The sequence below is a fragment of the Nyctereutes procyonoides genome, unplaced genomic scaffold (assembly GCF_905146905.1).
Source record: "Nyctereutes procyonoides isolate TBG_1078 unplaced genomic scaffold, NYPRO_anot_genome, whole genome shotgun sequence".
Taxonomy (NCBI): Eukaryota; Metazoa; Chordata; class Mammalia; order Carnivora; family Canidae; genus Nyctereutes; species Nyctereutes procyonoides.
In genome coordinates this window covers 36,822,635-36,894,723 of record NW_026575049.1, presented here as the reverse complement: position 1 = coordinate 36,894,723, position 72,089 = coordinate 36,822,635, and the positions used below count along the sequence as shown (strand labels likewise).

At 36.8% G+C, this 72,089-nt stretch overlaps 1 protein-coding gene across 1 annotated transcript; it reads left to right on the top strand.

The window, feature by feature from the left end:
- Positions 1-28,118: 28,118 nt before the first annotated feature.
- SLC5A7 (solute carrier family 5 member 7) lies at positions 28,119-51,667 on the top strand. The gene is made up of 8 exons (XM_055329318.1): positions 28,119-28,296; positions 32,663-32,776; positions 33,518-33,673; positions 38,951-39,099; positions 42,013-42,156; positions 46,175-46,328; positions 49,788-50,005; positions 51,041-51,667. Exons 1-8 carry the CDS (start codon positions 28,119-28,121, stop codon positions 51,665-51,667), a joined length of 1,740 nt encoding a protein of 579 aa, XP_055185293.1.
- Positions 51,668-72,089: the final 20,422 nt, after the last annotated feature.

The window sequence follows — 72,089 nt, the reverse complement described above, 5'->3', positions numbered from 1 at the left end:
TGCAGTCTTGTGGATATACTTTTTGGTAAAAGGTAAAGATTAATAGATTGGATTAGAGTTTATTCCTAGTAGTCTCTAACTTTGAGCCATAAGATTCCATTCTTATCAGTAGAAAAATTGCTTCTATCCATTGTCACAGAGGTCTATTGGGAAGATAATAAGTTGATGCTGTAAAAAAGATCTCTGGTTTCTTCAATTGTTTAATTCCAATGCCATCATGCAACTGACAATTCTTATTCAACAGGCGAAAATATTTTAACATCAGTCATGTTAAGTCTGGCTCATAGTTAATCCACATAACTCAGAGTAGTTATTAGAGGAAGATGTCAACACCTAGAGTCTAATGAAGGGGGTCAGACTGCCTTCAGTTGGTGTTTTTACAATAAAATGAAGGCTTCCTCAGTAATCGAAAGGCAATTTATTATGAATAAGGATTCCATTGGAATACTACTCAGGCACCAAGATATTTAAGTCTTGCAATGACATGGTTCCAATGACATGGAACTAAAGGGTATTATGCTAAACTAAATAAGTCAATCAGAGAAAGACAATCATCATATGATCTCACTCATATGTCACTCTTAATCATAGGAAACAAACTGAGGGTTGCTGGAGAGGAGGAGGGATGGGGTAACTGGGTGATGGACATTAAGGAGGGCACATGATGTAATGAGCATTACTATCATTTAAGACTGATGAGTCACTGAACTCTACCCTTGAAACTAATAATACACTATATATTAATTAATTGAATTTAAGTTTTTAAAATAAATAATTTTTATAAGGGCAATTTATTAAGGAATATTTTTGTTGATGCCCACCATGTTCTTTCTTCTAAAAACTGGCAAGCAAGTTTTAGAACAATGTCATAAATTGTATAGGAATCAAATGGGAGATCGTATAGAGAAGTTGTAATTTTCAGCAACTACATTATGGTGTGTGAGAGGGAAAGATGGACAGAAGCTTTTGGTTTCTCATTTTGTTAGCATAAACCAGTGTTTCCTAAAGAGTGGTTAGGGAACACTAATTTCTTAAACTATCCTTAGGAAAAAAAAAAAAACCAACCTAAAATATAATGTTACAGAGTCAAATATGTTTAGGGAAGGCCTTCTTACAACTACATTAGCATATCAAGAGCTCTGAGATATCTTTCCTTAAAGAAACCTATTCAGAACTCATGAGAGCAATTCCTAAACTTACATGGCCATAGAACTATTTTATTTTTTTCATATTATGAATCAATTTCAGAAAAACCAACGTAAGTCTTCACTTCCCATCTTATTCTCAAGTTTCAACAAATGGACACCTATTGAACTCTGGTGTAATTCTGTTTATTGTACTTATATTTATTATTTATTAAATATTGGCCTATAGAGTCCCCAGTATGGATATATTCTACAAGACATGATTATCCCAGATGAATTTGTATGTGTCATTTCCTGTGAGGTTTATCTAGAAGTTTCCATCCCTGTGGTGGGGGCAAAAGCTTGAATATGATATCTATTGAGTGGCAGATACCTGGAGTGGTACTCAGGTGCCATGTATCTTAGAACTGGTTCTACTGAATAAGGAGGAACCCAAGAAAGGCAAAGGAAAGGCTCCATTCTGTGTATGCAAAGACATTATAGGGACAGAAGGACAGAGCATGGACTTTACAGTCATGGAGAATTGCAATTGATTCTTGGTTCCAACACTCACTTACCAGTTGAGTGATTCAGGCAAATTATTTAATCTCAAGAGAGCCTTGGTGGACTCATCAGCAGAATGGGAATAATGACACTACCTCATACTGCTTTAGAAAGACTAAAAGAATTAATAAATATAAAGTAGCTGGTAAGTAGCCAATTCTTTCTTCTTATTCCTTCTCCACTTTTGTCCTGGGCATGCAGAGAGTTGAACAATAGTCAGAAGGCTCAATACTTGTGCTGGCTTATATTACTGGGGCTATTAGGCCATAATCCAATCCAGTAGTAATGATGATAAAATGGAAAACATAGATATTCAAAAAGATGTTGAGCCTTAAAGGAGTTTTGTAATATTCCCCAGAGAGGAAAGAATAAGTGTATGAAGGAGTCCTGTCTTTGGGTACTCGTTAATCACTCAGCATTTGATATGACATTTTATTCAGGTGGTACTTTTAGCTCATCACCCAGAAATCTAATAATAATTAATGTTGCTATGAAATGCAGATAATTCATACATGAGACTGAGTATAAAGGAAAATTACTTGCAAGATCATTTGCTTGAAGAGAAGTACAAAGAAATCATTTCCCAGTGTGATTAGAAGCAGTTTGGGGAAAAGATTTTACACAATAAATTAGGAAATCTTTACAAGATTTTTAACATTTGCCAATTTCAAACATGAGAAATGACATTTTAGTCATATTATTTAAAAAATTACTAACGTGATCTGTGTTCTAAAGACATAGACTGTCAGTAGTAAAAAGCAATTAAATCACAGCATTCTTTTCTGTCCAGAGGCATTAAGGACATCAGATTACAAGTGTGCTTTCCTCACATGCTCCTCAATTATGACAATTGTTTTTGCTTTAATCATTTCCAAACAGGAAAAGTTTTAAGGGTTAAAAAAAAAAGTAAACAAGGATACAGCTGTGCTGTGGGGCAGAGTCATATTTATGATGGCTTTCCTAAGAATTTATCAAACTTCTACCCATGTTTCCTTGTATCTAGTTTACGAATCAAGCCACAGGATTTTTCTTTAGTTTTGTTCTGTTTCTCCATACTGGAGAGTCTCTAACCTCATCTTTAATAGAGCATCAACCACCTATAGTCACCTCAGGATTATCAAACTGTCAACAGGGCAATCACTTATGGCTTTAAATTATAAAGGCATCAACTAAAGCCACTGCCACTGTGACCTATAAATTGATTTCCGTCCTGTGGGCCTTTTCTGGCAGATGGATTAGGAAACAGACACCATCATGTTGTGAACGCTCAGTGTGTGCAGTGAAATTGTTGAAAGTTAGTGATAATGATACCTTCCTGAAATTATAGATATTTATTTTATTTTTTTTACCTTCTCTCTCAGACAATATTATAGATAGACTTGACTGATGTTCAAGGCATGACAGATGAATTGTTTTAGTTTTCTTTGAAGAATATTTTCCTTTTCTCTAGGTACACTCTATAATTCTTGCCAAGAATTAATTTTTCCTTAATAGAAATAATCTTATCCTCCTTGATAAGTCAGCTATCAAATTTTTTTTCACTGTACACTACCAGTAAGTTTTGGGGAATTTGTTTTCAGAGTTAAATGGAGAATATCTTTGAAATATGTGAGTTTTGATTTTGGCTCCTATCTAAAGACCAGTATATATTTGTACTAATAACAAATGACATGGGAAATTTAACTCTGGCTCAAAGGATTATCATGCAACACACAATAAAAGGAAGTACATTTTAAAAATGTAAAATGAATTGGGAAACAATTATAATGGACTTCCACTGTAGCTGTCTGCACCATGCACTCCTTTACAATAATATCATGTCTCCCTCATTTATGTAAACCCAGCTCCTAACAAAGTGCAAGTATCTCATTAACTCAATGGCCACTGCACAGAATTAAGCTAATGAAAATTCCAACACACATATATACATAAGTGTATATTTGTTCAAAATAATATTCAAGTATACTAGAGGTCACAAACTTAAGTGTGTGGGGGGGCTCCAGGCAGATAATCCATTAAGGAGAGGGAAATGGTGAAATAATTGATCCTCTCTATCCTTAATTTTCCCACTTTTCATAAAGATATTAATTCAATAACTATTTTCTTTATCTCCTAACACTCACTCTGATAAAAGCAAAGTACATATGCAAAAATAAATGCAAAGTGATGCTTGCCCTTGATCCCAGGAAAGCCGGAGCAGTCCCTAAAGTCTATGGCTCTACATGTCAAGGGAGTAGTGATCATTCAGCCAGGCCTGGCACTTTTCTATGGGAACCAACAGCCAGCCAGGTCAGCTTTTCAACTTTCATGGGAAATCTGAAATTTTATGTGAAATCTGATTTTAAGATGTTTAGATGTGCCAAAACTCTGTGGCTCAAACAAAACAGATGTGCAGATTGAATCCAGCTCATGGAACACCACTTTGCTGCCAGATGAGCCATATGGCAACCCAGTAATGCCAGAGAACTGAGTGAGAAAGAGTTAAAGCCACAGTGAAGCTACATCATCCAATGCCATAGCGACAGTAACAATAAACCTTGTGTATTTCCAATTGTAATATATGAGATGTAGACTCCCTTGACTAGTGAAATCATTGGGATGGAAAGAAAAAGAAAGTCATATCTATCCCCAGGTTTTTTATTCCCCAGATACAATGACTTACCCTGGAAAGGCAGAGAGAAGAGACTAGGCAAAGGGATCCCAACTATGCCTTAGTCACAGTCCAACAGTATCTAATAAGGGAAAGAATTGTTATTATTTTTTTAATAAAAGGCAGTTGTTCTTTTTGTAATACTGCCACGTTTATTTTTATTTTAAATACTTCCTTTTTGTTAATGTGCATCAATGATTTCAATAAAGAAAAAATGTGCTTCTGAGATGTAATAACCAAGTGACTGGTCTGTAGTCCTCTGAGCCACGCGATCTGATGTTTCGTTGAGGGTAAGTATTACAACTGTCCGAAGCATTTTGTCTTCAGTACAGTTTAGTGACTGTCCATCTTTAGGCTCAGATCAACCTTGTTCTTACTTCCTGTTAAGAGGAAGATTTCCACTGAGACCAGGGGCCAAACTCCGTTCCCCAGTAGACAGTCTTACCTCAAGCTTCATTTCCTTCTGGTCAGGGTCACATATAACATCATGCCTAGTGAGACTTTGTCCCAGTGCACATTTTGCCACAGCTGGTACATTTACACATTGGTAGGTGCCTTTCCTCATGAAAGGCAGGTATCTGATAAAGTTCAGAAAATAAAATGTCAGTGTTGAATAATTAAAAAAAAAAACCCAAGGGGGGCAGGGTGGGGCTCTCTGGCCTGGTCAACACGAAGGCAGCGATGTTCAAGAATGACAACGACATCGCAGACAGGGCTTGGCCCGGGTGCCTCCCTCCCCACCACCCCGTAATCAGTCAGGCACAGAGCCCTTGGGCACTGCCAGCTCTGCCTGTGTTTTCCTCTTCCAGTAGACCCTCCCCATGACTTGAAATACTTTGTAAAGTAGAAAATAAGAGTGCAGTTACAAGTATTAGGCCAATCAGTTAGGAATGTCTATTTTGTTCTGGTTTAGCAAAGAAAAAAGACAAACCGTAATACGTGTTTTGTTTTGTTTATTCACTATACCAGCACAGTTTGAAGAAATACTTATTCCCAGAGGATCACAATTGCATAATTACATGAGTCTTTAAATAAAGTTTTACTTTTATCATTCAAGTTTTATGGCAAATGCAAAAAATAAAAAATAAAAATAAAAAGCTATTATGCATATAAACCTGGCACATGGTAGGTGATCAATATATATTTGTTGAAAGAATGAATGGATTGTTTTACCATGTTCAGCAAGAGAGCACACGTGTCTCTAAATCATCTATAACTAAAATTAACAGAAACAGATAATTGAATCTGCTTATGTAACCATCTAGAAGCAATTATTTACAGACTTACTGGAGCTAATAAAATTTAATCTGAATAGAAACATAAAAGTATCTAAAATGGAAATTATAAGTCAAATTGCTTTACTATTGTTTGGATCAAATTCTTAGCATGCAGTGTAAATTTCCTTTTAATAACCCAGAATGTCTCTAAAACTATTTTGCATTGGAAATATAATAATATCCATCCTAAAAGAAATCTGAAAATCTTCTATTTGTTTATTTAAAGGAGTCGGTAATGTAAATGATTTTAGCAGTGATTCCTGTTAATTTTTATATCAGATATCTTCTGAATTTCCACACCTATTGAGTTTTGAGCCATTGGTTGACTAGTTGCAAAAATAATGTTCATTTTCATTTTCTTCCTTACTGAGCAGCAATGCTTAATGTCTAAAACATTTACTAACAGAAGGTATTTACATTCGACATGGACAGCAAACAGATTCCAATCATCAATTATAATATGGAGAACATGATGCACAATCCAGATGATTCTGTGTGACTAAGGAATGATCAATGTCTCTTAGGAATTAGAAAAGACTCACCAAATGGCAGTGGATTCACATTCCGAGACTTTCTGTGAAATTGAATTAAGTGAGGTGTTAATGCTTAAGAGTTTTTAATCTTTAAAATATCAAGACTAAATCAATACTAATCATCAGGAAAAAATAAGCAAAGAGACCTGAAGTATACCTATAGTTTCCAGGTTTTAAAATATTTGTTCTCTGAAAATCTACGATTCTGTGATTAAAAATGTGTCCCCAGGGATCCCTGGGTGGCGCAGCGGTTTGGCGCCTGCCTTTGGCCCAGGGCGCGATCCTGGGGACCCGGGATCGAATCCCACATCTGGCTCCCAGTGCATGGAGCCTGCTTCTCCCTCTGCCTGTGTCTCTGCCTCTCTCTCTCTCTCTCTCTCTCTCTCTATCATAAATAAATAAAAATTTTAAAAAAATGTGTCCCCAAAAGATAGCATATATATCCTAGATGAAATCAAGATGCTGGAAAAAAAAAAAAAAGAAATCAAGATGCTGAGAACAAAAGAAATTCTTCCACAGTTAAAGGGGTGGCTTAAAGCTGGGTCTTTTCATTGTATTACATTTCTCTCAACAGTAAGATGGAAGCATTATGTCTTTCTGGCCCCAGAGTGATGGATGAGGAATTGGCTTATGTCTTTTCCTCTAGTTACCTCCACTTTTAAGTAGCAAATACTAGTAATAATTTGCATGAATTAGAGGCAAAAAACCAAGGTTCACTCTTAATTAGTCATCTTAACTGGATTTTAACTTCCTTAAATACATAAAATATTTCTTGTGAGTCCTTAGTACAGACTCCTTTGTCTTACTATAGAAAAATACACAGAGTTCAAGAATGGCCTTGGCTAACATGATTTTTGTTTTGTTATTAAAACGTGATGTTGAAATTCTGAAACTACTATACAAGTATACCAAATTAAACAAGTAAGTAAGTTGATGGAAGATGATGGAAACCAGGTTTATCATTGTTTGAGTGGGAGTTATAGAAAAAAGATAACAATGGCTCAAATGATCCAAGTGGTCTTGGATTTGAGTTGGATACAACAATATGAACTCATGGTTTTGTTTTAAGATTTTATTTATTTATTCATAAGAGACAGAGAGAGGGGCAGAGACATAGGCAGAGTAAGAAGCATGCTCCCTCTGGGGAGCCTGTTGCAGGACTCAATCCCATGACCCCAGGATCATGACCTGAGTGAATGGCAGACGTTCAATCACCGAGCCACCCAGGTGCTCCTGAACTCATGTTTTAACATAGATAGAGATGGATACAGGTAGATGATAGATAAAGATGGAGATATGTAGAATATTTATAGATATATGTGTAAACATGGTTATTATTCATACCTATTTCTAAACTCTTATCTGAGAGAAGTAGAACCAATAATGTTTCAGAAACAAGGAGTACACCCAGAGACCATTTCTTACTTCATAATACCATACTTCATAAAAGGAGCTAGAATCTCCTGGTAAAATGGTTTGTTCTACAGGGGTAGGGAATATATAAAATGAGCTTGAACCATCTTGCAGCTGTAGAAGGTAAAGAAATGCTCAAACACACACCTACGCCCCTCCCCCCCACACACACACCCAACAATGGCAGTATGTCGAAAAGACACAGTAGCCAACTGTAAAAGATCCTAATTCTAAAGCTGGAACAATTTAAGCAACAAAATACATAATTTGGTTATGGATCATTATTAACCCCAGAGCATTAAACAAATATCCATGAGACAACACCAATATAAATAAATGATTAAATAAATAAATGAATTGGGAAGAATAACAATTCTATCCTTCCATGCAGAAGAATTCCAAGAAATTTTTGTAGATAGTCCCTGCTCAAGGAAGGGGAGAATATGTCTCCACACCTTAAATGTGAGTAGCACATAGAAACTTCCTTCTAAAAAGTATAGTATGGAAAGGGGGAAGGGAAGGGACAGTAACATTTCAGTGGAAATACATAAAAACACTGCCTCAGCCAAGTGAGAATCCATGTTCACAGCATGTACACTTGATATAATATGATAAAAATGATATCATACCTCTTTGGCCCTCTGCCCCTAAAGCCATAATCACAGTCTAATTGTGAGAAAAACATCAAACAAACCCAACCAATGTACATTCTATAAAACACCTGACCAATACTCCGTAAAACTGTTGAGGCCATCAAAGATAAGGAAAATCTGAGACACTGCCACAGTCTAGAAGAACCTGAGGAGATATGATGACTTACTGTAATATGACATCCTGGATAGGATCCCGGCACAGAAAGGGACATTAAGTAAGCACTAATGACATCTGAATAAATGATGGGTTTTAATTAATAATAATGTATCAAAATTAGTTAATGGTGACAGATGTACCATACTAATGTAAGACATTAATAATACGGAGAATTGAGTTTGTTATATATTCACAGTTTTTCTGGAATACAAAAATATTCTAAAAAAATTCATTGAGAAAAACATTATTTCTTTCCTTTTGGAATAATGATAATTGTAGAATTTTTATTTAATTGGTTTTCTTTTACATTAGAGCTTGCTCTCTCTCCATATTCCTAGCATTTATAATCCCCTGTTGGCTTCAGTTCTATAAACTAGCTTGCTCGGCTTACTGTTCCCCCAGTCCTTACTGATGGTACCTGAAATATAGACAGTGAATCTGTGTTGTTTTAAATTATATTTGCAATAATAAGAAATGTGTTGGTGATCAAGACCAAAATCTGGTGGTATTACTGCCATCATAAACTGGTCAAGGTCAAATGTGCTCAGTAGCTCACAGATTCATTTTGAAGTTGCTTTAGCAACAGTTTATTAAATCCATTTGACAGCCCATCCATCATATATCATGTTCCTATGTTCTTTGAAAATGGAAGGTTTTTCAATCAATGAAAAGCACACATAAAACAATTCTTTCAAAAGAGTATAATTTAAATTTAATGGAAAAAACTTCTCAAAAGAATGCAAGAAAAATATTACTCTAGTTTTGAAAAATAAAAGCCTTCTACCTTTTAAGTAACATACTGTACAAGAAAACACACATATAGTTTCATGTATATACAGAGAGAAAGAAATTAATATTATTATTAAGTATGAGAGAAGCCTTTACTTTCTGTTTGATAGTTTCAGTGCAAAAGTTTTTACATCAAAGAACCAAGTCACATCAAAGGAAAAGGGTGGAAAAAGGAAATTACATTTCATGTAATTATATCCTCCTAAGGGTAAGTAGCATTGAAATTTATTAAAATTACCTTTTTGGAAAGGAAGACTAGAAAAAGCTTATAAAAGGAAAAGTGTCAGGTATTTAGCCTAAACATTATGTAATACAAGAACACAATTTTGGTTAACTCATGTTTTCTTTGTATTACAGCCAGCTACCTTAATAAATTTTTGATACTAGGCATAATTCCTTTAAAAGATTTTATTTATTCATTTATTTGAAAGACAGAGAGAGTACACAGGGGAAGGGGCAGAGAGCAAGGGAGAGAATTTCAAGCAGACTCTGTGCTAAGCATCTAGCCCAACATGGGGTTTAGTCTCATGACCGTGAGATCATGACCTGAGCTGAAATCAAGAGCCTGACACTTAACAGACTGAGCCACTCAGGGACCACTAAGCTATAATTTTTAAAAGAAAAAAAAATTAAATAATTTTCCCAAAAATGTATATTCTGGATATCACTTCAATTCTGCAAACCAAGCAGGCCCTAAAGCAGAAAACTAGGCTCAGTTAGAGGATTCTGAAATTTTCTCCTGTAGACCTCCAAGCCATTTGCTGCTCTAACAGTCATCTTATTTCCATTGCTAATTTGGAATCTGAAATGGAAACAAAGACATGCACTGGCAATCCTAAATCTTCTCAAAGATTTACGTAATAGCACTGAACAACTTCTTGTGATATCAAGAATTTTGTAGAAATTACAAATGGTTCTCTCTCAATAAAATTGGGAAGATTCTTATACTGACCAAATATATTAAGGAATGTATTGTTCTTAAATATAATTGGCTTATGGCCTCTACCAAATAGTACTAGTGAGAATAATATCTATTGGGTCATTTTTCCACATTATATTATGAAAATGTCCAAATATACAATATTTGTTCACCATATATATAATGAACATGCACAATCTCATCACCCAGATTCTATAATTAACATCTTGCAATATTTGCAAATTCACACGTCTACTCATTCTTTCCTCTATCAATCATTCTTTCTACCTTATTTTTTTCAATTTCAAAGTAAGTTGTAGACATATTTCACTCCTAAACATTTCATTATGAAAATAAATTTCTGTTTATGTTTTTCGAGGTAGAATTTACAAAATGAAATATTTAAGTCTCAAGTGCACATTTAAAGGATTTTAGCAAATCTGGATACACAAAATACTAGCAAACAGCTGTTAAGATATCAAATATTATCACTGCACCAGAAGTTTCTTTCATGTTCCTTTCCAGCCAGTGCTCACCCCACCTCAACAGAGGGAACTGTTTCACCTCAAATCAGTTGAGCTAGTACTAGAACTTCATGTAACAGCATTCATTACAGTCTGTACTTTTTCCTGAAGGCATATCACACTCAGTAAACTTATTTTGGGATTCATCCGTGTTGATTCATGTATCAGTGATTTTATAACAGCTTAATTGAGATATAATTTACATATCATGAGATTAATATATTTTATTCAAGTACAATTGGCATGCAGTGTTATATTAGTTTGAGGTGTAATTGATTCAACAATTCTACGCATTTCTCAGCATTCATCAAGATAAGTGTACTGTTTATCCCCTTTAACTAACCCACGCATCCCCTCTCTCGCCTCTGGAAATCACCAGTTTGTTCTCTATATTTAAGAGAAATACCGGGATTCCTGAGTGGCTCAGCGGTTTGGCGCCTGCCTTTGGCCCAGGGCGCGATCCTGGACACCCGGGATCGAGTCCCGCATCGGGTTCCCTGCTTGGAGCCTGCTTCTCCCTCTTGCCTGCCTCTGCCTCTGTCTCTCTGTGTGTCTATCATAAATAAATAAGTCTTTAAAAAAAAAAGGAGAGAGAAATACCTATTGTAAATGTAAAATTCAGTGAAGTTTTGGTAAATACGTAGAATTGTGCAACAATGTTGCACTTGAGACTTAGAATATTTCCTTTAGCCCAAAAATATCCCTCATGCCAGTATGCAATTTATTCCCACTCAGTCACCTGCCATAAGCAAATAATGATTTCCTTTCTGACACTATTAACTTATTATTGCATGGAATTACGATTATGTAGTCTTTTGAGTCTGGCTTTCTTTCACTTATTATAATGTTCTTGAAGTTCATACATGTGGTAGGATGTATCAGTAACTCATTCCTTTTATTATTAACTAGTATTAAGTAGTATTCCATTGTATGGCCATACCACGTCTTGTTTATTCCTACACCAGTTTATGGATATTTGGAGTATCTACTTTTAGACTAATCTGAATAATGTTACTATGAACATTTACATATAAATCTTTGTGTAGATTCCTGTGTTCAGTTGTCTGAAGTTGCTGGGTTACATGTTATGATTATTATTTAAAGCTTTCAGAAACTGCCAAACTATTTTCCGAAGTGACTGCTTCATTTTACGCTCTTGCCAGTATAATATGAGATACCAGTTTCTACACATCCTTCTCAACACTTGCTATTATCCTTATTATTGCCATTCTAGTAGGTGTGCATCTCATTGAGGTTTAAGCTTGTATTTAATTTGTATTTAATATTACTACTCTAATGACTATTTAAGCATCTTTTCAAATGCTCATTAGATATTCTTTGGTAAAATGTCTCTTTGGATACTTTGTCCATTTAAAAAATTGAGTTACTTGTCTTTTATTATTGAGTTGAGTGATGGTTAATTATATGTGTCAATTTGACTGGCCCACAGAAAGCCCAGATATTTTGGATGTGTCTGTGAGGATGTTTCCAAAGAGATTAACTTTTGAATTGGTGAACTAAGTATAGCAGATGGTCCTCTCCAAACAGGTGGACGTTATCCAACTCATTGAGGGCCTGAATAGAGCTAAAAGGCAGAGGAAGATTGACTTTGCTTTCTACCTCACTGCATGAGCTGTGAGAGCAATATATTTATATATATAAATAAAATATATATAAATTATGTGATCATCCTTTTGGCTCTGTTATATATATATAATTTTATTTATATTACATATGTGATATTATTTATATTATATATGTTGTATATTATAATTATGTATTATATATTATATATAGTTATAGTAATATATTACATGTGTATATGCCACGCATGTGTTCTCTCGGTTCTGTTTTTCTTTGGCAAACTCTGACTAATATGTAATGGTTCTTTATGTTTTGAACACAGTCTTTAAATCAGATATATAAATCTTTTTAGTACCTGGATTATCTTTAGGTTGACATACACACACACAAAAGAGGGTAAATTTTTTCATTGAAATTTTTATTGAGACAACTGTAGATTCAGATGCAGTTACAAGAAATAATGCTGAGAGATCTAACATTTTTCCAGTTTATCCCAAAGATAATGTCTTGCAAAACTTTAGTACATATACTATAGTACTACAATATCACAATCACAAATTGACACTGATACAATTTATCAGTCTTATTTGGATTTCCTCATTTTCTCTTGTACTTATTTCTGTATGCATGCAATGTCATCACATGCATAGGTTCACATACAGGCAGACTTCATCTTATTGTGCTTTGCTTTATTGGACTTTGCAGATATTACATTTTCTGCAAATTGAGGTTTGTGTAACCTGGGGCCCCGCAAATCTATTGGTGCCATTTTCCCAACAGCATTTGCTCACTTAGTATCTTTGTGTCACATTTTTATAATTTTCATAATATTTCAAACTTTCTCATTATTATTACATTTGTTATGATGATCTGTGATCAGTGAGCTTTAAGGTTACTATTATAACTGGTTTTGGGGGCCCATGAACTTTACTATATAAGGCAATGAGCTTGATCAATAAATGGTGTGTGTGTTCTGACTGCTCCACTGACTGGCCATTCCCTCATATCTCTCTCTCTCCTCAGGCCTCCCTATTACCTGACACTAAACAATATTGAAATTAAGCCATTTAATAGTCCTATAACTACTTCTTTTCTTTTTAATTTTATTTATTTATTTATTTATTTATTTATTTATTTATTTATTTATTTATTTATGAGAGTAAGAGTGGAAGGGGAGCAGAGGGAGAAAGTCAAGCAGATTCTGCTCTGAGCTCAGAGCCAGATGTAGGGCTTGATCTCAGGACCCTGTAATTATGATCTGAGTCAAAATCAAGTCAGACATTTATGTGCCTGAGCCACTCAGGCAGCCCCCTATATCTGCTTCTAAGTGTTCAAGTGAAAGAAAAAGGTAAAAATAATTACACTCAGTGAAAAAAGCCTGTGAAAAGCAGAAATAGGCTGAAAGCTAGTCCTCTTGTAGCAAACAGCTGAGGTGTGAGCAAAGGGAAAGTTCTAGGAGGTAATTAAAAGTGTTCCTCCAGCACATGAAGAAGAATATGAAACAGCCTTATGCTGATATAGAGAAAGTGTTATTGGTCTGGATAGGAGATCAAACAGTCACAACATTCCCATAAGACACAGCCTCCTCCAGAGCAAGGTCCTAACTTTTTTCTTTTAAAAGATTTTATTTGTTCATTCATGAGAGACACACACACAGAGAGAGAAAGAAAGGCAGAGACACAGGCAGAGGGAGAAGCAAGCTCCATGCAGGCAGCCCGACATGGGACTTGATCCCCGGTCTCCAGGATCACGCCCTGAGCCAGAGGCGGTGCTAAACCACTGAGCCATCCAGGCTGCCGGGTCCTAACTTTTTTCAATTCCATGAAGGCTGTAAGAGGTGAAGAAGTTGCAGGAGAAAAATTTGTAGCTAGCAGATATTGGTTCATGCGGTTTAAGCAAAGAAGTTGTCTTCATAACAGAAAAGTGCAAGTTAAAGCAACAAGTGCTGATATAGAAACTGCAGTGAATTACCCCAAATATTTAGCTAAGATAGTTAATGAAGGTGGTTACACTAAACAACAGATTTTTAACATAGATGAAACAGCCTTCTACCAGAAGAATATGCCAGCTAGGACTTTCATAGTTAGAGAGTAGAAGTCAATGCCTGGCTTCAAAGCTCCAGAGGACAGGCTGACTTTCTTGTCAGGGGCTAAGGCAGCTGGTGACTTTAAGGTGAAGTCAATGCTCATTACCATTCTGAAAATCATAGGGCCCTTAAGCATTATGATAAATCTGCTCTCCCTGTGCTCTATAGGTGGAACAAGGCTAAGTGACAGCATCAGTTTGCAACAGTTTACCAAATATTTTAAGCTCACTGTTTGAGACCAATTGCTCAGGAAAAAAAAAAATCCTCCTAAAATATTACTGCTCAGAAGCTACTGCTCAGTTGGTTAACTGTCTCCCTTGGGCTCAAGTCATGATCTGATCTCAGAGTCTCAGGATTGAGCCCCAAGTCAGGCTCTGCCCTCTTCCCTATGCCCTCCCCCCACTCCCAACTCATGCTGTCTCTCTTTCACTCTTTCTCAAATAAATATAAAGTCTTTAAAAATAAATAAATAAAATAAAATATGACTGGTCATTAACAATGTACTTGGTCACCCAATAGCTCTGATGGAGATGAACAACAAGATGAATGTTGTTTTCATGCCTGCTAACTATGGGCCAAGGAAACTTTCAAATCTTATTATTTAAGAGGTACATCTTGTAAGGCTATAGCTGCCATACATGGTGAGTCCTCTGAGGGACCTGGGCAAAGTCAATTAAAAACTTTTTAGAAGGATTCACTATTCTAGATGCCATTTAAAACATTTGTAATTAGTGGGAAGAGGTGAAAATATCAATGATAAGAGGAGTTTGGAAAAAAAAATCTTCATGGATGACCTTAAGGGTTCAAGACTTCAGAGGAGGAAGTAACTACGGATGTGGTGGAAATAGGAAATTAACTAGAATTAGAAGTGGAGCCTAAATATGTGATTCAATTATTGCAATCTTATGATAAAACTTGAACTGATGAGGAGATACTTATGGATGAGCAAAGAATGTGGTTTCTTGAGATGGAATCTACTCTTGGTGAAGATGCTGTGAAGATTGTTGAAATAACAACAAAGGATTTAGAATATTACATAAACATAGTTGAGAGGGTTTTGAGAGGATTGACTCCAATTTTGAAATAAGTTCTACTGTGGGTTTATGGGAAACATACCTCAACATAATAAAGGCTATAAAGAACAAACCCATAGCTTATATTACACCCAGTGGTGAACAACTTTCTATGATCAAGAACAAAACAAGAATGTCACCTCTTACTGCCTTTACTCAGCATAGTATTGGAAGTCCTAGCATATCAGTCAACAAGAAAAGAAATAAAAGACATCCAAATTGGTGAGGAAGAAGTAAAACTGTCATTCCCTGCAGATGACATGATACTATATATATAGAAAACCATAAAGACTCCACTAAAAAGCTATTAGAATAAATGAATTCAGCAAAGTTGCAAGATACTAAATTAATATACAGAAATCAGGTGTGTTTCTGTACACTAATAATTAATAAGAAAAAGAAATTAAGAAAACAATTCTACTACTTATAATTGCTTCAAAAAGAATCATATGCTTAAAAATAAATTTAACCAAGGAGGTCAAAGGTCTGTACTCTGAAAATTATAAGATATTGATAAAATAAATTGAAAACAACACAAATGAATGGAAAGAAATAGTGCTCACAGCTTGGAAGAATTAATATAGTTAAAATGTCCATACTACCCAAAGCTATCTACATATTCAGTGTAATCCATATCAAAATACTAATGGCATTTTTCATAGAACTAGAAAAAATAATATGAATAATTGTATGGAACCACAAAAGTTCAAAATATCCAAAGCAACACTGAGAAAGAAGAATGAAGCTGGAGATACCATAGTCTCTGATTCCAAACTATACTGAAAAGCAAATTAAAACAGCACCTTACTGGTCTAAAAATAGACATAGATCAATGGAACAGAATAAAGAGCACAGAAATAAACCCACGCTCATGTAATCAATTAACCTACAGCCAAGGAGGCAAGAATATACAGTGGGAAAAAGACGACCTCTTCAATAAATGGTGATGGGAAAACTGGACAGCAACATGCAAAAGTATGAAACTGGGTCACTTTCTTACACCATACACAAATATAAATACAAAATGAATTAAAGACCTAAATGTAAGACCTGAAACCATAAAACTCCAAACAGAACATATAGACAGTAAACTCTTAAGCATTGGTTTTAGCAATATTTTTCTGGATCTTTCTCTTCAAGCAAGAGAAACAGAAGTAAAAAAATAAACAATCGGGACTACATCAAACTTAAAAGCAATCACATCTTGAAGGAGACCATCAACAAAATGAAAAGACAACCAACAAAATGAGAGAAGACATTTGCAAATGATACACTCAATAAGAGGTTACTATTAAAAATATATAAGGAATTCAGATCACACACACACACACACACACTCAAACTAAGAAAAAAAGAAAAGAAAAGAAAAAAGAAAGAAAAAAAAGGCAAAGAGGACCTGAATAGACATTTTTCCAAAGAAGATATAGAAGACATACAGATGGCCATCAGGTACATGAAAAGGCATTCAACATCATGGAAAATGTAAATTAAAACCACAAAGAGATATCACCTCACTCAGGACACCTAATATTGAAAAAGATAAGATATAAGTATTGGCAAGGACGTGGAGAAAAAGGAACACTCACATACTGTTGGTAGAAATGAATATTAGTGCAGTCACTGTGCAAAGCAATGTAGAGATTCCTCAACATATTAAAAATAGAAATACCATATGATCTAGTCATTCCTCTTCTGGCTGTTTTACCCCAAGAAATCAAAAATGCTAATTTGAGAAGGTATGTATACCCCTATGTTTATTGTAGCATTATCTACAATAGCCAGAATATGGAAGAACTATAAGTGGGCATTGATAGATGAATGGATAAAGAAGATAAGGTATATGTATATGTATATAGAGTAATGGAATATTTTATATACACACACACACACACAATAATGAATATTACTCAGACATAAAAAAGAATGAAAACTTTCCACTCAGGACAACATGGATGAAGCTAGAGGGTATTATGCAAAGTGTGATAAGTCAGACATAAAGGACAAACACCACATGATTTCACTTATATGTGGGATCTAAAATCAAAACAAATAAACATACAATTTTTTTAAAAACAGAAATAAACTCATAAATACAGAGAACAAAGTGGCATTGCCAGAGGGAAGGGGTTGATATGATAGGCCAAATAGGTGAAGAGGATTAAGAGGGAGAAACTTTCATTTATAAAATAACTCACAGATGAAAAAGTACAGCATAGGAAATATAGTCAATAATATTGAAATAACTTTATATGGTGACAGTAACTGCATTTACAGTAAGCATTTTATAATATATATAATTGTCAAATTTTTATGTTGTACATCTGAAAATAATATAATTTATGTCAACCATACTTCAATTAAATTTTTTTAAATTTAAAAACAACAATATATGTTTTAAAAACAGAGACACAGGGGCACCTGGGTAGCTCAGTTGATTAAGCATCTGTCTTCAGGCATCTGCCTTCAGATCCCATTGTCCTGGGATTGAGCCCCTCATTGGGCTCCACACTCAGTGGAGAGTCTGCTTCTCCCTCTCCTTCTGCCTGACTTCCCTATTCATGCTCTCTCTGGTATTCTTTCTCTCTCTCAAATAAATAAATAAAATCTTAAAACAAAACAAAAAAAAAAACCCAAAAATTCCAGAGAGACAAATCCCGTATTTGAATATGAAAATATTATATAAATAAAGTGAAACTTTTTGGAAGAATATACCAAAATCGAAAAATCTATCGTTCCCATTGTCCAGAATACAAACCAAATTACTCAACATAATTAGCAATGGAAAAATGTGTGACCAATTCCCAATAGAAAAGATAGCAATAGGCAAGAAACTGTAGGTGACCCAGATCTGCCATTAGCAGATCAGAATACTAGCAAACCTATTTTTAACTATGTTTGATTACAAAAAGAAAATATGTCATACTGATGGGAAAGATAGGAAATTCAGCAAATATAACAATTTAAAGGAAACTAATAGAAATTTCAGGACTAAAAAATACAATGTGTGAATTTTAAAGAACATCGGATATGGTAAAAGCATAATGGAGATGATACCCCAGAATTTCAAGTCAGCGAGCTTAAATATATCTCAATAAGATTGATCCAATCTGAAAAATAAAGGGAAAAAAACTGAAAATACAACTAGAATTTCAAGAATCTGTGGGACAAATTCAAAGTCTTTTGCACATATACATGGAAACACAGATGTGGAGAAAAGAGAGAATGGAGGCAGAAACAATTTTTTGATGATGTGAAATTTCCTGATGCCATGCACAAAAATTAATTTGAGATAGACTACAGAATTAAATGAAAAATTTAAAATTATAAAGCTTTTTAAAATGAAAATATTAGGGAATATTGTTTGACTCGAGCTAGAAAGTCTTAGAGAAATGAAAGAAACTAAACTTAAGAAACTAGAAACTTAAAGAAGCTATTTATAATTACTTTAATAAAACTAAAAAAAATAATTAGATTTGATTGGAATTAAAACTTCTGAACCTCAATAAGTAAATAGATACAAAAAGAATGTCTAGAACTAAATAATATTTTTTAAAACAAGTAACTCATCATAAATGGGGAAAATTGAATACACACTTCACAAAAGAAGACATACTAATTTTTTTTTTAGATTTTATTTTTTAAAAATAATTTCTGCATTCAATATGGGGTTCAACTCACAACCCCAAGATCAAGAGTCACATGCTCTATACACTGAGCCAGGGAGGTGCCCTAAAAGAACACATACTATTGATCATTAAGCACATCAGGGAAATGCAAATTAAACCCACAATGATATATCTCTACATAACAGCCAGAATGGCTGAAATTAAAGGAAAAAATATATATATATATGAGCAATTATATATAACACATATATAATTATTTTAAAACAGGACTGATAACACCAAATGCTGGCAAAAATATGAAGCCAAAACTTATATGCTGTTGGTGAAAGTGTAAAATGACGCCACTACTTTGGAAAAGATCTGACATTTTAAAAAAATCTAAACTTACATTTTCTGTGACCTAGAAATACAACTTTTAGGAATTTACCCAAGAACAAAAAAAAAAATAGTTGGACACATCCAGTTGCCTATCAATAAGAACATAGATCACCAACTGTGATATTGTGATAATAAGAACTGTGATATTTATATTTACACAATGAAAAATGACAACGAAAAAGGAATAAATTACTTATCCAGTCAGCAATATGGATGAATTTCAAAAAACTATGCAGAGATCAAGTACCTATTGTATGATTCCATTTACATGAAATTCCAGAATATGCAAAATTAATCTATAGTAGGAAAAAAATCAGAACATCACTTGCCTTTTAGGGACAATGGCAAGGATTGACTCAGAAGAGTTGTAAGAGACTTTCTGGGGGATAAGTAATGTTTTATATCTTGATCAGCATTTGGTAATTGCACTTACCAAAACTCAACTAATATACTCTCAAGGTTCATGCATTTCATTGCATGTAAATTTTACCTCAATGAGAAAGAAAAAAAAACTGTAAATGATGATTGAACTCTAATGATATACTTGCATCAAATAAGTAAAATGAACTGATGAATAGATAGAAGACAGGAGAAAAATAATTTTTTGATAGAATCTAAATGGTGGCTATATAAGTATTAACGTTGATTATGTATTTCAACTTTAATGTTTACTTGAATATTTTCATAATAAAATGTTAGTAAGAAACAAGGAAAAATATCTTCTGCTACAACAAGAATGATAGCAATGGTTGCACAGAATGACTTTGACACCACCAAAAGAAGGTGACTCTAAAATACATTGTTCATTACTCTTATACTTTTTAAAAAACTATAATGAGGGTATACAATTACATAATTCCCATATAAGTTCTTGTTTTAAAAGTATGAAGATTTAGTCCTCATATGCCATTTATCATAAGGACAGAAGAAAAAGACTTGGCATTTCCTGGGCAATTGTATTTGAATCTAATTGATCTGTTTCCAAGTGATTAATTTCAGTGTTACTGTCATCACATGGAGGTCTATTCGATGACCTTTATTTATTTTGGATCTCAGTTTTTCCTTCTGTAAAATAATAAGGCAATTTAGCTCAACTAAGTTTTTGACTAGTGTTATTCCAGGAGCAGTGCTAAGCACTGACTATATAAAATGTATGGAATGTGATCTTTCCCTTCCTAGAGTTTACAAGCTAGTGGAGAAATAGGCATATGATCTGTAAACGATCAATAGGTAGTAGTAAGTGCCATGAGACAACAGCTTGGAAGAGGGACACTTCACCCTGAGTGGGTGTAGACAGGGATCATGGAAGTTTCTCTTGGATTCATAAATGAAAAGGTGTTAACCTTATGCAAGGTGACTAAGGTGAAGAATGTTATCACTGAAAAGTTTCTGGGGACTGTTGGTAAGGGCTGCTTCAGACAGAGGAAGAAGTTGGATGTTATCTCCCACCTGTATCTCTATGAAAGTGAATTATTATCCATCCTTCCAGCCCTACCTACAAAAGCATAAATTGAATTTAGCTAAAAATTGATCAAGAAGCAGAATCTAGACCTTATTTTATGATGCGGTTCAAGGAATATATGAACTTCTGAAGCAACCCTGAGGTTATTAGCAAAACAATTATTTGCCATTAGGTAAGGAAATGGGCAAGAACATTTATCCAGCACACTCCTTGGGTGATTCACTGCCACCAGAGGCTGGAGCATCAGCAGGCTTCAACAGCAAATCAAACAAATAAAACAGAAGTTACAGCTAAAGTAGCAATTACCTACTGTATATTGAGTACCAGTGGGAAAATATGTGTTACATGTTTTAGAAAATACTGTCTCAATTAATCTTCACATTCATATGAGATCAACACTAACTTTGCACGGTTTTTATTTCCACTTTGGAGAAAAGAGAATTAAAACTAAAAGAAAGCAAAATAATTTTTTGAAGTTCCTGTAACTAGCTAAAGTTGTGTGTTTTGACTTCAAGACTTTTTCCACTCTGAAATGCAGTAGGATCCCCAAACTTAGCTGGTTATCAGGATCACCACAGAAGGTTTCAAAAAAAGAAAAAAGATTCTGCTTTCCTATTTGCCTATATACACAGAGAGCAAGTGGAATCTGAAATTAGAAGAGCAACAACACATTAGCACCCCCTAAAATAATGCAGATGTAAATATAACAAAACATGTACAAAATCTATGTGAGAAAGACTATGTAACTGATGAAAGAACTAAAGAAGTGGAGAGATATTCCATGTTCATGGATAAGATAGGAAGACCCAATATTATCAAGATGTCAGTTCTTCCCAACTTGATCTATAGAGTCAATAATTCCGATCAAAATCCCAGAAAGTTATTTTGGGGATTTTGAGAAACTGATTATCAGGTTTATATAGAGAGGCAAAAGACCAGAATGCCAACACAATATTGAAATTTGGAGGACTCACATTGCTCAACTTTAAGACTTAGTATTAAAAAAAAAAAAAAGACTTAGTATAAAGCTACAGCAATAAGAAAAAGTAGTATCAGTGAAAGAACAAATAAATATACTAATGGAAAAGAATAGAGATGCCAGAAGTAGATCCCATAAATGTAGTCAGCTGATCTTTGATAAAGGAGTAAAGGCAACATAACTGAGCAAAAATAGTCTTTTCAACAAATGGTTCTAGAACAACTGGATATCCTCATGCAAAAAAAAAAAAAAAAAAAGAATGTAGACATAGAGCATTTACCCATCACAAAAATTAACACAAAATGGATCCCAGGCCTAAATGTAAAACATAGAACTATAAAAGTCCTAGAAGATAATGAGAAATAGATGACATTGGCTATGAAGATGACTTTTTATATACAACATCAAAGACACAATCCGTGAAAGAGGTAATTGATAAGCTGGACTTCATTAAATTAAAAAATGCTGCTCTGCAAAAGACACTGTCAAGAGAATAAATAGACAAGCTATAAACTGGAAGAAATGTTTGCAAAACACAAAAGTAAAAAATAACTTTCATCCAAAAATACAGAGAACTCTTAAAATTCAACAACAAGAGAATAACCTGTTTTAAAGCATGCTAAAAGCCAGGATACCTGGGTGGCTCAGTGGTTGATCATCTGCCTTTGGCTCAGGTTGTAATCCCAGGGTGCCAGGATCAGGTACTGCATTGGGCTTTCCACAGGGAGCCTGCTTCTTCCTCTGCCTCTCTCTGTGTGTCTCTCATGATAAATAAATAAAATCTTTTTTAAAAAAATGGGCTAAAAGCCTTAAAAGATACCTCATAAAGGAATATATACAGACACCAAATAAGTATTTGAAAAGGTGCTGTACATTATACAACCTCAGGGAAATGTAAATTAAAATAAAAATATAATACCATTACACATCTATTAGAAAGGCTAATCTTCAGAACACCAACAACACCAAATGTTGCTGAGGGTGTGGAGCAATAGGAACTCTCATTCATTGCTGGGGGAGTAAAAACTGAGGGAAACACTTTGGAAGATAGTTTGACAGTTTCTTGCAAAACTAAGCACCCTCTACCCATGTGATTCTGCAGTCCTGCTCCTTGGTACTTACCCAAAGGAGATGAAAACTTTTGTCTACACAAAAAACTGCACACAGATATTTATAGCAGCTTTCCTCATGATTTCCCAAACTTGAAAGTAAAGAAGATATTTTTTAGTAGGGGAATGGATAAATAAACTGGTACAACCAGACAATGAAATATTATTTAGCACTACAAAGTAATGAGCTATCAAGCCATGAAAAGACCTAGAGGAAACATAAATGCATGTTGCTAAGAGAATAAAGCCAATCTGATAAGCCTACATGCCACTTGACTCAAACTCTATGACATTCTGAAAAAGGCAAAACTATGAAAACAGTAAAAAAAAAGTGTTTTACAGATTAGTGAGGAAGAAGGAATGAATCAATGGGGTATAGATGATTTTTAGAGCAGTAAATCTACTCTGTATGATACTACAATGTTAGATACATGTCATCATACATTTGTCCAAACCCATAGAAAGAACACCAAGAGTGAAATCTAACATAAACTACAGACTCTGGGTGATAATGATGTGTTAGTCTAGGTCCATCCATTGTAACAAATGTACCACTGGGTAGAGATAAGGATGGGTGTGGTACTGATAACAGTAGAGGCTATGCATGTGTTGGGAAGGGAGTTTTTGGGAAATACCTTCTATTCAATTTTTTTGTAAACTTAAGTCACTCTTTTAAAAAAAACAAAACAGTCTTTTTAAAAAGAGATTTCTGAACTCTCGTCCAAGATTTACTGAATCAGAGTTTTTTGCTGTTGGAGTCCTTGTATCTATAATTTTTAAAGTACTCTGTGACTCTGATGATAGCCCTGGTTTGCAAATGACAGGCCAAATTGCAATTGAAGCTGAATATAATCAATTAGAAATTATGAAATGTTCAAGTAAAAGTTGTACGAGAAAACTGGGACATTATGAAGAATAATGACTTAAGGAAAATGGATCCCCCAAAATCTCATTATGCATTGCCATTCATATCTGAGTCATGTTCAATGTGTGTATGCCAAGTGATGTCCTTCTCAAATTACCAATGTTATAAAAACAATAGAGAGAAAAAAAGAGAGATGATGATGTTGATGATGATGATGATGATTGACACTATTGTTCCATGGACCATACTTTGAGTTGTAGGGTCATAGACTATGAGCTCAATGAGGACAGGGCTCCCTTTTTTCTGTCTAGGTACCTGGTATCTCTCATAATTCCTGGCACACAGTAGGTCCTCACAGTGTGTCTGTTGTATGAATAAATCTCCTTGTCCTCCCAGAATACCCCAGTCTGATTAAGGTCTTTTTCTGTATTTTCCCTAAAATCTGTGTGTGTAGATATGACATATCTTTGCCAGCAGGTAGACTCAAGTAGAGCTTTTGCTTGTTTGCTCCTGCTTTCCTTTCACTAATTATAAATTGCCTCAGGGTAGGTACTATATTATTTTCCACATGTTTCTCAGTATTTAGAACAGTGCTTAGAACACCAAAGGCACTTAGGAAGTGTCTGCTAAATAAATAAATGATTTAGAAAGGCAAAATCTGCTTTTTTATCTTCCAAAGCTGCAACTGAGCTTTCCACTGCCATATATTTCCCATATTCTCAGGGAAGTAGATGAAGAGGTACACACTGAAGACAACAGAGAATGGGTGTCTGGGAAGGCACATCCTGGAGCAGAAATTCACAAGTGGCATCATCATGAGATCAGATGCAGGGGCTCTCAGGGCTCAGCAAATGAGGAAATGTTTCCACAGAAGCAGACTCAATACATCAGCAGTTGTCATTTTCAACTGGTGCCCTCCATCAGGAAGGACAGCCGCTCTGCCAGGTCAGAATTGCTTGGGCCACCTCCAAATCATTGTACCTTCCCAGATCTGGCACTGAATCTAGAGGCTGGCAAATCTGGCTTCTTAAAGTGGATTAGGTGAGCCCCATAGAGAGCTTTGTGTCCTGGCTGCATTCCCCATTCCTACAGCCAAAAGCTCAGATGGTATTTCTCTGTGGACAGCCACCTCTTTTGTCTCTGTTGGGATTTGAGTCTAACCCTTAGAACCTTAGCCTTGCGCACTCCTTCATACACTCTCTTGCCTACCGCTGCCCTGCTACAACCACAGGCTTTTTGTCATTGTCACCCTAAGTGTATTCTGGTTGGGAAGACACAAATTAACCTGTGACCAAAGTCCAGAATCAGAAATTGACTCACATATAACTGTCAAAAACAAAATCAAGAATGAAGAGTTTCTGTTGAAAAGCACTTGAATAATGGTATGAAATTCCATCTCTGTTTTCCCTCTATCCATTTCTTAAAATTGCTTAAATTCATAACCCTTCTGTGTAAAAAATGGAGTTACATTGAAAGGCTTTCTAAACCATTTCCAGAAAAGCAGTGAGCATATCATTCAAACCAGATGAAATAACTGTCCATGTCCAGACCCTTCTCCCGGGCCCTAATTTCTGCTTTAATTCCACTGGCCTCTTATCCCAAACAAAGTGTTTGGATGCAGTTATTGTTTATCCAGAGAACAAAGCAAAGGAGTAGTGATTAAAAACTTGAAAGTTCATTTCCAAATGCTGTGTAAGAAGATGGGGATGGTCCAAAATTTCACCGAGAAAGAGGTGACCAGTAGTCAAGAAATATTTATTCTATCAGTTACTAGATTTTCATATTTCATTGTTCAATAGACTGGCATGGTGGAATATGGGAAAAAGGAAGAAAGTGACCAGAGGGGCTTGTGGCTTTGTGACTTGTGGCTCTTCTCTCTCTCTCTTCCCATACACTCATGTCTGTGTATACGTGCACAGACATCTATAGCTATCAATCTATCGACATATCTAGATATATAAGTAGAGCTATAGATGTGTGACTGGATCTGTGGACATATAAATAACCTAGGCATTAATATAGATATCTAGGGATGGATAGATGATAGATGGATGAATGGATAGGTGGATAGGTAGATATTTTCAACTTACGCAGTAAATTTTTTGTAACGCCGCAATAGGATATTTTGATGGGCAAGCAACCTAGTTAGCTCTACGAGGAAAGCTACCTCATCTGGCGCGTGTGATAACTTCACTGTTGTTTTGGACAACTCTTAGGAATATTGCATTATAACCCCATTTTTAAGCGAAAGGGACATGATTTTAAACCGACTTTGGAAACCGTCCTGAAATGTCTTCTGCAGAGCACCCCGGCGTGGGTGGCACCGGCGTCCAGCACGGCCCACGGGAGGCAGCGGGAGGGGCCCGTCTGCTCTAGATGTCAGACACCGCTTGGGGCCAAGTCTAGCAAGACAACTGTCACCCCTTCCCCTCCGCTGGACTCCAGCAGCTCCAGCTGAAAACGTGATGCTCCGAAGCCCTCCCCGTCTCCCCATTCCCTGCTTCCAACCAGAGTCGTGGGAACACCGAATGGGACACGGCCCTGGGGCCACGCCCTGGTTCCCGGAGGAGGGGCGGGAGCGGCGGGGCGCGGGGCCCCGCGGCGGCTCCAGCGCGAGCTCAGCCCGGTGCGTCGCATCCCCACACCCGCCCCGCGCCGCGCCGGGCACGGTCCCCAGCACCCGCCCATCACCCCTTGGCTCTGACGTCCGCCTTCCCGGCTCTGACGATCGCCCCCGCCGGCCGCCCTTATAAAGGGGACTTTGCCAATACCGGGATCGATCGCCACCTCGGCCGCTTCCAGTGCCCTCGCCCCGGCGCACACCTGTCGGCTCCGCGCGCGCCCAGGTTCTGGGGGCCCCGGGGCTGGCAGCCCGCCGCCCGCCCGGCCCCTTCCCCGCGGGCGCCGGCGCCCCGAGCCCCGGCCCCCCGAACCCTCCGCTCCCTCCGCACTCTCGCAGCCCCCAACCGCCGCGGTGCCCGGGCGGCGGTGCCGGGAGGAGCCCCGGACGGCGGAGCGCTTCCCGGCCAGGCTACCACTGCAGGTAGGAGCGGAGCGGGCACCGGGGCGCCTCGGAGCCCGCTCCCTCGGGGGCGCGGTGGCCGCCCCGCGGCGTCCGTAGGTCCGAGGGACGCGGCTTCCCCCTCCCGGTGGGGACGCGCGGCGGGTCCGCTGCCTGCAGCCCCAGGCTCTGCGGGGCTGGGCGCTGCGCTGGGGCCGAGGGCGCGCGGGCGGGCGCGCGGGCGGGAGCCGGGGAGCCTCGCGCTGGCCCCAGAAGGAAGGACCCCCCAGCTCCCGCGTTCGCGCAAGCCGAGCGCACCCAGCCCCGCCGCGCTTCTTTCGCTTCCCCGGAATCCGAGGGGGCCTAGTTCTTTCGCCCGAGGTCTCATTCCCCACCTGCGGACACAAATACCTGTATTCCCCCCAGAAACGTGCTTGTGTGAAGGCGAGTCCATGAAATAGCCGTGGTCCCGAGGGTTGAAAAATAGCAGAAGACAAGAATTCCAGAAAGAACAGGCGTTAGAACTCGACGTCTCGTTTTTAATGCCTTCGACACCCTCCTATATTTTTAGGCAATTCTGTATTCTTAAATTGTTTTCTTGTATATGCAAAAGGGTGGGGGAGACATGAAAAGAGCAAAGAACAATGGAAGAGGAAGAAGAGGGTGCACTCTTTAAACGATGTAACATCTTTAGTTGCTTCAGTAACTTGGACCACAGGCACTTGTTGAAAATTGGAGCTGATGTGTTTTTGAAACTGAGTTTCCTAAAGTTTTTATTTTTTCTTTTTTGTCTCCCAGATTTACATATCACATTCCTTTTCGAACCATTCCCTGATATTGTTTGAAAGGAGAGACAGAGGAATGAATGAATGAATGAATGAATGAATGAATGAATGACTATGTTAGAATTCTCAGAGTAGTATTGTAAGACTACCGCACAATTCTCGATGGAATAATAAGTTCCAAATACACAGTCTTTGGAAATGATCTCTTGACCAAGTTACAAGACAAGGTCAATTTCAAATTGAAAGAATTCATTAAACACTAAAAGTGACTGTGGTTACATTTGTTAAGTGGCACTTTCTATTTTTTTTCCTTTTTCTTGAAAACTCAAAACAACGTTAAACTGTTAAGTAGTCAGAAAAAAATAGTGGACTTGTGTTGGCAACTGCTAGTGTCATATGTGATTTCAATGTGTTTTTTCTGTAAGTGGCACAGGATCTCTCATGAGCCAGCTGGTTTATTCCCAGCTGCCTACGCATGCTTGACTGGTTTATAATGCATTACTGTATTTTCTTCAGAGATCTTAATGAAGTAGCTAGCTGTGGAAGAATCTGGACCCCAAAATAAAAATGACTTTCCATGTGGAAGGCCTGATAGCTATCATCGTATTCTACCTTCTAATATTACTGGTTGGAATATGGGCTGCCTGGAGAACCAAAAACAGCGGCAGCTCAGAAGAGCGCAGCGAGGCCATCATAGTTGGTGGCCGAGACATTGGTCTGCTGGTGGGTGCATTTACCATGACAGGTAGGTTCTGATGCCTCTGCGCCATGCTGCCCACCCCTCCTTGCTTTCCCAGAGTGACGAAGCAAACCGTAGCCTTTGTCCTCTGAGGATTCCTTATGTTCACTGCTTATGTGTTCTAAAAATAACTTTTCATTTATTTAAAACAAAAATAAAATGGTTTCAACTCAGTAGTACTTGAACAAAATGATTTTATAGTAAATCGCTGGACAGAATATCGATGAAATGAATCTGGGCTGTCTGGACAATTCAGTGGGTGGGAATAGAATAAAAACAAAGAGGTAGAGAAGTGTCTTAGTCTTAAAAGTTACACAATAAAGTCAGCATCTCATCCTGTTCACTAATTTAGGCACAAAATTGTGACTTTGGGTGTTCTTAAATGATGAATGTCAATGAACATTAACTCGTGATGGTTTTCAACTGAATAAATCAGTTAGGGGCAGCACAATTCCAAATTGATTGATGTCCTGTTTTGAAACCTAATTCTCCCATTTAATAAACTAATTTCCTCAGAGGAAGACAATCACAAGTTAGGAATCCACAGCACTGGAAAAAAAAAAAAGATTCCCAGGAACCTTGATATAAAAGGGGACAAGCTAGGGCGTGTCCTAACAGGAATGCCTCAGCCAGCATCTGCAGCCTTCTCCTATTCAAACCACCCCTGGGCTCTGAGGAGCTGATGCCCAGAGGTGGTTCTGTTTAAGTGGTGATTTGTTTCTCTTTTTTATTCTTCTTGGTTGTAGAAAATAGTTCTGAAAAACAACAAAGGTATTTGATACATTTTCACCAACAACACACATTTCACTTCCAATTCTTACTAGGCTTTTTAATACTAGCAACATAATCTACACTAACTGGAACTCTGAGGGCCCATTGAAAAGTATCTCATCAGAAATATATCCAAATAATGCCCAATTTCAGCCCTGAGATGATTCCTCTGTATATGGAATAGTTTACCAAAGCAATCTGTGAAGACTGCATCTCTGCTGGCCATCTGAAACCTATAATATTCTAGAATAGTTTATGGACTATACGTTTTATTTTTCAGATATGCATCTTTTATATTCATTTAACTCTTTGCCAACTGCATATGGTTTCATATGATCTTTATGAAGCTCCTTATATTTGAGCAATGTGAAAGGGCTCTGGGGTTGAGTAAGGATGCAGAGTTACATGATTAACAAGGATTGGAGTCAGCACCCAACACAGGTCTCCCAGCAGCCACACCCTGAGGCCCCTCCTCAATGCACTGCCTGCAGCCTTCCAGCTGAATTCACTTCCTTTCTTTACAAAGGCACATCATTTGTAAAAGGGTCCTTTTTTTACCCTCTGTTCCTCAGTTTTTCTACATATACACATATATAGAACAAATTGTATCGTGCAAAATATTTTCTGTAATATCTAATATACACAGGTAAGTACAAAAACAGAGTGAGAATCATCCAGTAGTCTACCACCTGCATATATGTTTACTAAAATGCTGGTATACATTTTAAGATGTTCTCTTATTATCTACCTATGGATGAACACCATACACATTTACATCTTAATGTTCATTGTTCATTATAGCACAAACATTTCTTCTTTATCCTAAAGATCCAGATGCAATACTGATGTCTGAAGTGAATTATATTCCCTTCAGATTTTTCCTGTACAAAGAAAATAAGAAGAAAAGCAAAATAAAACAATGAGAGTTGATCCCACTCAAAAAACTGTTGAAAAGACTAAATGAGATTGTCCATATCAAAATCTTTGCTCATTGTAAATTTTGTTCATTACAATGTGCTATTATTACTCTAGTTTAATGTTATATCTATTGTGTTCATAAAGATCATATTCCAGGATTTGTTTTTTTATCATCTAGAATTATTTTTCAACAGAATAGTCTAATGAAGTATATAGAAAAATTTAAATCATGATATTTCATATGAAGTATCATGGTCTAGCTCGATTTTGAAAGATTTTAGTCTTTCAGAACTGAAAAGAATCTTGGTCAATATTATAATTCATTTAAATCCTGAACCATATTATCTAAACCCTGTTACATTCATTGATTGTATGTATTTGAAAAAGAATAAAGATTAAAAAATAAAAATGCACATAGTTTGAAAGAATTCTTGTTTTCACTGGCGAGTCTGACATGAAATATACAAACATGCAGAGCAAATTCTGGCATAAAAGGGACAAGACTGATAAAAATGGGAGGACTTTCACATGATAAGTAACCAAGTCTTCATTTCTATATTATAATGTTTGTAATCATTCAGTCACCAAGGTTTTTGTTTTGTTTTATTTCGTTTTTGGACAAGGGAGAGGAGACCTACGCAAAGACAAATGATCACTAATAGGCTTTGTTCTCATAAGACCATTCACTTTATGCAATGAGACGATGCTGGGTGGTGTTAGCAGTTCCAGTTGCCTAATAGGCGAATCAGGTCTGATTCAGTACCTGTGAGAATCATTTCTTCAAGTCCTAGTCAGACACCCAGTGAAGGAGGGAAACTGTTTAAATTTTCAGGAGGGCTTACAATGAAAAAAACAAATTATAGCATTTGTTGTTTGTTAAGACCCACGTAAAATCTTCCAGGCAGATGAGAGTGGCTGCCAAGAGCATATTTGTCCACTTGAGGATTTTGTATATACACTTTCCATTTAAATGTGCTGGAAATTCCTTTGCAGGGAGAGATCTTTTCATGTTAACCTTTAAGCAATAGGACTAACCCCACAACACTCTCTTCTTAGCTTTGTATTTGGAGCAAAAGCCAGATATATTTTGGCATGAACACAATAGAGACATCTGTCTCTGATAGTTTCATGTACATATTATTTATTTTACTTATATTCTGTGAGATTTCAGAGAACTTTTCAGAGTTAAATTTTATTCCCAATTGGATGATATAGCCTAGAATTCAGACTCATATCTGGTAAGCCATTATGTTCCTCATAATTTTACACAAATTATACAGAGAATTTTAAAAAATATCTTGGCAATACTCTTCAAAGGATATAAACTGTAAAGATTTAAGTGTTCCATTAACTTTAGCTTTTTAGCAATAATTATATGTGATATTGCCTTGTCACAGAAAATGGTAAAGTTTATAGATCCTTTTTGGTCCAATCTTGTTTAACCATCACGTGTTTTCTTTGGTTCCTTGGCCTCCTCCTTCAGCTATTATTCTACAGATATTCTATTAAATGACAACTGAAGAAGACATTTTCTTATTATTCTCCATGAAATATCAAATATCTTACTAAAAGACCCAGATTAAAACAAAGAATGCAAGTGGGTATTCAGTCAACTTTTCAAATTCTAAATGCCATTTTTTATGTCTAAATGCATGCGGGGCACTTGGGAAAGATAATTTACACTCACTTTAGGACACTTTGGAGTAAAAGTGCGATGTCTCCTTTAACAATTTAGGAAAGTAAACAGTATGTTACAATGGAGAACAAATCTGTCTAAATCCTATATACTCAGGGTGTTTAAGAAATGACCCTAATAACAAATTTTAAAAAGGCACGTACATCCACACCTGTGCATGCGTGAAACCCTCCCCCTAACCCCGCAAGAAGATAAACCTGATCAATGTGAGAAGATCAATGTGAGAATATCAATACAATTAAAACAGAAAGACATTAAGATAAAGAAACTTGACCTCATGCTATGGAGGGTGGGGGGAAAGATTGTAATATTATTGAGAATAGAAATAGTCGGGCAGCCCGGGTGGCTCAGTGGTTTAGTGCTGCCTTCAGCCCAGGGCCTGATCCTGGAGACCCGGGATCCAGTCCCATGTCGGGATCCCTGCATGGAGCCTGCTTCTCCCTCTGCCTGTGTCTCTGCCTCTGTCTCTCTCTGTGCCTCTTATGAATAAATAAATGAAATCTTAAAAAAAGAGATAGAATAGAAATAGTAACATAATATTTTGTATATAATGTCAGACTCTGGGATATAACAATATGGTTTGAAAGTATTGACGACTAAATGGACTCAGAAAATACCCAGGGCAACACTGACCAAGAGAAATATGATGTGAGCCACAAAGCGAATGTTAAATTTTCTACAAACCACTTTAAAAACATGAAAAAATAGGGGGAATAAATATAAATAATTGAATGTATTTAACTCAATTATGTTGAAAATGTTTTCATCTTATCAGGTAATAATACAAAAAAATTATTGAGATAGCTTACATTTACTTTTTCACACTTAGTCTTTTAATTTCAATGTGTATTTTACACTCAGAACATTTCAAACCAGACTAGCCATATTCAGGTGCTCGGTAGTCATAGGAGGCTACTGGCCACTGTGTTAAACTGAGCAGGTCTGGGGTATGGCAGTGTCTTTCCCTCACTGTTCATTCTCTTCCAGCCACCTGGGTCGGAGGAGGTTACATCAATGGGACAGCCGAAGCAGTGTATGTACCAGATTATGGTCTAGCTTGGGCTCAAGCACCAATTGGATATTCTCTTAGTCTGATTTTAGGTAAGTGAAAGTTTAAACCTTAGTGACCCACTCAGTAAAGCATAAAGAAGAGGAGTACAAATAACAAGTGAAATAATGAGTCAAACTGTGAATAACTATTGTGGAAAAAAATGTTACCAGGAATCTCTCAAGTACCTGCTACCAGAAGTCGGTAACAATAATGCTTAGATTATTTGATCTCTTGATTACGGAATATGTTTTTTAAAAATCCCTTGATCTATGGTAAGAGAATAGTGAATTTCTTAACATATGATTTTTTTCTTTTAAAAATAGTAAAGATATCATTAACTTGAATTGTACCTGAATTTCTTTGTGTAAATCAAACTAAGAAAAAGTCAAGAATATTATATAACAGAGTTCTTTTTTTTTCTTTCATTTAAAATACATTTATTGGATCTTGAGCTTAATTAGTATCTGAATGCTATGGTGGGTGATACAAAGGCATTTTAGTGAGTGTCACACCATTTTAGTGAGTGGTCCATGTTTTTCAATCCACATGCCTCAGATATACCATCCAATGGCCCTTTGGATGCATACAATGACAAAGGTGTTAAGAAATTCATGTTTGCTAAATATGTCTTGGTTCTGTACTCACACTATATTTCAGACTGGTTCCTCCACACAAATAAGTGTTCTAAAAATTTATTTCCCTTGAGAAAATATAGATGGTAAAAAGTTGGCAAAGACTATTATATTATGGATTTTTTATTTTCTCACAAACATTTGTTTAATTTATTTTAGGTGGTTTGTTCTTTGCAAAGCCTATGCGTTCCAAGGGATATGTGACCATGTTAGACCCGTTTCAACAGATCTATGGAAAACGCATGGGTGGGCTCCTATTTATTCCCGCTCTAATGGGAGAAATGTTTTGGGCTGCAGCCATTTTCTCTGCCTTAGGTAAGGACCTCTGCCTCTCTCTGGTTAAGGGAACATCACATACACAACTTTACTCCCTTAAAGCCCCAGGCCAGGCCACCTGCAGCTTCCCTCACCTGGGTGAATGCAACCATCTCCCTGTTTATTGTTCAGACTTCCTCCTCTAGTCTATTCTTCTGAAATGCAAATCGCATTTTGTTCCTTTACTGTTCTTTTCCAAACTTTTAAGTGGGGTGCATAGGCTTTTTATGACTTAGACTCTGATTCCTCTCACCATCCCTCCTCCTCCTTCCAGAACTCTAGGCCTCACCTCCTTTCTTGCCTCTAACACTGTGTAAGTGCAGGTGCCCTCTGCTTCTGACTTGTTCCCTTTTGCACATCTGCCAAGCCAACCAGGAGATGTCCTTCAGTCTTCTCTTACATGTCACTTACTTGGACCAGTAGTCCTGACCTTGCTGTGGGGTTCCTTAGGCACCTGGAATTTTGTTTTCACTGGACTTGTCACTTTGTATGATTATGTGCCCGTTAATCTATAGCAAGCCCAAATCCAACCTCTCAAAAGGGATTATAAATTTCTTGAAGGCAGGACTTGTGTCCTGTTAATAGTAGTAATCTTAATCACAAATGAATGAATGAGTGAATCATCTCTACTTTCTTCAAAAGAGAAAAAGAAAAACATCACTTGTTTTCTCAATGTAATCCTAAAGTACTGGGTTGTAAACATGTTTAGGGATCTAGAAAATGAACCTAGAGTCCTTAGGGTTTAACTTACTACCAAGTCCAATTAATGCTAAGGACAAATTATTCTTGGCCCACTGATTCTCAACCCACTTGTAACGTTTAGAAAACAGGAGATTTCAGTGGGATAGCAGGAGATCTTCAGTCAGGCTTCATAACCTTCCTTTTGATCACGGGGAAATACAGATCATTTCACTGAGTGTTGAGTTCCTTCTCGTGGATCAACAGAGTTGGAAGTTTCACAACCTTCCTCACTGAAATATGTCCATATTTAACATCCAGGCATCTACATATGTTTCTCTTTATCTCATCTTACAAATGAAGATAAAGGGCTCCAGTCTACAGCTAGACCCAAAGTAGTCAAAGCAAAAGTGAGATAAGATGAATGTCCTTCAGTTTTTCCTTCCTTCCCGTATGATCTTCTGCACTGTTTCTTATATTCCACACATGAGTGAAACCATATGATAATTGTCTTTCTCTGACTTATTTCACTCAGCATAATACTCTTCAGTTCCAGTCATTAGAGAGGGAGACAAACCATGAGAGACTTTTAACTATAGAAACAAACAGAGTTGCTGGAGGGGAGGTGGAGGCAGGTGGGATAGCTGGGTGATGGGCATTAAGGAGGGTATGTGATGTAATGAGCACTGGGTGTTATACACAACTAATGAATTACTGAACACTACACCTAAAACTAAGGATGTACTACATATTAGCTAATTGAATCTAAAATTTTTTTAAAAGATGAATGTCCTTCTATGGTATATATTCCATACCACAAACTTGTTTTTTGGTTTCAGTATTATTATCAGATCTGTCCTCTGTAATATCAGATATTAGTTTATATTACCTTTCACACCTTTCTTTTTCAAACTCCCATATAATCTTACCTTCTTGGTCTCCAACTGCAAAATGAAGAGATGATTTGATGTAGAAGAGAGTTTGATAGCTATAAAGTAACATATACCTCAGCGGAAAATGTTGCACTTTCTTGGTGCAATATAATAATAGGCCATAATTACCACTGCACTTATATCCTAATGAAATTATGTGTAAAAATGCACCTTTCTTCCCACCTTGCTCTCATTAGCCAAGAAGCAATGGGTAGTTCATTTGTCATTGGTTTCAACACTAGAAAATGTTGGTTTTAAGAACAAACTGCCTGCTGAGATATTAAAAAGGGAGTGGGCTGAATAGCTAACAGAATACAAAATTTTCACTCTCATCAAATAAAGATCAATCTATACAATTGAGCCCTGAAGGGAGAATTGAATTAATAAACTAATATTTCCTTCTTTTGAAAAGATTTATTTATTTTAGAAAGAGAGAGAGCATGAATGGGGAGGAGCAAAGGGAGAATGAAAGAGAGAGAGAGAGAGAGAGAGAGAGAGAAAAGAAGATGCCCTGCTGAGCATGGAGCCCAACATGGAGCTGGATGTCCCAACCCTGAGATCATAACCTAAGCCAAGATCAAGAGTCAGACACTCAACCAACTCAGCCACCCAGGTGTCTTTTGGTTTCAGGTGCCCCAACTAATTTCTAAAGTATTTTGGAAATATAAACTTGAACTAAACTCTGAACTTGCTTCAATTAATTATTTTTGTATATGAGCATGTGTCTCTATGTCTGTGTGTATGTCAACATATATGTATATTAGTATTAGTATATATATATTAGTATATATATATTAGTATTAGTATATATATATCAACATAGATGCACACACATATCAAACAACATGTATAAAAACATTGCTGCTATTGCTTGAAATATATGCTCTGGTAAAGAAAATATTTTTTTTAAAAAGATTTTATTTATTTATTCATGAGAGACACAGAGAGAGAGTCAGAGACATAGACAGAGGGAGAAGCAGGCTCCATGCAGGGAGCCTGACCTGGGACTTGATCCCGGGACTCCAGGATCATACCCTAGGCCGAAGGCAGGTGCTAAACTGCTGAGCCACTCAGGGATCCCAAAAATATGTATTTTTAAATTAATACATATTTTCTTCAAAAATATACTTGGACATAATTCAAAATTAGTGTTTATTAGAAATAACTTGGAATACTTAAGAAAAGACAAATACAATATCTACTACCACTTTCCTGTGAATGTGCTTAGTTCACAACAGAAACTTAGGAGAATTTTAAATTATCTTCTTACCATAAATGGAAAACATCCTTTACAAACATTTTTTTAAGAAATGTATCTGTAAGGGGCACCTGGGTGGTTCAGTCAGTTAAGCATCCAACTCTTGATTTTGGCTCAGTTCATGATCCCAGGGACTTGGGATCAATCTTCACATCACTCAGACTAGGGTCTGCTTGGAATTCTCTCTCTCCCTCTCTGTCTGCCCTTCTCCAAACTCATGCATTCTCTCTCTCTCTCTAAATAAGTAAATAAATAAAATCTTTTAAAGATGTATATTTACACTTCTCACAGCTCAAATTCAGTGAATTTTATGATTTTATTTATAGTATGTTTATTTTTATGGCTGCATGAATAAAGTAATATTTCATTAGCAGGTAATTTATTTTATTCACCACAAATGATGGAATTATCTAGAAAATATTTTAAAGAAAAAATTAATCCCAATCTTAATAGTAATAGAAAAGTGGGAGACTTCTTTAAAACCACTGAGTTACAACCAAATGGTAGTACTTACCAGTATCCAAATCTTTAGAATCCTAGTCCAGTGATCTTTCTTCTATAGCATACAGCCTCCTTCCCTTCCTTTTGGAGGTGTAGAATTAATAAAATTTTCACTAATGGGTAGAAAATTAAACAGCAACCCAAAGAGGCAGGGTAATAATTGTACTTAGAAATGTTATTAAAATAGAAAACCAGACCAAAAGAAGAATGGCAAAGAATTGCAACTAAAGTTTCAACATGAAGTAAATAATTGCAAGGGGGGAAAAAAAAGCCTGTTAAATATCCATACAACAATAACTCAGTCAATTACCCAAAGTCATTTATAAATAATTGACTACCTTCCATTGTCTTCATCTTCCAATTCCTTGTCAGTCTTTTCCTTTTATTCATTTGCTTTACTCAAGAAAATAGTTTTGTTACCATATTCAAAGCACTAAGAAAAAATTATTGAAAAATAGTTTGTATTGTTATCTTAGATCAAAATATTTTTTACTGCTCCTTGAGAAAATGAATGCATTTTCATCTCTAGTGGGTTGCGCACACTGTTAGCATGCAACTGAGAAGTGGTGGCAGAATATAAGATCGCAATTAATGATATTAAAAAATCACAGATTTGTTCCATGTGTGTTAGCATTCCTGTAATTGCTACATTTAACAATATAAAATATGTAGCTTTTGAGAACAATCGGGAAAGGGTTTGTAAAGCAGCAAGTGAATTCTGAGAGAAGTCCAAGAGCCATAGTGGTCTAATTGTACATTCTCTAATATTCTCATCCAAGATATAGACACCAACAAACTCAATAAACAAAGACATAAAGTAAGAAAAACTTAAATTTTATTTCTAAGGCAGGCTTAAAACTCTGATAATGAAAATTACTTAAAAATCTCAGTTGGCTCAGCGGTTTAGTGCCGCCTTCAGCCCAGGGTGTTATCCTGGAGACCTGGGATCAAGTCCTGCATCGTGCTCGCTGCATGGAGCCTGCTTCTCCCTCTGCTGTCTCTGCCTCTATCTCTCTGTGTGTCTCTTGTGAATAAATAAGTAAAATCTTTAAAAAAAAAAATCTCAGTTGAAATCTAGGGCCCTTCAACACATTGGTGTCCTAGCAGTAGGACTGGAATAAAATTTGCTAATTTTATTATTTTCATCTACACACTTGTCTTAAACCTTGTTACCTTATACCATCCATCATCTAAAAAAAGCCAACAAGGGGGCACCTGGGTGGCTCAGTTGCTTAAGTGTCTGACTCTTGGTTTTGGATTAGGTGTTGATTTCATGGATCATGAGATTGTGCCTCATGCTGGGCTTTGTACTCAGTGGGAGTCTGCTTGGATATTTTCTCCCTCTTCCCCTTCCCCTGCTCTCTCTCTCTCTCTCTCTCTCAACAAAAAGTAAATACATTTTTAAAAAATAAAAATAAATGAAAATAAAAATGAATTTAAAAAGCTAGCAGGGGCCAGAATTAATGGAAAATGGGTGATAGGGCTTATCTCAAGGATATGAGTAAATATATTGCATATATTTAATTAAGTCAGTTTAAGACAGGTAGTAAAATTATTTCGGGTTCTTATAGTAGTATTAAATTTAGTATATTTCATGGAATTCTGAAGTCATGTCATGAATTTTGGGGGTCCCACATAAATAAGTAAGCAAAGCATAAATTTCAGAGAGAAAGAATGTGTTTAAATATATGTAGATTTATATACATAAGTATATATATGTATATACATATTTAAGTTATAGAGATTATAAGATTTTCATATGAAAACTTACATTAACTGATCATCCAATACTTTTCACATGACACAGGGAAATACCTACTGTCACGGAACATTCAATATATCCTTGAACAGAAAGTGGAATCCATTTGAGTACCTTGACCACAGTGTTCTCTTGTCTGCTTTCTTCAGGAGCCACCATCAGTGTGATCATTAGCGCCAACGTGCAAGCTTCTGTCATCGTCTCTGCATTGATTGCCACTCTGTATACACTAGTGGGTGGTCTCTATTCTGTGGCTTACACGGATGTAGTTCAGCTTTTCTGCATCTTCATAGGCCTGGTAAGTGGAGCCATTCACAGACTTTCCTTCTTCTTTTCCTTTCCTCTCCTTTTTCTTTCTAAAAGGTACTGTGGTATTATACTAATTCAGCAAAAATTAATAGAAATGTCATTTCTGTCATGAGTAATACATAGTAGATCATATACCATTTGAAATTTTAAATTTCTCAGTGAATTAATTGGACAAAAAACTGTAGTCATTTTGTTAGATTTTAACAGAAAATATGCCCTCAATTTAATTCTTAAAAAGGCCTAGGGCTTCCTTCCCTTCATGCCTACATTTGATGGAAACTTATGTGTGCTATTCCTTGAGTTTGAAGGCAACATACGTTATTCAGAGTTAAAATGTAAACAATGGTGCTCACCTGCATTAGTCTTTCTTTTTAAAAAAGATGTTGTTTATTTATTTGATATAGAAAGAGAGAACACGAGACAGGGGCAGAGGGAGAGGGAGAAACAGGCTTCTCTCTGAGCTGGGAGCCTGAGGCAGGGCTGGATCCCAGGACCCTGAGATCATGACCTGAGCTGTAGGCAGATGCTTAACTGACTGAGCCACCCAGGTGCCTCCTGCACTGGTCTCTTAATCTCCCCCCTGTATTCATTTTAATTGATCTGTAAGACTTCTCATAAGACAGAAATTATCCCATTGGAAAAACTGTGGGTTTCAATATTAATCATCACTATCTGGGGTCTGAAAACAAAGAAAAGGCTTAATTATATAGGCACTAGAAAGGTTCGTTATGTATTGTTTATAAGTTCTAAATTAAATTAGGAAATATATGTGTGTTTTATTCAGTAAAAAGTACTGTATAATTATGAGATGTATTACTTGTATTATGTTAAGAGTGCTTTGGTGTGTTATGAACACATTTTAGTCAACAATGAGCCTTTGTAAGCTCAACATCTTAAAATGTGAAGACTATATTATTTTATATACAATAATATTCAACACCTAAGACATATCAAAGAAAATGGTGTGAGTACTCCATGCTGGGCACTGTAGCGTAGTACTCACTCACATGTATTTTATCTCAGAGACATAGTGTGTAGGGCTGGTGCCCTCACAGATAGGCCACAGAGGAAGTTCAGACTGCACATCGTGATACCCTTCCCATGGATGATTAAAGCACCTTTGAGCCTCCTCTTTTTTCCTCATAATGAAAAACTCTTCCCTCTATTTTAGTGTTTACACTAGACACTTAGAAATGAAAAATGGAGTCGAATCTCATATTCATTTTTTGTTTTGTTTTGTTTTTTTTATTTTCTAGAATCCTTAATAATGGCAGGAAATTTTTAAAAGAAATGACTACAACTAAAATTATAGTTAAGCCATAAATTTACATATGCTAGCAATAATCACAACATTTCCTTTTTTCCCCTAGTGTCTATGTGCATTTCATGGAATTCATTCACTAGTGTCTTAACTGAATTCAAGTCAATTTAATTCTCAATCACTTCTACTTTCTTATTTTTGAATTGCCAAAACCAAATGGACAGTGCTGAAATTCAGAATTCTCCTTAGCATCATCATAAACTTCCAAAAATAAATCTCTGTTTGGAACTTTGGAGGCAAGGTTGGTTTGACAATGACAAACTTCTTAGCTGAGGCACTTGATATACTAAGAAAGCCAACACCAGGGATGAAGCTATTTATTCTCGGTAGACGTAATTTCTCATTGCTTTTCATGAGGTCAGAACTTAAAACACACAGGAGCATAAATCAAGCATGCCAGTATAAAGATGATAGGACAAATATATGTGAGATAGATGTCAGAGTGGTTTTCTGCTACAAAATGTAACTAAACTGACAAGGAATCAAGTTCTTTTGATTACTAGTTAAGAGCCTATTGACTTGACTGAGTAAAAGGCCAACTATGGTTTGTTATCCAAGCTTCAAAAGACTATGCATGCACACTTAATTAATGAAGCAACTCACACCTTAAACTATCTCCTTTTCTCAAATTCTCCAATTCTGTTGATTTTATCACCATCCTTGGAGCTTGACAACTGTAAACTTGAGGTTCATCTGTTCATCTTCTCCCTCTGATCTCTTTCTTCCTACTATAATCTAGGAGCTGCTCGATCTCCCTTCATAATCCTTTTCAGTACCAATGTCTTTCCATTTCCAATATCATGGCTCTACTTTAGGCCTTCATCTGGATCATACCAGTTCACCTACTGCTTATCCTGACTCCTCCTTCTCCTAAGCTCACTGTTCACATCTGTGATATTAAAATGCAGAAGAAATCTACTAAAATCTTTTTATAAGTCAGAAGAAATGCTTCTAGCTTCCAGTTGCCTATAAAACAAAATATAAATCCCTTAGCTTGCAATTAAAATTTCTTGCCATGTATTTATGTTTCTCTCTCCCATGTTCCTAACCCACTCCCACACCAGCAAACCTTGTCACACAAGAAATATGTGCGCACACACTTTATGTTCTTCTCCTCTTTGCCTTGTTCCATTTAGATGATCTCTCCATTCTCTTCCTCCTATTAGCACTGGGCTCACCCTTGAAGTTTTGTTTCACTCACCAAGTTCTCAGTTAGATTTTTCATTGTCACTTTATTAATGGACACCTTTCACTAACTCAAAGAAAACATTAAAAGTTAATATGCCAATATACCTATGTTCTCAAATTTAATATTTTCTTTCAAAGGTTGGCTGACTGCTCCTATAATTGATATGACGTGATAAAATTAAGCACAAGCATAGATAATATGTTACTAACTTTTGTAAATCAGTATTTCATGGCATCCCACAGAGAACATGATTCTAGGTTCTTCTCTGGTGGACAGGAAGAACAACTGAGCTTTTGTGGTCTATTAGAAAACAAAGTGTGTGGCTAAAACTTGCATATATAAGACAGGCAAAAGTCATAGCTTAACTATGTCACATTCCTCTTTGGTTACAGTGGATCAGCGTCCCTTTTGCCCTGTCACATTCTGCAGTTACTGACATTGGGTACACTGCTCTGCATGCCAAGTACCAAAAGCCTTGGCTGGGGACCATTGAATCATTTGAAGTCTACACTTGGCTTGATAGTTTTCTGCTGTTGGTAAGTAATGCCGTTAACTGAGGAATGTAATCTCATTTTTCCTAAAATCAAATGCATTTTTAAGATTTTAAGGTTTATATGTTAATTTCACCTGCTGACTCATGTCTCTTTCTGCACTGACTACTTCTCGTTGGAAGGATGGAGCCACTTACTGACTATGGTAGCTGACTAGTGTCAAAGTGGAGAGAGTGTAAAGTCTTAAAGAGACAATGTCTATGGGTTAATGTATGGCATATCCACATTTCTGTTGTGCTGTAAGTAAGGAACACCATGCCCTAGCCACAGAGACTTCCCCAATCTGAAACCAAGCCATCAAAAAGTTTTAATTTGGATTTTGGATTTAAGGCATTAAAACCAACATCTTCTGAAATAAATAATCCATTTGGTCTTTAATTACTGAATAAGTAAATTATTGCCAAAGAGTTTTTAGTACAGACAGAAGTTTGGAAAGGAGGTGTCACTCAGGAAAGATGCCAAGAAGAAGCACTGGTAAATCAGAGACAGCTTAGGAACTTACAGAACTTTTGGGTGAAGGTGTTGGCAGCGAGATGTGGGGCACAGAAAAAATAAAGGAAGATCACATATTGAGGGAAGAGGGGGAAAGCCAAAAGAACCTGTCAGACTTCGTGATTTTGCTAATTGGGTTACTTACAAGAATAAAACACTATATTTAATTTCAAAATAAGAAATAGATTAACATTTATATCAAAATTAAGGGGAAATTATTTTTGTTAACTTTTTAGAGGATTCACAATATTTTGGTGATTTCACTTTGTATTCATGGCCCTTTGCTAAATTTCAGCAGTAAAAGTGTGTGTCGGGACACCTGGGTGGCTCAGAGGTTAAGTGTCTGCCTTCGGCCCAGGAAGTGATTCTGGAGTCCTGGGATCGAGTCCTACATTGGGTTCCCTGTATGGAGCCTGCTTTTCCCTCTGCTTATGTCTCTGCCTCTATGTGTGTGTGTGTGCGTCTCATGAATAAAGAAATAAAATCTAAAAAAAAAAAAAGTAGATATGTCTGTCCCAGTAAAGAAATTCCAGGTAAGAAGGCAGGAAAACATGCAAACAAATTGTTTCCAGTGGTAGGGAGGAGAAATTCTTTCCCAAATATTGTTAAGAAATGTATTGGCTGACACTTTTCTAGAATGGCTTATAATTATGAATTGAAGGGAGAAAGGGCTTAAATATTATGTGTGTGTGAAATTGTATCAGCATGGCAGGTTTATTTAGGGTTATATGGAGGAGATTATGGCACTCAGAAAAGATCGGCAGTCTGTGGATAATCACACCATTGTCTGAGTGAGGGATTTGAATCGAAATGTCTGAGCATTAAGACCCTAAAATCATTTCTCCTACACCACACTTTAGGCCTCAGATGTATTAATCTTTAAGATAAGGCATTATATCCAATGACTAATAAAGTTTCTTCCATCTCAAAAAAATTATATAACTAAGTCATGTTCATTCTTCAAAATGCAGCATAAGTGGATGTGAAATGATAGATGTTGCATGAAAGAATGAGTGAACTGTAGAAGTTAAGCCTTAAAATGTTTCACCAATGATCTCCCATCTTCCAACTGTCTCTCTGAACTTCTGCTTGTCATAAATGACTTGTGGGGTCTTGCTCTGGATATCTCCAAGGTATCTCCCAGCCCTACTCTGAACCTGTTCTCTGGCAGTATTCCTCAGCTGGCCTGTCGTGGTGGCTCTTCACAGTCTCCACATGGCAGCCCACCTACCTGCATCTCACTCCTCCTAACCCATCTCCCACCTTGTCATTAGGACTTCTGTTTGTCTGCGGAGGGCAGATTTTACTTTAGTTACAAAGCTCTGATGACTTAAATGTCCAGAAAGATTGGCATGTAAATTGTGGTGTATCAATTCATACAGGCATTGAAGTTATTGATGAATATTCATTGGTAAAGAAAATGTTAATGATACTCAGATAATCCTGACTTATAATGGTTCAGCTTAACAGGTTTTCAACTTTGCATTGATGAGAAAACGATAGCATTCAACATAAACCATACTTTGAATTTTGATCTTTTCCCGGGCTAGCACTGTGTAGTACGAGCCTCTCTCAGGGTGGTGGGCAGTGGCAGCTAGCCACAGCTCCCAGTCAACCAGAAGACTGAACAAACGATACATTGACAAGCATTCTGTACCCATACACCGTGCTGTCTCTCACTTTCAGTATAGTATTCAATAGATTATACAAGATATTCAGCACTTTATTATAAAATAGGCTTTGTGTTAGATGATTTACCCAGCTATAAGCTAATGTCAGTATTCTGAGCATGTTTAAGGCAGGCTAGGTTGAGCTATGATGTTCAAGAGGTTAGGTGTATTACATGCATTTTTTATTTTGACTTCAGATATTTTCAACTTATGATGGGCTTATGGGGATGTAACCCCATCATAAGTCAAGGAAAATCTGTATTGATTTATAGGTTGCAAACCAAAGGAAAAGTTTTTGAAGCATATAGACTTGAGGCATGGATTATGAATTTTAGAATTTCTTCTTTTACTTTTTTTTTAAAAACTTTTGAACATGCATAGCTTCTATAAGGAGGAGATTGCATTGGAATCAATATGTAACAAGCACTCTGATTGGCACAGAGGTGACAATGACAAATAAGACATCCCACAATTTAGAGCCCAGTGAGACAGGCAATGTAATATGGAAAATGCATTCACCAGTTCACTCATTCATATGATAAATATTTATGAACATTGACTGCATGTGAGTCAGAGAACCATGACAGTGATCATGAGGAAGGTATTTCCACCTCCTCGTTAGCCACTCCTACAACCCTGACCTTTCATTAGGCCAATTTCTCAGTGATCTCAGAGCTGCTTCATTGCTTTTTTTTTTTTCTTCCTTTTTCACACTGAATTCTCTGCCCGGTGTTCGCTTCTCTCTCCATCTTTACCTAGTGACACCCTCTCAGTGTTTAAGGACTGACTCCATGTCAATTCTGCAGGTTTTCGTGATTACCATGCAGCTGTCCTTCCTCCCATCTAACCCTGTCCCTGTTATCTCTGAATAGTTAATTGTTCCTCAATTTCCTTCCCATACAAACCTCTTTATAACAGGCAACAAATTACGTTATAGTTCACTGTCTCCAAAAGTTTCATGATTGCATATCCTCAATAAGAATTTTAAACACCCCCACAAGATATATGTAAGTATTAATTACTCATACATAGCATACTAACACATTTTGTAATCATTTAATAAAAACAATGTAACACATAAGTATGAGGTAAAAATGAGTCTAAATAAAGATTCTAATATTTTCTTTGATGCCCTTCTATATTATCTGGGACATTCTGCACACCCCACTCTGGAAAACACTGCCTTGCGTTGACTCTCCTGGTGAGCAGGGAGCTCCAGAGCAAGAACCATTCCCTTGACAACCATCTCATTACCTGGTCCAGAAATATTTATTGGGTTTTATTGATTCAAATAAAAGTTCCTCCTTTGAGAATCTTAAATTTTTTAGACAATTTTGTGTTGATTAGAACCTCTAGATGAAAACAAATTGTAGGCTCCTTATGGGTAGTTGTAATGCAGCTTAAAGTAGGTAAATTAAGAATAGATAAGATTGGGTTATGTAACTATGAAGGGAAAAAAAACTTGAGGAAATTCTGCACAGTTGAAAACATGACAATGAGATGATTGCAATTGGGATATTTGACATTTATGGCACCTCAGAGCCATAGGACGATTGTGATTGTGAGTTTCAAAAGAATCTGATTTAAGAATACCTAATAGAGAGACTCCTAACTCTGGGAAATGAACAAGGGGTAGAGGAAGGGGAGGTGGGCGGTGGGATGGGGTGACTGGGTGACAGGCGCTAATGGGGGCACTTGACAGGATGAGTGAGCACTGGGTGTTATGCTATATGTTGGCAAATCGAACTCCAATAAAAAATTATACAAAAAAAGAAAAAAAGAATACCTAATAGATGTTGTTTGCCTCCACCTCATTCTGAGTCCCTGTTGTTCCCATGCAGATGCTGGGTGGAATCCCATGGCAAGCCTACTTCCAGAGGGTCCTCTCTTCATCCTCAGCCACCTATGCTCAAGTGTTGTCTTTCCTGGCAGCTTTTGGGTGCCTGATCATGGCTCTACCAGCCATACTCATTGGGGCCATAGGAGCATCAACAGGTATATCTCTTGCAGCTTCACTAATTGACCCATGAAGCTTCACTGAAGTGATCAATTACCACACAGTGGCTCTCCCTCCCCCACTTGCCCTCTTACCCCCACATAGTTGATTGTTTCTCATCTTATTCAGATACAAACCTTTATTATAGCATTCAAATCATTATTAAACCTCAGTGCCTCCAAACAGTTTTTGATTGCTCTCCCCACCAATAAAATGTATGTGAGCATACCCCTCCCATGTTAATGTACTTATCAATTATGTATATGTAATCCTGTCAGCAGTGGTTCTCAACCAAAGTGCACATTGACATCATCTGGGGGAGGAGGAGAGGTACTTTAAAAAATACCTATTTCTATTCTACCTCACAGGGATTTAATTTTAATAATCTAAGATGGAGCCAGAGATCAGTGTTTCTTAAAGCCCTTCAGTTGGTCAAATTTGACCTGAGTCGAAAGCTACTGGCTTGAAAATTTACCTGACACCTAAGGACCACTTTGAACTTGAGATTCCTATTTTACATTTTTAATATTTTGTTAATAAAACGTTTTTTTTTCCTTGGGGAAATAAATAAGTGTGTAGGTTAAGGTAGACTTAAGGCACTAAGTCTTTACTCAGAATTGGTTAAAAGATCATTATGAAATGCTTATCTCCTAGTTAGCTTCTATCTAGAACATTTTTTAAATCTCACCCTTAGCTTAATTATTCCTAACAATTATGTATCTATGCTATACAGCTTCCAAGAGCATTTCATGAAAATACATCAGAATAATCCAAATTCAATGGAGTCCAGTCGGTAGGGGTCATTAAAACAGACTAAAGAAGTTTACCTTTCATTCCACTGTGTTTTGAAAAGATGATACAGGATGATACTCTCATGGCTATTTTGATTTTCAGTTAGTAGAACTACTTACTGGATCATGTAACTTTTATAAGAGCAGTCATGGTCCATAGTGCATACTCCCTATTCCAGTTGTTCATCCGTGTCATAAACAAACACTTAAAGAGATGACTAACAAAGGTAATTGTGTGCCTTTGAATAAAAGATAACATTTATGTCACAATCAGGAAACAAATCTGGCCATGTATATATACTTGTGCATGTGTGTGGGTGAGCTTGTGTGTGTGTGTGTGTGTGTGTGTGTGTGCTGTAGAACAACAGACTGAAAAAAATCTTTTTTTTTCTTGGATCAGGTTCACATTGTTGGTTGTTATTTCTGGTACCATAACATCTCAATGAATGCTATAAAATTGGCTTCAACAAAGAATGGCTTTGAACAATTGTAGTGGAAAATGGGGGAAGAAAAAAGTGGTAGGATCCAAGGGAAATCACCCCTATTTGGTCCTGGAATTATGCCCTCAAAGTTAAGCAAAAAAAAAAAAAAAAAGCTATACTACTGTGCATTTAAAGATTCTATTGTATTCTTCAGTACATGATAGTATAACTAAACAGTAAAGAACTAAATATTCAAAGGTAAACTTATTGTTCTATTTTTTTCACCATGATTTTTCTCTATCTTGCATGGTGCAGAAGATATTTTTTGTACCCTTTACAATAAAACCTTAGTAACTATTTTCTAAATAATATGCAAAAACATATTAGACAATGCAGAATTTCATTTGTTAAAAAATCAATTCAAAGATGTAATTCCTTCTATGAATTCTAGAGTTAAACAGACCAACTCATTATTAAATCTAAATAATCTTATAGCCTATTTTACTAGTGGCTCATCTCAGATTTTGTTGAAGAAGAATAATATGAATGTTGATGAGTCTCAGACTGACAATGGATAAGTTTGTATAATTCAAAACACTCAGATTTTTGGCTGCATTTAAATAGTTAATGGAAAATTTTGGAAAATACTGCTGACAATGTTTGATTGATCATGCAATTCCTTTGATTATGATAAAAAGACTTAAACTTGCTGAAATAAGAAAAAATACAGATATAATTTCTAAGTTTCAAATTTTAAAACTTGAAAGCACCTTTACCTATTTTATTTTTTCCAAAAACCTTTTTATATGCTTGAAGAAACTGCATGTTACGTACTTCAGCTTTGTGGTTTTAAAGAAAACACCTTCATATATATATATATATATATATATATATATATATATATATATAGTATGGAAATGTGTGGTTGTATAATTTATCATCTAGTTTTTCTAAATCAGCTTCACTGTGTTATTTTTGTGAGATAAAGCAAATTGATAATACTCTGTAATGAATTTTTACTCCAATGATTAATCTATTGACTAGCTATAATTTGATGAATTCCCAGATTTGGCTGAATGTTATCATCATTCAGACCTATGCAATCAGAATCTTTCAGGATAAGAGTCTAGAACTCTGCATTGTAAAGGCATGCCTGAGAGAGCCCTATGTTCATTCGGGTTTGCCAAGAACTGATTTAATCCAATGATGATTCTTCCTTTTACTTCTTGCTTTAACAAGATTAAGCACTTGCCATTCTCTGCCCATTTCTTCCTTATCCTCACGACTGTCAAACTGATTCATTGTTTTTAATAGCCTAACTCACAGACTTAGCCAGAGATGTATTGCAAAAGGTTGCCTGTGCATCTCTGGTACCCATGCCCTCATGCTTCCTTGAAAGGCATTTTATCTTTTATGCTTTGAGTCCTTTTATACAGAGTCCAAAATCCTCCTGAAAATGTCAGCCTCATACCTGTACTTTCTACTCAATAAAACAAAGATTTTCCTTTATCTATCATGCCTCCCTATTTCCAATGCAAGAAAAATTTAGTTGGGAGAAAAATAATGTTGAGGGAGCCCCAAAACCAAGTTCCTATACAAGAAAAGGATGGGTGAGAATAGCCCCACTATTGTCTATCCATTAATGCATGTATGGCTGAGGACTGAAACAGTAAGTGTCCTCTCATATCTCCAGCTGGTTGAAGAAATAAATACTCTATGCTTTTGTTTTATAATGCTTGTTTTCTATGATTCTGTACAGTTTGATGTCACAATTGCAGAAGAGAAATAGATATTAGGTAGGTAGGTAAGTAGATAGATAATAGATGATTGGTAGATAGATGGGAAGATAGGTGATAGATGATAAATAGATTGATATAGATAGATATAGATAGATATTGGTAGATGGGCAGACAGATGATTGATAGATTAGATAGATGATAGATAGATAGATAGATAGATAGATAGATAGATAGATAGATAGATAACAGGTCTTATGAATGAGGCTAAGTGTAACCAAAACCTATTAGAAGCCAGAATTGAATCTAAAACGATGGACTTCCCACCTTCTCAGACCAATATACCCAGTTAGATTTCTAGACCTAATTATAGAATTCTCCTCTGATTAGACTAATTCATGCATTCTGAATTTATTTCAAGAGCTCCTGGTAAATAAGATGACCCCCAGATGGATAAAGAACCTAATGTTTCTTTGGTGGTTGTTTTATTTTTTGTTTCTATTCAACAGACTGGAACCAGACTACATACAGGCCTCCAGATCCCAAGGGCAACAAGGAAGCAGACATGATTTTACCAATTGTTCTGAAGTATCTCTGCCCTGTGTACATTTCTTTCTTTGGTCTTGGTGCAGTTTCTGCTGCTGTTATGTCATCAGCAGATTCTTCAATCTTGTCAGCTAGTTCCATGTTTGCCCGGAACATCTACCAGCTTTCATTCAGACAAAATGTAAGAACAAATTTTTTCAAACATAACATTTTTGTTGTTGTAGTGGTGGTCATCGTTGTATTTATTGTATCTGTGGTATTATGTATTTACTAATATCCTATATTAAAATCTGACCCTACTTTGATTAAGCATACAAGGTTAAATAATGCTGAATTTTATTGAAGCTCTACATGAACGTGTTTAATGCATGTTATCAATCATGTTGGTATGGAAGGGAACAAATCAAAGCGAGAAACTTCAAAAGGTACAGTCATATTGCTGTAATTTACATTTCTTGTCCTTCTAATGAAAGAGTCATGAAACCTAAAATATCTTAGAAAAACTTTGAGTTACATCGAGTATGACAAGAAATGTGAAGTAGAACATGGTGAGTAAATTATTTCATGGGCATTTGTGTAGCATCTGTCCCTCTTTTTGCTTAAACTCCTAAGTCCACTTTGGTGTGAAAGTTGTTTCTCAGTGTAATGGACTTCACTGAATCAAGTAGATGCAGAACAGTGCTGTTATGTCACTGAGAAGCCAATAACCCCTATCCACTTTCTTCCTTCACCAAGGCTTTGCCTTTCTCAAGTTTTCCTAGGTGAAAACAAAATGCTCCCAGTTATTTTTACAGTGGCTGGCTTTAAAGATGCTAGGAGTCCCAGGAGACAGCAAGCCAGGGTGGGTCATGCCTCCTCATAGCCACATAGGAATTACTACTTAACATGTAAAGTATGTGACATCCTTTCTTGCATTATTATTGCCCTATGACAGCACGTAAGTTCATCTTACCTCTCCCCTGCACATTCAGGGAAAGATGTAGCTGCCAGTGCTTCCTGTGCATGACACACAAAAACCCCTCCCAAAGGCCCACAAGAGAGGCCACCTAGATTGCTTGCCTCCTATACCATGGTTTAGGTTGATTTTGCCCAGGTAGAACTATAGAACCAGGGCAATTGTTCAGACCAGCTTTAAGGCACAGAAATGCATCTCATTCTTCACCTAAATAAGCCAGTGCACTGTGTGAAAAGCTGTCCCTGTGGCAATTTCTTGCAGGCATCAGACAAGGAAATCATCTGGGTTATGCGAATCACAGTGTTTGTGTTTGGAGCTTCAGCCACAGCCATGGCCTTACTAACGAAGAGCGTGTATGGGCTCTGGTACCTCAGCTCAGACCTCGTTTACATCATCATCTTCCCACAGCTGCTCTGTGTGCTCTTCGTCAAGGGAACCAACACATATGGGGCCGTGGCAGGTTATGTGTCTGGCCTTTTCTTGAGAATAACCGGAGGGGAGCCGTATCTGTACCTACAGCCCTTGATCTTTTACCCTGGTTATTACTCTGATAAGAATGGCATTTATAATCAGAGATTCCCATTTAAAACCCTTGCCATGGTTACCTCGTTCTTATCCAACATTTGCATCTCCTATCTAGCCAAATACCTATTTGAAAGTGGAAAGTTGCCACCCAAATTAGATGTATTTGATGCTGTTGTCGCAAGGCACAGTGAAGAAAACATGGATAAGACAGTTCTGGTCAAAAATGAAAATATTAAATTGGATGAACTTGCACCTGTGAAGCCCCGACAGAGCCTAACTCTCAGCTCAACTTTTACCAATAAGGAGGCCTTTGTCAACGTCGACTCCAGCCCAGAAGGATCGGGGACTGAAGATAACTTGTAATGACCCCATCCAAATAAAATACTGTTTTCATGAACAGAGTGCCAATAGCAGGCTAGTCCAGGAAGGATGGGTGGCAGCATATAAAAAATATACTTTAAGAACAAACAGCATTCAGGAGATCAAAAATCCATATAAAAGTGCAATTGCACAAATGCAAGTCAAGCTACAAGGAAGCATCTGTGAAAGCAACAGCTTGCATCGATATTTCTCATCCCCATTTGATTCTGACTTTAGTTAGTTTTGTTAAGTATTCAAAACCGAATTAAGCCCTACTCGAAGAACAGAGGGCCAAACAGAGTATTTATCTTTATTCTGAAAAAAAGAAGTAGATACAAAAGAGCAAAGGAAATCAGGTGAACTTGATCCAGACCTTGTCCGCTAATATGCTAGTGGGTTTAGTTTATTGTCATTAGTGAAATCAGGAGAGGAACTGGCCATCACTCCAATGAATGGTGCAACAAATTAACCAGTGATTGCCCTGATGTGTTGATTAATCCCTTCTTTCATGTCCTTAACTAGAATGTTTGCTGAATATGCAATTCATTTCCCTTTTTGTAGTGGCACGACATATTACTCTGAGCACAGACAAAACAAACTCACACATGACATATTGTGTCGTGGCATTTCTTTAGGTACAAGGTAATAGGAAAATCGAATCCATCTTGTAGAGAAGCACTGGTTCACTTGAGTGTATCTAAGAGCTACCATATGCATTGAGACACGTACCTAGAGGGTGGAAGGCATGATTATTAGGCAACCTTAAAGCAATAAATCAAGAATGCCATCAAGCAGAAGGTGATAGGAAAATGAGTGGATTTTTGCCTTCATCTGAGGTTTATATAGTTTTGTTTCATGATAAAAGAAGTAATGTTGTGGTTTCCTATCTAAATTAGTATTGGAAGGGAAATTGAGTCATATGTAAGGTGAGGTAGCAGCACAGCACCAGTTAGGATTAATGAGGCATGAACAGCACATCTTGATAAAACTAGAAAAACAAAACCCTCTCAATTTTGGAAATTCATTAATGAAGATGATTTAGTGTCAAGACAGTAACTCTGTGGCACTTAATGCAAAGCCAATCTTAGGTACTAGACAAATCACCACTACAGAGAGTAGATACTGAATTTTAAAATGCAGAAGAAAGCAGAAAGTAAAAATATGTACTAAAGGGAAAAAGCCATCAATTTTAACATTTGGCATCCACATAACTTTCATGAGATGGTCATTAAATACTATTTTACTTCTTTTCTGGAGTTAAAAATATGTGTGTGTATATACATATATATACACATTTATATGTACATATATGTGTGTATATATATATATGTATAGAGCAGGGATGAGGCATATATATTTGCAATGATTTGTATCCATTTTAGAATTTTAAATGCTTTCCCAGTAGTCACATTGTAGAAATAACAAGGGCTGTGTCTTTAAAAACAGAGTGAATTGATAAGCTAAATTATCTGAGCATTTGATCCAATAAGGAAAGGCAACATGACTTATTTAAACTAAAGCACTTTGTCCAAAAACACTTGTTTTGCAATTTGTAGACAAAATGAAGTTAATTCAGTGTTCAACATTAAGCATAAAAGATGTGTTCAAGAAGCTAGAATTCCTTTTTTAAAAATGTTTTAATTGTCTCCAAGCATCAAATGATACATCTCCTTTGTTATTAAACATGAGTTAGATTCATCAGGTAATTTATTTATTTATTTTTTATCAGGTAATTTTTAAAATATGAATTAAATATTTTACATGTTGAAATGTCCCATATTTTAATGCTTTATCAGAACTTGATGGAGAATATGATGTCACATTCAGAGTCTTTATAGAACATCATCCATACTTGATAATAATGAGAATAATAATAATAATGAGAATTCTTCTCATTCATCAATTTGCTCAGAATCTTCTCTATAATCTGATATAATGTATCAATATACAATGGAGGACTTGGAAAGAAGCTGTAAGTGTGGGAGTCCCAAGATTCTAAGACATGAATGTAGAGAAGAACCCAGGGCAGGAAGCTCACAAAGACAAAGTTCAGTAATGGAAACATTTGGCATGGAAAAGTGATTAACTGTTGGGGATGCAGTTCCTGGCAGATCTGCTCCTTCAGATGTGCCATGCTTTCCAGCACACCGTCTGAATAACTGTACATACTCCGTCACTCTGAGTTCTTATTTCAACCTAGTTAGGCACCAGATTCCATAGAAAACATCACCTATATTTCAATAGAATACAACAGGGGCTTAGAGTCTCTTTGAAGATGTTACAGTTTACAATTTTACTGGGCAAAAGGTGTCCATATATGTTCAAATATGTGCAATAACTATATTTAAGTCCAGTGAAATGGAATAAATATTAACAGTGAAAATTTCTTTCATTCCATTCATTAATATCTAATAATAGAAAGATAAAGGGAAAATTTATCTTGTCTAAGATATTAAAAACTAGATAAATAATGTGAATCAACAAATAGTGTCCTATTTTTATTTCACGTTATTTCATACCTACTTTCAAACTAGATTTATAAAAAACTAGTTTAGTATAAAATCCACTAATACATGTGCTAAATATTAGGGAGATGATTTTTTTAAAGGACAAAAAATGTTGATGGTCAAAAAGAATGAAAAAATGATCACAGGGTCATTAGGCACATTATCCCATTTCCAGGGAAGGAATACTGTTGTGACACTCAGAAGACATTGCCTAATGCTCATCCCTGCTCTGATTTGACATCATGGGTAATGCTGGTGGCTTTATATTCTTCCCGCTAGTCAGTTGATTTAATTTTCAAAAATCTATTCTTTTTTTTTTTTCAAAAATCTATTCTTGATGAAAATAAGACAATGGAAACATGTGATACACTGGCTATATTAACCCCTGGAGGCAATACTTGGATAAAGCATTAAAATAAAACATATTTTATTTTCATACTTCCACATTAATTATAACATGTTTCTTGGGTAATTTAAATTTTTTTCCCACACATATTTTCGAAAACATCAAGCTTGTAGCTGAACTAAAAAGTCATCAGGCTTTCAAGTGCTCAGTGTCAAAATTCAACTTTGTTGCTACAGTTAAAAATAATGAATTTTATGTGAATGTGAAATGAATGTAAGCTTGAAATAAGTGAATCTAATGTAATGGCTATTAGCATTTTTCATTTGGAAATAATGAATTGACATTGTTCTTTTAAACATAAAGTGTGACTTTTTCTTCTTAGTTTCTGAGAAAATTTACTCCGGCATCATGTGTAATTTGTTGTAGGTTTGCTATTGAATGGACAGATACATATAATGGTTCTAAACATATATTTTTGTCTGTCAAAATATTATATAAACTATGCCTAAAATAAGTAGATTTGCAGCTCTAATATGTGTAAATGTTTTCAATGTAATGGTATTGTATTAAATTGTGCTGGTGCAATTCAGGAGATCATGTCTAGATTTGGCTTTTTGCGGCTGTCCCTTAAAACAAATATAAGTGGTGCTTCAAGACAACTATGCAATGGAATTGAAATAAACCATCTCATTGTTGGAATGTATACAAAAATGAAATGGAAATGTTTCGCCTTGCATAAGCCTTAGACAATTTGTGATATCATATCTCAAAAAAAATGAATAATTTTCCCTGGAAAAGAAGTTTTGCCACTGCACACAGGCCTTTCTTTGAGATGAACAAATCAATAAACAGAATATCTGTTCCTTTAATATCAGGAAATCTGCATCTTAAAAACCAAGTCTGATAATTGCTGATCTAGGATACACAACCAACCACTAAGTGAAGAACTGCTTGTCATTATGTTCTAAGTATGTGCTTTATATCTCTTATCTAACTCTTTCAAAGTGTCTTTAAAAGTGTGAATATATACTTTCAGAAGAACTTTGTCTTCTTACAGCTTAATCATAAACACTTGTGCATTTGGATATATATGGAGGAAGGGCCTAGAATCAACTTAAGGATGAATGAAGGAAAGAATAATTAGTTATGCAAAGAAATATACCAGTTTATCTGCCATTATGGACACATTTCTGAAAAGCCTATATTTTGTTTTATCACAAATCTATACTATAGGGGGAATTATTAGGAGCTAGAATAGACAATGTGTATTGGAGTCTATGTATGTCTTTCTTCATTTTAACCCTAGTGTTAAGAGAGTTTAATTTGATCATTAGCAATCTCCTAAGGCAGATATTCTGAGAGCGGCCCAAAGACATGATAAATGATTACTTCTTCATATTTTATACAATCACCCAAAGAAGAACCCCAAAACAGTAAAAAACAGCCATCACCTATTATTTAAATACTCTATAATCAAAAAGTATATGGCAATTTTGTTTTGGTTTTCAGTTGGAAAGCTATGTCTATCTATTTAAAATAAGTACTGCCTTATATATTAGCCAAAATGCTGTGTTGGTTTATGAAATTTTGAACCAAGAGCAGTTAAAACCATAAATCAGATAGGAGCAAAGGCTAATGATAGAGTAGTGGATATTAATGAGAGGAATAACTGAAAACAGTCCCCTCCCCCCCAGTATAGCTGCAAAATGCAGCTGGAGTGAGCCACAGCACAAGAATGGCTCACACTCCTTGTCCTCTGGCCTGATTTTAACATAACTTGGAAGACAGTGGGTAAGAGTAGAAATGCAGAGTAAAGCATATATGGCTTCAAGTAGCTGCTCTACCTCAGATTGATATCTCAACATTTATAATCTTAGCCAAGCCACTTGACCTCTGGAGCCTCAGTCTCCCAAATGAGAATTGCATTTATCGGTTAGTTATTAGGTTGAAACTATATGATACCTAAAGGATATGAGGTAAATGGAACACACTTAAAAAGTGTAAAGATGCAGAACTAGAAACATAGCTCTCCAACCAGGAAAATTGGACAAAACACATTTAGCTATTTAGGAAGTTATTTTGCCTATGAATCTTGTCACATTCAACACGTTTTAAGCCTGGATTCTAAATTAGGGATGAAGAAAGAATAGTCATGTTTTAAAGTACATTGAATATAGATTATATTGGCTTTATTTGGCTTTTCAAGAACCTAATGTAACAGAATTTTAGTGCTGTTTTGCATGCACCCAAATTGTGGTCCATATATGAATATGAATTTATCAAGGAGTGACTAAGTCTATGGGAAAGTTTATCTCATTATTCATGCAGAAATTTTCAGGCAATACCAGTCACCAAGACTACTTTGTGCTCAAAATAAGGACTGGAAAATCTATCGAAGGTTTGTAGGTTTGGGAAAGTCAATCAAAAATTTCTTTAATTTAGCCGTTTTTTGTATTTCTGCACATCCGGTTTAAAATCACATGACTCAATTTTTTTAAACGTAAGAAAAATGATAGGAGATGGAAAAAGCAAATTTTGATTTTTGAAAACCACTCAAAGCTGGCTTTCAAAGCCCATAAATGTTTGTGTTGGGGTGGGAGTGGAAATGTGCTGATGGACATCAATAGAAATTATCATGAAATTTAAAAGTATCAGGAACAAGAAAGCGTTGCAAATCATATTACACTATATAGGTTAAAATGTCTTGAGCACAGATGGCCAACGGCATAAAATATAAACTATGACTTAAGTGCAGAGAGTAATCTGGGTCGAAAGCATGTGAAACAATTGTAGCCCCAACCACATTTGTTTGTGTTCACAGAGCGTGAATAGACACAATGGATGTCACATGATCTATGTTCTGTTACTCAACACTGAATTGATGTTTAGCCTTCAGAAAAAATCTAACCCACATAGGCTTCTATTCCATAACAAAAAGCTTTTCATTTTATTTTAGTTTTTAAATAAAATTCCTATTAAATAACACTATGCTTAGTAAGTATTTTCCACATTTCACTTTTCAGAGAGAACTATAAAGCTCCAGTAAACCAGTTCTTACTAGAGATTTTAAAACATAATCTAAAATAAAACTATCTGACTACAGCCTTATGCATATTTGGTTCAATCTTCTATTGTTTTTACACCTGTTATCTACAAAACAATTCTGAGATCATTGTTTTTAGAAAGATGGCTAAAAAAACTTAAAATTAATTTTAGTTCACTCTACCTTCTAGTTTAAGAGAGAGTATAGAGAATTTTAAACAATAAAGCCTAAAGGGAAATAAGTTTTCAAAATTTATGTTAATGATCTATTAGGAATTCTACTTTCTTATCTTCATCCCTGATAGAACCAAGGAGTCAGGACATGTTACCTTTCTTTCCTGGTTTCATCTTGGATGAGCTAATTGACCTTTCTTGACATCAAGTAATTTTCTGTAAATGATGCTCTTTAGAACATCTCTCTGACTTGAAATTTAACAACTACATTTAACAACTGCATCTGTCCTCCATATCACTCCAGACATACTTCATTCAGACAATTCATTATAGAACAACTCAAACTATCAAATTCTCTCATGAACTGAAATGGGAATGGCAAGAGAAAATTGTGGTGATGGACTTGTTCAGTATCTTGATCGTGGCAGTGCTTACGCAAATCTACACATCTGACACAACTGCACAAAACAATGGGAACAAGGCTTCCCTTTCTCAGTGTTCCTGTGAAAGCCCAAGCTTTCTGCAACTCCAAATACCATGAGCATTAGCTCTAAGGCCATTTTTCTAGTCAATTGATCTGACCCAAAGTATAAGAAAACTTCTCATACCAAACGACTATAGCCCATATTAGGGCTCTGGATTATATCCAAGGATGTCAAGTAGACTGGAATGTTTTCTTTCTATGTATTTACACTTTAGGAGAAATGAAGCTCAGAACTCAGAAGAATCTCTAAGTATTAAAATCCAAATTTTGAGTTTTTCTGAATTTTAGAGAGATTTTATTTAAATACCAGAAGGGTTGGAATTAGGACCCATGCCCATTATCTTTCCAAGAAGACTCAGGAGGTGAGGGAGACAGCTGAATTCTTCATTTCTATAGGCAAAGAAAAATCATTTTTCCTCATTTTTCATCTGTATTCACTGCCCAGAAACATTGTGTGCCATACACCATCACCATACTTTTATGAGTCAAGTCCCCTTAATGACCACCCAATCTTGTTGCCTATTATTATAATTGTGTCTCCTGCCTCTTGATATTTGAATACCTTCATTTGGACTCTACTGTTTTGAGGTCCTATCTCCTATCACTCCAACTGCTATCAATGAGCCCCTGCTACCATCTGCTTTGGCCTGCACAGGAAAACACTGCTGAATTTCCAGCACTACAGTGTATTCCACTCAAGTAAGTCCACTTCCCAGAATGTTTTAATCCTTTACTCTACTATCTGATATGGCAATGATGCTATTTCATCTTCACTGAGCAAGGCCAAAACATTTTCTTGTTTCTAGGGCCATCCTCGTAATGAGTTCACACTATCTCCAGGGGTCCTTGCCAGGGTGTTAAATTTGATACCTCAGACAAGTACTCCCATCTAAAAACCTTCTCATCTGGAAGAGGTACCAATGACCAAGTATGCAAGACACCAGCCAGTCTTTGTCATTGGCCACTCAAGTGTTGACATGGTGACTACATGAATAAAGTGGTCGTAGTGGCAGGGATAGAGGGTATAGATGAGACTGGAAACACAGACTCCTTTTTACTAAACTGATCTAGATACTACTGCTGAAACTGGTCTACCAGGAACAGAGACTAACACTGAGTTCTGATATGGCTTCATTCCTTGAGGAAACCATCAGGCCACATGGTGGCAAGTTGATTTCATTGGGTTTCTTCCAATCCTGAATAGTAAGCAATTAATTCTTCCAATAGAATATATATATATTTTTTTTCTAGGATGGGTTGACTTTATTGACAGCACCCTCATCTAAGAGTTTATAGGGTGTGGCTCCTCCAACACAGGATCCTTCATAACCTCGCATCAATCCAAGGGACCCACTTTATAGCAAAAGAGGTATGCAAGTAGGCCATGGGATTCTATGTCCATGGGATTCTTTGCTCATATTCTATAACAGAGGACCCAGAAGCTGCCTGTCTGTCAGAGTGTAACAACCTTCTGAAGGTACAGCTGAAACACTGCTTCAGAGAAAAGAGTTTGTGATAATTCAGTACCATTTCCTAGTATGCAGTATACAACGTAGATCAAAGAACTTTACCTTGTGCCATGTGCCCACAGGGAAAAATAAACGTGTCTGGGAACCAAGGAATGGGGAAGCAGAACTGACCCTACTAATCCACACTCCTATGGACCCAGTGGGGAATTTGTGCTACCTATTCCTATAGCTCTGAGCTCCTCATAGGTGGAAATCCTGACCCCAAAAGGGAAATACTTGGGCCAATGAAATCATCAAGAATCTCATTGCATTAAAAGCCACAGCTGTCACCTGGGCACCTCAAGCTCATTTACCAAGGCTCTAGCAGGCAAGAAGAAAAGTCACCATCTTAATGAGGTATTGACTGATGGTGAGAGAGCGCTAGAATACTTTTACCCAGTGATAACAGGGAGGAATACATTTAGCATTCAAGTGGTTACTCTGTGCCTTTTGGTATTTTCTTGCTTACTTGTGAGTATAAGTGGATAAATTCAAGAAATATGCCTGAAAGGAGGCATCATGGCCCACCCTTAGACCCCTCAGGAACGCATGATGGGGTCACCCCATCACCAAGCCTGTCACCATAATCAGCAGACTTGCTAGTGTGAGTAAAGGGAATTTAAGATGGCTAGCAGAGAAGGGAGGCAATGAGTGCTGATCTTGGTCCTGAAAGCAGGTGCACTGGTAGAAGCTGTAGTTGGTATCATTTCTTTCTTTTTTTCAATTTTTCCTGGGAAAAGAGATCCACTGGAATTTTGAAAGAGTCAGTTAAAATTTCTGGACCCCCTAAGTAATGTGTGCCTACTTCCTCCTTTCAGGTGGTCCTTCAGGCTACCTTGGAACTACTGGTGAAGGATACTCACCAACTCTAGAGTCAGCCTACTCACATATTACAAAGTTCCTACTAGTCAACATGTATTCATTTTATTTAAAAAAAAAAACTACCTTTCCCTTACACTTGAAGCAAAAATTTTATCTATACAACAAAGTGCAAACTAACTCCCTATCCACAATTTTGATCGAAAAATGTAACAGGAAAATCCCACTCTTGCCATCCAAACAGGTACAGATGATGCCTTATGGGCAATAACAAATAATCTGATTAATATGGTAAATTCCTGTCTTCTTTTGTCCTCATGGAAAAAAAATGTAGCTAAGTATTAGTGATGATCTATAAGATAGTTCAGAAAGAGAAACCTTTGTTATAATTTCCATTCAGAGCAAATGCAAATTCAAATCTAATATACTTTCTTTTTTTATTTTTTTATTTATTTATGACAGTCAGAGAGAGAGAGAGAGAGAGAGAGAGAGAGAGAGGCCGAGACACAGGCAGAGGGAGAAGCAGGCTCCATGCACCAGGAGCCCGACGTGGGATTCGATCCCAGGTCTCCAGGATCGCACCCTGGGCCAAAGGCAGGAACCAAACCACTGCACCACCCAGGGATCCCCTAATATACTTTCATATAATTTGCCACCTTGAAGAGGTGACAAAGGAAAATTTCACCACTCCACATGAAGTCAGAAGTTATCCACATAAGTCAAAATCCCACTGTGCCTGACCCTGTAATGGCTCTGTCTTTTTTTCCCAAAATTTCTGGCCAGGATCTCTCTTTGACCCTCTCTTGCCTTTTGTTGCTCATGGAGAAAGGGTTTGAGCCATTTTTGTCTTCTTGAGTCCTGTATCTTCACTCTGTACTTGGATGAACAGAATAAAGTTGGTAAACCTACAAATGCCCTTTTTAGAACATGAGAAGGGTAGAAGCTATACCCACTTCCATTTTTATAAATATGTATTTTCCCAATATTTGAATATGTCAACTCTAGCTAATAACCTAAGAGCACAACTTTATCATGGTTTCTAAAACCATATTTAGGAATGTCTAAAAAAATCTAGAGGTAAAATAAACTAAAACAAACAGAAAACAGGAGAATGCTTTTAATTTTATAGGTAAAACCCATCACTTATAAAGACCACTGTCATAATGCACATGGTTATAAGAAACCATACTTTGTGAATTAATTTCGCCCTCTTAACTGAAGGAATAGCTTTCATGAGATCATGAACTCATCCATTATTTATGTGGAAGTTATTTATCTTATCTGGCCTCATGCCTTTAGAAAAAGGTTGTAAGCTTCAGATATATCTTACAAAGGACTTTAGATAATTCAGGGGAAGTGTTGTAATTTATGACCCTTCTAGAAAAGAAGCAAACTATAAGATTCCCTGCCTTTGCCCTTCGTAGTGCCCTTACTAGAGATATTTCAGCTAACTAAGGGTACAGAGCAAACAAAACTGTACACATATTCCATTCTGGTTTTTATTAAAGGAGAATATATGTGAACAGAAGCTGATGTGATTCCCTAAAAACACTATTCTGTCCATATTAATCTAGTTGTTATACAAAGAAAACTTACAGATGCTTAGAGCATTATGGAACTCAGATGTCTTTCCTCAGAGGATATTAGTAAGTACACAGGTCACAAGCATTATTCCAGATATTACCTAACACACACGTGGTATGCTTTTGTTAGCCAACAAAAGGATTCTGAGGCTTTTGAGATTATTTCTGGGATGGAAATAGAACCATTTATTCAATTTTATGAGACCAGGCAATAGTTTCATTGGGTACTAGTAGAAATCAAAGATCAAGCAATGATAATACATTTAATCCTATTTATTAGGAAGCAGAGGATTAATATTTTTGGGAAACACATTCTGATTTCATTTAACAAACCATATTACAGAAAGACTCCAGGATGTCACCAGAGTGGCAAAGTAAGAGATCCCAGCCTCCATCCTCCAACAAAGATCAATAATTAGGCAGCTATCTAGGAACAAAAACATCCTTGGGAGAGTTCAGGAGTCCACTTAAAAAATTTCAGGAACACAGTGGGAAAACCTGGGAATAACTGCACAAAAAGGTAAGGAAGAACAATTTCATTTTACCTGCATCACCTCATTCCCCAGGCCAGCACTGCTGATCACCAAATGGGAACTACCCAGGTAGAAAGAGTGACCCTCGATGGGAAAGGCAGAGCAGAGTGAGCAATCAGCTTCCCCAGCCTCCGGGACACCACATGAAAGCCTCACTTCAAATCTACCCCACTCAGAGACTGGTAAAGCTGAGATGAAAAGAGACAGCTAAGATCAAGAAATAAAAGCAGGGGCTGCTGGTACCAGCCATGCTGAATGACTGAGGTTCCCATAATCTCTGAAGAGGACCCCAGCAGCTTTCACTTCTGAAAAAACATATGGCCAACACAGCAGCCATGAACCCACTGCAGATTTTACTAGGTGTTCCCTCAGGTGTTCCCTCTATAAGTATTTGCTTTCACATAAACTAGTCATAGTCCCTCCCTGCCCCATGCTACTCCCACCATCCAGAGCATAAGAACTGCACCAGTAGCCAACCTAGGCCTCTGCAGCTGCTTGAGGATGAAACACCAGCCTAGACCTTTGCAGGTGACCCTCATCTCCATGTATTTTTTAGGGCTAATCTCTCCAGCTGTGCATTTACACATCACTGCATTCTACTGCCATGTATTATGCCTGTGTCAAGGTCCTGCAGATGCAGAAGTACACCCAAAAATCCTAGGTCCTAAAAGATGCTTGTTGGCCCAGATCTGGCCCTGTCTCTAGTCACTGGCCTGCACCACAGCTCATCTGCAGCTAACCCGCACAGTTGTTGGTGGGCGTGGCTCCAGCCCTGGGTCCTATCACAGGCCTGCAGCAAGTCCTTCCAGCTAGGCACCTTTACACCAGCAGCCCATCTCCCTTTACCACCCTCTACTGTCATGCATGCACCAATGAGGAGACTCTGCAGCCCAAGGAGTACATACTGAGGTACAGGAAACCCTCAACTGCCAATATACCCACAGTTGACCCAGGCCCTTGCTGATGCTCATGGCCCCCACTGCTAAATGTGTTTGCAATCAATCCCTACTACTACACAGGCATCTATAGCTGGCCCCCAACCAAGTATGTATACGACACCAGCTCCAGCCACCAGTGTTGCCTCCCATTGTTCCTAGCCCTTGGACTAGAGGTACCACTGAGGATCCCTAGAGGCCTTACAGGGTGGTCCTGCAGTGTACATCAAGGACCATGTAGTTATTGATACCATCGACTCCAAAGACCTGGACTAGAAACAGGATTACACCCAAGATTTGGAGCCTCCACATGGCCCTGCGTGACTAGATCCAGTGTCCCAGTATACTGCAGGGGTCTCCTACCTATAGATGAAGGGCTTTTTTACTGAAGTGAGTCCATGAAGTCTGGATGAGGTGACAGTTTCTTCAGGAGTGCAGACACTTGCACAAGGCTATGGGGATCATGAAGAATCAGGGAAACATGATATCACCAAAGGGACACCATAAACTTCCATGTACAGACCCCAACGAGATAGAGATACATGAATTGCCTAACAAAGAATTCAAAATAATTATCTGAAGATGCTCAGAGTGCTATATGGGAACACAGATAAAGAATTTAACAAAATCAGAAAAACAATATAAAAAAATGAGAAGTTCAACAAAGGCATAGAAAATAAAAAAGAACTAAACAGAATTTTGAATCTGAAGAATACAATGACTAAACCGAAGAATGCAATAGAGCTTTAACAACTGACTCCACCAAGTAGAAGAAAGAATCAGTGAGCTAGAAGAGAGATCACTTGTAGTTGTCTAGTCAGAGAAACAAACAGAAAAAAAGAATGAAAAAGAATGAAGAAAGCCTATGGCACACATAGAGAAAATAAAAGAAACAACTGACACATCACTAGAGTCCCAAAAGAAAAAGGGGCTAAAGATAATGCTTACATAAAGAAATACTGGTCAAGAACTTCCCAATCCTAAAGAGAGATTTGGCCATCCAAGCTTAATAAGCTAATAGATCTCCCCATAATTTCAATCCAAAATGACCTTCTACAATGAGTATTATAATAAAACTATCTAAAATCAAAGATAAAAATAAATTTTAAAGCAAAAGAAGAAAAACATATTCTCTCCTCCAAGGGAACCTACATAAGGTGATAAACAGATCTTTCAGCTGAAAAGTGGGATTATACATACAATGCATTGAAAGGATAAACTATCAAACATGAATACTTTATCCAGCAAAGTTGTCTTTCATAAATGAAGGCAAGTTGAAACAAGCAAACAAACAGAAGCTGAAGGAGTTCATCAACCACTGGCCCTATGTTACAAGAAAGAGTTTTTCAAGCTGAAAGAAAAGGATGATAATTAGTAACATTAAAATATACAGCAATCTGATAAAGCTTAGCATAAAGTCAGATTTAGCATACTTTAATACCATTGTATAGAGGATAATAAACCACTTAATTCTAATATAAAGGTTAAAGAAAATAAGTATTAAAATAACTATGCAATAGCTTGTTAAACAGTGTACAAGATAAAAAGGTGCAAATTGTAACATCAAAAACATAAGATGGGGGCAGATGGATAAGAGTGAAGAATTTTGTCATGCAATCAAAGTTAAGTTGCTAGCTTAAAATAGACTGTTACATTAGCAAGATGTGTCAGGTAAGTAAGCCTCATGCTAACCACAAAACACAAACCTATAGTAAATACATACAAGATAAAGAGAAGGTAATCAAAGTATATGACTACAGAAAAGCATCAATTCATAAAGGATGATGGCCAAAGAGAAATAAAAGAACATAAAAAGCCTTACAAAAAAAATTAACAAGATAATGATAGACTTGAGACTATCAGTAATGACTTTACTTATTAGTAATGACATCAAGTATAAATGGATTAATTCTCTAATCACAAGATAAAGAATAGTAGAATGAATTTAAAAAATAAGACTTACCTATATTATGCCCACAAGAGACTCACTTCAACTTTAAGAACATACATAGGCTCAAAGAAAAAGGATGAGAAAAAATATTCCATGCACATGGAAACTCTTCAGCAATAATGTTTTTTTAAATTTTTTAAAAATATTTTTATTTGTTTACTCATAAGAGACACAGAGAGAAGTCAGCATAGGCAGAGGGAGAAGCAGGCTCCCTGCAGGGGACCTGATGTGGGATTCGATCCCAGAACTCTGGGATCACACCCTGAGCGGAAGGCAGACACTCAACTGCTGAGCCACTCAGGCGTCCTAACAATAACATTTTTAAAATTAAAGTATGTACATTGTTTTTTAGACATAATACTACTGCACACTTAATAGACTACAATATAGTAACAACTTTTATATGCACTGGAAAAATCAAAAAATTCATTTGACTTGCTTTATGGCAATATTTGCTTCATTTGTCGTGATCTGGAACCAACCCCTCAACACCTCCTAGATGTGCCTGTATTTATTCTTCTCAAGTGCAGGAGGAACATTTTCCAGGATACTCATATGTTAATTCATTGAAATGTCTTAGCAAATTTAAGAAGATTGAAATCATACCAAGTGTCTTTTCTGACCATAATGACATGAAGCTGGCAATGACAAGAAGGAAAGCTGGAAAATTCATAAATATGTGGAGATTAAACAACATACTACTAAACAACCAGTGGATCAAAGATGAAATCAAAAGAAAAATTAGGTTCTTTTCAAAGATTTTATTTATTTATTTATTCATGAGAGACACCCAGAAAGAGGCAGAGACACAGGCAGAGGGAGAAGCAGGCTCCCAACAGGGAGCCCCATGCGGGACTCGATCTCAGGACCCGGGAATCATGACCTGAGCTGAAGGCAGATGCTCAACCACTAAGCCACCCAGATGTCCCAAGAAAAATGGTTTTAGAATGGAAGATTGTGATAACACAGTTAAGAGCAAATTGGAATCCAGGAACTGTATGTGTGTGTATTTTCTTTTCTTTTGTCTAGAATTCTGGTTTCGTAAAGGAAAATTCTGCTTATTTAATCTGAAGTTTCATACCATGGTTCTTACCTTGGTTGCACATTAAAATTTCCTGGGAACTCTTTTTAAGAACCTAGAGGCCCAGTTACCTCTCCAGAAGGCATTAAATCAGTTTCCTACATGGGGCCCAGGCATTAGGATTCACTGGCCTCGAATATTTTCATTAACACTGTTAGCTCTGTAAAACTTGTAGAATAAATTACAATTTACCTATCAACAGGCTCGGCTTACCTTCTAGGATTCCAAAAGACTTTTTTTCTAAAGAGAAAAAAAAATTTTTTAGAGGAAAAAAAGTCATCAATGAAGATGCTAAATATATAATTCTTTGCCTGAAGCAGAGTGAGTGACAGAAAGTGGACTTTGGTTGAATCTTGAGTGAAAGTGTTTGCTCTTTGAATGTACATCCTTAGATGAACTATTCTATAGGTCACTCACTCATTTTGGGTAGAGGTGGAGTGAAAAGAAGGTCAGGGCATATCCATCAATCTTGATGTTGAAGGCAAGGTTATTGACAAAAAAGGAGCTGATCCATCACACTCAGAGCACTCCCTTTCAAATAAAATGCTTTCTATTTGTCACATGGGCATCATGCACAGATGTATCCACTGGGTGGGTGCATGTATTAATACACACAATAGATATTTTGTAATTTTACCCTTCATATTTCCCCCTTTCTGGTCTTGTTCTGATTAAATTTTTAAGAGGCACAAAATGAAGAGAACTTTTAGAAAGTCTTAGTGCGGGATCCCTGGGTGGCGCAGCGGTTTGGCGCCTGCCTTTGGCCCAGGGCGCGATCCTGGAGACCCCGGATCGAATCCCACATTGGGCTCCCGGTGCATGGAGCCTGCTTCTCCCTCTGCCTGTGTCTCTGCCTCTCTCTCTCTCTCTGTGACTATCATAAATAAATAAAAATTAAAAAAAAAAAGTTTTAGTGCCAAACCTTACAAAATGGCCAGCTTCAAAAATTAGTTCGGTTTATGTTACTTAAATTTAAAAAATGATGTGTTTTTCTTCTTTTCTATAGAGCACTATGTTTAAGATCAAGGATACCGGAGCAAGGCTACCATTCATACCAAGGATACCAATCATACCATGATTCAAATATTTGCTAGCAGTTGGCAAGTTTCTTCACCAGCCCCACTTTCTGTATTAATAATGAGTGAAACACTTGAAAAATACTGCCTGGCACACTGTAAGCTCCATTGATATATTTGTGTTCTGTAATGTTCATCATACACACTTTTATTTGCAAGTAAGGACATATTCCTGCAATAAGAAAACAAAACAAAGCACCAGTGATTATAAAGTATTTCAAAGAGAATCAGAAGTCTGCTGCTTAGACCCCCTATGTGGTCTGGGGCTGGTGTCTTAGCTGCAATAGCTCTTTTATGAAGGTGAGTCCTATTAACTCCCACTGTTAGCCTAACCCAAAGTTACAAGGAGAGGTGGCTGGCAAGATACAAGCTACAAGACAGGTGGCTGGATTTGATTATTAAAATGACACTGTTTGTTTATGATATACCCATGATCAGGCTGTGTTCACAAATGAAAGCTCAAAGTTCAGAGAAGATAACTATTTTAGATTGAGCCAGACTTTGGTGGCTTCTCTTGAGTTGAGACTTTTCCTTATCAGAAGAACAGAAATCTAAAGTTTGCTGCTTCCGCATTAGTAAACATATGATTGCAAGGCTTCTGCGGCATCTGTGATTCTGTCATTGTTGGGACCAGAGGCTGCCTCTCAGGAAAGCGTGGAGCTCCACAGTCACTGCATGGCGGGGCCAGGAATGATTCTTGCAGAAGACAGGCTGTGGTTTGCAGAGGCTCTTGGAATTGCTTATACTCTCACAGTCCTTCCCAATTGTCCTCCAGGGTAGAAGCGCTTTGAAAGCGCCTCCGAAGTGGCTAGCTCTTTTTGGGATAAAACTCTAAATTCACTACTACTGAAAATAAATAGACTTCATTAAAACCATTGGAGAAATAGCCCTAAGATGAAATATTTGAAAAAATATGAATATTATTAAAATAGAACATTTATAATTATAGACAAATATGTATGATTAAATTTCATTACTAAATATTGTATTTATATATAACTATTAATCAAAGGATAAATTTATATATATAGATATATATAGATATATATATAGATATAGATATATATAATTCAAGAAGGAAATTATTTGAGTCTTAAAAGTATCAGCCTACCCCCTCCACTTTCCCTAGCCTCATGCTTCTGGTTCCATGTTCCATTTTCCAGCAGGAGTTTGTAAAACTCCCCAAACAAAATGATCAGGACTTATTAACCTCCAGTAAATGCAAGAAAGGCCTGCAACTACAATTGAGCTGAAAAGAAAAAAAAATTTGACTTGACTCTTTAGCTCAAACCTTTGAAAATACTATAGCTTCTTACAGGTTGGCTCCTCACATTTTAAAATCTGCTCTATCAAAATAGAATCCTGAGACAGATACTACTGCATCTGCTCACAAATGCCCTTAGTTCAGATGCTATTTCTTCTTAGAATATTTTTGTTTCATTTACAGAGAAGTTAAGATTGCATGGTCAATTCCCATTTGGCAAAGAGAGGTTGCAAGTTTCCTTTTAATTCTATTGGCCACCTTGGCTGTAACTAATCTTAATTTTCAGTCTTCTACCAATTTTCTACTATATGAAAAATCACTCTTGTTATATATAATTTGCTATAAAAATTGCACACATAATCTCAATCAGAAACCAAAGAAATGTATAATATATAACTACAAACATATAAACATTCCAATATATATGTGCATGAACTTGCATTTCCTTATTTTTTTCAGTAATGCAAAAAGATAAAGTGATAGAGATAAGATTATAATTATTTCTAAGGGGATCCCTGGGTGGCACAGCGGTTTGGCGCCTGCCTTTGGCCCAGGGCGCGATCCTGGAGACCCGGGATCGAATCCCACATCGGGCTCCCAGTGCATGGAGCCTGCTTCTCCCTCTGCCTGTGTCTCTGCCTCTCTCTCTCTCTTTGTGACTATCATAAATAAAATAAAATAAAATAAAATAAAATAAAATAAAATAAACCCTTCAAAGTGTAGGGATAGAAGGAACATTCCTCAGCATCTTAAAAGCCATCTATGAAAGCCCACAGCAAATATCATTCTCAGTGGGGAAAAACTTAGAGCCCTTCCCCTAAGATTAGGAACACGACAGGGATGTCCACTCTCACCACTGCTATTCAACATAGTACTAGAAGTCCTAGCCTCAGCCTTCAGGCAACAAAAAGAAATAAAAGGCATTCGAATTGGCAAAGAAGAGGTAAAACTCTCCCTCTCTGCAGATGACATGATACTGTACATAGAAAACCCAAAAGACTCCACCCCAAGATTGCTAGAATTCATACAGCAATTCAGCAATGTGGCAGGATACAAAATCAATGCCCAGAAATCAGTGACATTTCTATACACTAACAATGACACCAAAGAAAGAGAAATTAATGAGTCAATCCCATTTACAATTGCACTCAAAAGCATAAAATACCTAGAAATAAACCTAACCAAAGAGGTAAAGGATCTATACCCTACAAACTAAAGAACACTTCTGAAAGAAATCGAGGAAGACACAAAGAGATGGAAAAATATTCCATGCTCATGGATTGGAAGGATTAATATTGTGAAAATGTCAGTGCTACCCAGGGCAATTTACACGTTCAATGCAATCCCTATCAAAATACCATGGACTTTCTTCAGAGAGTTGGAACAAATCATGTTAAGATTTGCTGGAATCAGAAAAGACCCTGAATAGCCAGAGGAATATTGAAAAAGAAAACCAGAGCTCGGGAAATCACAATGCTGGATTTCAGGTTGTACTACAAACCTTTGATCATCAAGGCAGTGTGAACCTGGCACAAAAACAGACACATAGATCAATGGAACAGAATAGAGAACCCAGAAATGGGCCCTCAACTCTATGGTCAGCTAATATTCAACAACGCAGGAAAGACTATCCACTGGAAAAAAGGACAATCTCTTCAATAAATGGTGCTGGGAAAATTGGAGAGCCACGTGCAGAAGAATGAAACTAGACCACTCTCTTGCACCATACACAAAGATAAACTCAAAATAGTTGAAAAATCTAAATGTGAGACAAGAATCAAGAATCCATCAAAATCCTAGAGGAGAACACAGGCAACACCCTTTTTGCTCTTGCCCACAGCAACTTCTTGCAACATCCATCTATGAAGGCAAGGGAAACAAAAGCTAAAATGAACTAGGGGACTTATTCAAGATAAAAAGCTTCTGCACAGCAAAGGATAGAGTCAACAAACTCAAAGGCAACCTACAGAATGGGAGAAGATATTTGCAAATAACATATCAGAGAAAGGGCTAGTATCCAAGATCTATAAAGAACTTATTAAACTCAACAGCAAAGAAACAAACAATCCAATCATGAAATGGGCAAAAGACATGAAGAGAAATCTCACAGAGGAAGACATAGACATGGCCAACAAGCACATGAGAAAATGCTCTGCATCACTTGCCATCAGGGAAATACAAATCAAAACCACAATGAGATACCACCTCATTCCTCATTCTTACCACCAGTAAGAATGGCTTAAATGAACAAGACAGGAAACAACAAATGTTGGAGAGGATGTGGAGAAAGGGGAAGCCTCTTGTACTGTTGGTAGGAATGTGAACTGGTCAGCCACTCTGGAAAACTCTGTGGAGGTTCCTCAAAGAATTAAAAATAAAACTACCCTGCAACCCAGCAATTTGAGTGCTGGGGATTTACCCCAAAGATACAGATGCAGTGAATCACAGGATACCTGCACCTCAGTGTTTATAGCAGCAATGTCCACAATAGCCAAACTGCAGAAGAAGCCTCGGTGTCCATCGAAAGATGAATGGATAAAGAAGTTGTGGTTTATGTATACAATGGAATATTACTCAGCCATTAGAAATGATGAATACCCACCATTTGCTTCGACATGGATGGAACTGGAGGGTATTATGCTGAGTGAAATAAGTCAATCGGAGAAGGACAAACATTATATGGTCTCATTCATTTGGGGAATATAAAAAATAGTGAAAGGGAATAAAGGGGAAAGGAGAGAAAATGAGTGGAAAATATCCATGAGGGAGACAGAGCAGGAGAGACCCCTAACTCTGGGAAATGAATAAGGGGTAGTGGAAATGGAGGTGGGCAGGGGTTTGGGGTGACCAGGTGACAGGCACTGAGGGGGGCACTTGACAGGATGAGCACTGGATGTTATGCTATATGCTGGCAAATCAAACTCCAATAAAAAATATATAAAACAACAACAACACAATTTGCTTGAGGGTATGTATTTGGGACACTTGTGGACTCGGTCAGTTGAGAATTGGACTCAATTTCAGCTCAGCTCCTGATCTCAGGGTCTGGGATTGAGCCCTGCCTCAAGCTCCATGTTCAGTGGAGAGTCTTCTTGAGATTCTCTCTCCTTCTGCCTCTGCCC

Coding starts and splice junctions, on each gene's coding strand:
- SLC5A7 (XM_055329318.1), top strand. CDS start 28,119: ATGACTTTCCATGTGGAAGGCCTGATAGCTATCATCGTATTCTACCTT. Junction 32,777..33,517: donor TTCTCTTAGTCTGATTTTAG/GTAAGTGAAAGT, acceptor AATTTATTTTAG/GTGGTTTGTTCTTTGCAAAG. Junction 50,006..51,040: donor AGCTTTCATTCAGACAAAAT/GTAAGAACAAAT, acceptor AATTTCTTGCAG/GCATCAGACAAGGAAATCAT.